General features: G+C 42.5%; 1 protein-coding gene and 2 long non-coding RNA genes across 5 annotated transcripts; 2 read left to right on the forward strand and 1 right to left on the reverse strand.

Annotated features, from left to right (window-relative positions):
• The first annotated feature begins 7,020 nt into the window (after positions 1 to 7,020).
• erfl3 (Ets2 repressor factor like 3) lies at positions 7,021 to 47,692 on the forward strand. Its single transcript, XM_077599005.1, has 5 exons — positions 7,021 to 7,543; positions 35,327 to 35,561; positions 44,105 to 44,220; positions 44,340 to 45,484; positions 45,701 to 47,692. The coding sequence occupies exons 1-5, from the start codon at positions 7,522 to 7,524 to the stop codon at positions 46,328 to 46,330; spliced, it is 2,148 nt and encodes a 715-aa protein (XP_077455131.1). The 5' UTR covers positions 7,021 to 7,521; the 3' UTR covers positions 46,331 to 47,692.
• Positions 47,693 to 50,383: 2,691 nt separating this feature from the next.
• Positions 50,384 to 52,298, forward strand: LOC144073293 (uncharacterized). 2 transcript variants are annotated; one of them, XR_013300047.1, is made up of 4 exons: positions 50,384 to 50,670; positions 50,863 to 50,964; positions 51,904 to 52,045; positions 52,111 to 52,298. It is a non-coding gene; the product is annotated as an uncharacterized LOC144073293 (long non-coding RNA). The 2 variants fall into 2 exon arrangements; XR_013300046.1 differs by having other exon boundaries at positions 50,398 to 50,670; positions 51,904 to 52,298.
• Positions 52,299 to 52,607: 309 nt separating this feature from the next.
• LOC144073294 (uncharacterized) lies at positions 52,608 to 54,100 on the reverse strand. 2 transcript variants are annotated; one of them, XR_013300049.1, is made up of 4 exons: positions 54,031 to 54,100; positions 53,177 to 53,222; positions 52,979 to 53,077; positions 52,608 to 52,703 (listed from the first exon to the last, which is right to left on the reverse strand). It is a non-coding gene; the product is annotated as an uncharacterized LOC144073294 (long non-coding RNA). The 2 variants fall into 2 exon arrangements; XR_013300048.1 differs by lacking the exon at positions 52,608 to 52,703 and adding an exon at positions 52,870 to 52,908.
• Positions 54,101 to 55,399: the final 1,299 nt, after the last annotated feature.

Genomic DNA, 55,399 nt, shown 5'->3' on the forward strand with positions numbered 1-55,399 from the left:
AAATACATGTAGCTCATTAGCCTGAAAAAAAATCTCCATACGTAAAAGTCACACAGCTGCAGGAAAAGTACGTTTATGCTTTCCTATTTTTCCAACAAAGTGGCCGCGAATATTTTTCATACTTCAACGGTACAGTTCTCCTTAAATCTCTTCATCTATTGAGCCTCGGGACGAATATGAAAGAGAAAAGAAGGGAGGGCGACGATGACATCAGGCCTTGTCTGTCTTCTGGCGGTTGGACATGAACGAGCTTGAAAATAAACAAGTTCTCCGATGACAAAGCCGCCATTGACTCTCTCCCGCTCCTTGTTTTTTCACAGCTATGCTCTCTTCTCCCCCCTGGCTCGTTTAGCGAGGGGTGAGGCTGAAGGGTGAGGTAGTGTGTGTGGGAAGGAACAGAGGGGGGAGGCATTAATCGCCAGCCTGCCACACTTGTTGTCCCCTCAGCTGCTGCCCACTCACTCTTCTCCAATGCTTTCTTTTCAGTCCAAACATCTTCGTCACAAATGCAGTACGAAGCTAAAATGTCCTCTACAAGTCAACGTAACATGTTTCCTGCCTTTGACATTGACGTCCAATTTATTTGAACTGGGAGGTATGGCGGCGAATCACTATGTTTCAGTTGCTAAAGGATGGCGATAGACGTTCAATAGCTGTCATTGGCACTGAATGTGTTAATTTGATCGTCTGTAAATGTTGAAAACTTGTGTGCAAATGTCATGTTTGCTGTAATCAAGCTATTCTCTTCATTTTAGAATTGTGTAATTAAAGTGTTTTTCCCATTTATTTGTCTCATTAAGGTGTAAAATTAAGTGTTTTTCACCCCCCAAAAATGTCAATTGTTTGATTAAACTCATTTTCAAACGTTTTATTAGTTGATTAAAGCATTGGTTAATGAGTAACATAATTTCAGAACATATTTTTTTTTCATATGACAAGAACGAAAGAGAATGGAAATACAATATAATAAATGTATTCAATAATATATTAGAATTGATAATTGTTTAAAAGAATAACTTATTTTGGAAAATTAAATACTTCTACACAATGTAACATATTTTTTTTATAATTCAATGGGTTGTCATTTATTAATTTATTTTAAATTTGATGGAATTTTTTTTTACTGAAAATAAAAAACAAAAATTAGTTCGAGTTTTGCACGCAAATGACAATGTTTTCATGCATTTTTAGCCCATTTTTGAGGGTGCAATTTCTCTTGAGAGATGATGACAAAACAGCCCACTGACAAATATTTAGATTGATTGATCCATCCATTCATTGATTGATTGACTTGACTAAATTGAACCCAGACGTCTATTGGTCTACTCTTCTGAAGTATGTGATAAAAGTAATAAAACCATCTAGTTGTGGTCAACAAAGTTCAAAGTACATCCACCTGAAAGTGTTTCAGGTTTATCCAAATTTTGACCCCAAAGCCCAACATCGCTAACCTTTTACGAGTTGTATAAAGCAAGAAAGCCAAACAAGATTTTGCAAGCAAGTGGCATTTTGCTTTGGGAATGGACGCCGCAAGAAGAAGTAGTCAGCCCCCGTGCACTTTACACCTCTGCTGGTTCCTGCCTGGCCTCTGCTGATATACACACTTTGTGTTGGTGTTTCTTTTGTTTTGAGTGTGTGTGTGTTTGTGTGAGTGTGTGTGTGTGTGTGTGTTGCCTGTGGTGTCGCTGAGTAATGGACTCCGCCACACCCAGCGTCCACGCTAATTGCCATCTGTGTTGTAAAGATGGTTCTTGACCTTCCGCACGGATGTCCTTAAAGTGGGCGGGGCACGAAAATGAAGTCATAATAGACCCGGGAAGAAAACTCATTTAAAAAACAAATTATTGTGTTAATTTTATTGGAGTTAACCCCTAATTGGGCGCTGATTTAAATATTGTAAAATATTTTTCATTATTGTTATGGGCCATACACAGTGTATTTTGTTCAATTTAATTTAAATGTACATAAGGCAGTACAGAGGTTGAGTGGATAGTGCATCAGCCTCACAGTTCTGAGATCAGGGTTCAATCTTAGGTTCACACCTTCCTGTGGTGAGTTCTCCCCGGGATTGCGTGACTTTTCTCTGGGTATTCCGTTTTCCGCTTGTAACCTATACACAAGTGCTACTTATATATGTCATTTATTTTTTCCACTCTGACCGCGAAGAGCTTATGTTATATTTTTTTAGGCTATACTTATCCCCAAAACTTTTTCTGATCAATTAAAAAATACTTCCCCCCCAAAAATACAACTCCTACTCTAATGCGACTTACCTTTCAAAGTGTAATATTTGGCTAATGCGACTTATAGTCCGAAAAATAGGATAATTTTTAAAAAGTGCATCAACGAGGATCATTTGAAAAATTGCTTTGAAAAAATCAGTTTTTGTAATTTTTTTAACAATTTGATTGAAGTTGAACAGTGTGCAGCGTGTCAAGCTTCCCATTGGCAAATTGAATTTTTTCCATTTTATCTTCTGCTATTTTTGGGCAGCGGGTCACATGAGAGGGACCATTAAATTGCTCCGGCTCCTACTTGCCGAGTGAACTGGATGACGCGCTTGGCAGGCAGATTGTATCACAAGGAGCGCCCTTGTCCCGCCTGTGTCATCCCGTCCCGCCCTTTTCATCGGCGCTCTGGCTTTATGCGAGCCGCCGTCCGTCGCTAATCGCAATGACAGGCAGACGCTGGCCACAAAAAGACGCAAGGAATGAAAGGGAGCCTAAAGACTTTGTCAGTGTCTATGTAAAGACTCACAGTTGAGGCGGGCCGTGAATATCTTTCCGTAAAGCTCTCGCTTTTCCACGTCGTTGTGCTACAAAGGGGCGTTCAAAATGTTCCCTGAGGAAATGACTCGTGGTGTCGGAGTAAAGATGTAAAGTTAAATCTTTAACTTTGACAGACAAATATGGATGTTCATCAAGGATGGGGTAGAATTATGTGCTCTTATACTGTGCTTTTCAACAGTATTGTTGAGTTGTATGTTTTATGTTTAGGCCCCATTGGAGGCGAAGTTACTAAATGCACAGCGCAATGTTGTGCCTTAGTACCTATGGCTATATTATTGTATTTTTGGACTATAAGTATTAATTGCACCAGCCCCAAAATGCGCAATAAAGAACCTTGAAACCAGTTGCACAAAAAAACACTATGTTCATTCGCTGGCATCCTCCCAGTTCAAACTACTTGTGATATACTCACATGATTGGACAACTACCGTATTTTTTTCATGTATAACGCGCACACGTGTACAAAGTGCACTCATAATTTGTGACTAAGAATTGGTATAAAATTATTTTTTTTCACTTTTTTTCAGCTCTACACCAAGTATTGCACCATTACTGGTAACTGGCAAATGCTGAACAAATGTCACCGTGACATAACATTTATTCCCAACAAATGCTACAGAAACCTGGCAAAACAAACTACCAGTATGAACACAATTCTCAAATGGAATGTACAATTTTAAATCCTTAAAGTCTAATTCATCATCATAATATTTAAAATTTCTCAAAGTGTGATTCATCATCTTCAGATTCACTAAACAATTGATTCCATTCTTCATGAGTTATTTTTTCTAAATGCGAGCACCGGCCTATAATAGAATGGACTCTCGTGCCCCATCTGGCGAACAAATACAGTTTTACGTCTCCCATTATAACGACTGCCGAGGGGACTTTTTTTACTGGCGGAGGGCAGTGTTTCACCGAGATTCGTGTATAACGCGCAAAATTTGCTTCAGTTTTTTGGTTTAAAATAAATTGCACGTTATACTCGAATAAATATGGTATCATGGTCAATGCTCTGCTAACAAATATTACACGATACTCTGTTACGATGACTCGTTTCTAAAGAGAAGTTGTCCCATGTCGGCGGACATGTTTTTCTAGCATTTTGTTACTGCGATAACAGTATACCGATACTGAATATAGGATGTGGCAACTGATTATAAGTCGCAAAGCCAGCCAAAATATTTTTTAAAAGTTATATGGTCCAAAAAATCTTGTTTCTCGTCAAATCCGAAGACTTTAGTCCTATTAGAGGAAACAATAAAAAGAGGATGTGCTTCAAAAATGAGGAGGAGGGAAGTCGAATAAGAGTGATCGAGCTATTAAGTGAAGTGCTCGTGTGCGCGTGGAACTCGAGCACAGCCGATGACATTTCCAGGAAAATCTGCAGCACAGAACATTCTGGTCACTGACAAACAAGACGCTTTGCTCCTTTTCCTCCTCCTACCCAAAATTATTCTTACCTACTCATCTCCTTCCTCAACTTTATGTGTACGCATACAGCTGATGCGTCTTGCCCCATTAAGACGATTAGACGTGGGGCGTTACCGCTTTGACAGCAACACCTGCTTTCAGTAGTGGAGGCCTAACGACTAACAAACGATTTCTTGTAATTGACGGTAATGTGATGAAAGTCAGTCAATTGAAGAAGTTTAAAAAGAAAAGAAAAAAAATCCTGGAATGTACAAAAGACCATGACCGTATTATTTGGACTATAAGTCGCACCACTAAAAAAATTCACAATGAGTAGGGAAAAAATATATATGTCGCAACAATTTTGTCAGAAACCGATAACAAACATAAAAACTAACAATAGTAAAATGGAGAACAACTGGCTAATAAGGCATCTGTTATCATAAGTTTTTGAGAGAACTATGGCCTAAAAAAATAACATAATAGGCCGTCAGTGGTCAGAGGGGGAAAAACATATAAGTCACACTTGAGTATTAGTCGCAGGCCTAGCCAAAATATGAAAAAAAGTGTGACTTATAGGCCGGAAAATACGGTACTTTTTTTGTAAAACTACAAGCAAATAGCAGATGGAGCAAAATTTTATTTTTTAACTTTGACAGGATTAACGTAATTTAAATATGACAACATCTGAATAAATATTTGTCATTCGAATGATGTCTTTTTTAAAATCACTTACCCAATTTCACAATGACATCATTGTTCATGCAATTGGATTGGTTGGTAAAATCTCCATGTGTGCCCCACAAAAAATAAAATGATTTAAAAAAATCACTTTCATGAAATGGAATAGTATATTAAATATCATAGTATTGATCAATTTTCTTGCTTTTCGATAAAAAAAATTCAATTCAGGGATCTTTTTTTATGGCCCCACTAGTTTTCCTCATACCACACCTTGAGAACCAGCGGTCTGCATCTGGTGCAGGCAATACACAGGATGACAGCATCGCTTCTTTTTTTTTGGTCATTTTTATTTCAAGTTCCTTATCAGGCCGCACAGAGCTTGCTTCCTGCGCTTGTCAGAGAATAGCCAGTGAGCAGGGAAGAAGAAATCCTGTTTGTAAATCACACCGTGGGGACGCTGGCTGTTGCTAGGGGGACTTTGTTTATTTTACTACTGCCTTCTCATGCTGTCAACAGGGGCCGCGAGACACCCCTGCCCCTTACCCAGCCTCAATCCGAAAAGGCCGGGAACGGACTTCAGCGAGCGTTTAACACCTCATCAGCTGAATATGTGATATGATTAGTATGCTTTTTTATGGGGTTGCACTATAACATAGATGGAAAAAAGGACAATATATGGCATGTCCTCCAATTCAAATGGGTGCAATACTACCACTTTTTTCTCTTTTCCCAACATTTACAAATTATAGAAATGGCTATTCTACTTGCAAACAAAGCGAAACTTCAAACGCTACCTGACTCAAGTGAGCTACAGTAGCAAAGGTCAAAGGTTGCATTTTTATTGTTTGGCACCACCTGTTCCAAGTTTTCCTCAAGGCTAATCTCCATTGGTTATCCTAGCAAGGGTCACGGGGGTGCTAGAGCCTATGCAAGAAGGAAAACGGAGTACCCAGAGAAAAAGCATGCAGACCAAGGGTGAACATGCAAACTCCACACTGTAAGATTGGAACCCACCATGGATTGAACCCTCGATCTCATAAATGTGAGACGGACATGCTAACCACTCTTCCCCCAAATGTATTAAATTAAGTAATTTCTTAAATATAAATCTCTTCACACCTCACATAGCTTTGAACGCTTTGGCTGCCATTGACGGCAATAGACGTCCAACCCATTTTAATTGGAACATGATGCAAGCGATTTTCCAGCTCCTTCCAGTTGGAATGAATTGGAAGTCCATTCTCGTCGATACCTGTTTTCAATAGCAATTTCCCTTTATTACTAACTACCACAGCAATACTCTGTGACTAAGGATGGCAGTAAATGAGTTAATCTAATGATAACTTTTGAAAAGATGTCCATTGTAGTGAAACGGTTAATATTACAAAATTACTCTGTGGTAAATGTAGTCAATACCAGCTGGCACATTAAATAAAATGGTGACTAAATTGAATTGAATGCTTTTATTGTCATTGTACAAGTAACACAAATAACAACAACAAACAATAAATAATCAACAATTAGATAACTTTATTCATCCCGTACTCGGGAAACAAGCAATAAATAAATACATTGTAGTCAACATAATAAGTAGTCAAGAACATTAAAAATAGGGAAATACACAAATAACAACAACAAACAGACAAACAAATAATCAATAAATAATAATAATAACAATAATAATAAATAACAATACATATATAATCAATAAATAAGTAGTCAACATAATAAATAAGTAGTAATAAAAAAAACGTTCCTCTGAATTCTCCGAGTAAAAAATTGATTTATATAATTAATAAGATCTTAAAAATATTTCCTGTCATTTTGGGTTTGGCGTGAAATGTCACAAAACCAAGGCATGGCTGACGTCAGCACGAGCCTTTACGTAGCTGTGATGTCATCCGTAGGCGCGCTTGGCTTGTTGTCCAAGGCAACGTGCGAGTGAGCGAGAAAGGGTGAGAGAGGTGAGGTGACTCGCCACGTTACGAATCCCCTCCGCCAAGTTACGCACCCCATCCGCCCCGACCTTGTACCCCCCCTCTCCACGACTCCCAGTCAATGTGGGCGGGCTTCGCGTGGAAGCGAGCGGGGGGCGGGAGCGAAACACGACACCCAGAGGACAGAGCGAGGCGAGCGGGGAGAAGTAGAAGAAGGAAGGGGGCGGGACGGAGGAGGAGGAGGAAGAAGAAGAGGGCGACCGAGTGGACGAGTGGCGTGAGCTCCACACGAGCGGGCGGGCAAGAGAGGAGGAAAAAAAAAGTCCAAGCAAAAGCGACGTCCAAGCGCGGAGAAGTCAAGTCGAAACTCGGAGACATGTCGAACGGCGACGAGGATGCAGCCGAGGCGAAGTGATCTTTCGCCGGAGGCTTCGCGGAACAAGTTGCAGGAAGAGTGAAAGCGCTCTTTTCCATTTGACTCCACCGTCTTTTTTGTTTCGTTTTTCCTTGTTGTTGTCTTTGTGAACAACTTTGAGAAGCATCGCCAGAGCACTACCGGACCCTAGCCCGCTTAGCTCCCCGGAGAGCGAGCCCTCTCGGTCGGGTTCGGAGAGAGGCGAAGTACCGCCTCGTTTCCTACCGAAGGCCGAGAAAGTCGCACTCCTATCGGCGGAGTTTCACTAACTTTTAGGCTTAAGATGAAGACGCCGGGAGACAACGGTAAGTCACTCCTGTCTTTTCTCACTTTTAGTGCACATCCACTACGTGTTATATTGTGGCCGATAAATTAGGGAATATCATTTTTAATCAATTTCCCCAAATGTCATAACTTGTCCTTTTTTTCTGCCCAGTTAGATTGTATTTTCTGTGTATTTTCTCTATTCTCTATTTCTCTATTTTGCTTCTTGATGATTGACCATGCTGTATTTCCACAAACCTGTTGATTTATTCAATAAGTCTTCCTTTTCCTTTGCTACTTTAACTTTAGTTTTTATTATTCTCCTATTTTCACTAGGAAGTACTCACTATTGTTGTCTCATGTTTGTGAGTGGATTTCCCCAGGTATATAGTCTGGTAATAACTCATTACTTAACACTGACGTCGACAGACGTCCCATCCATGTGTACTGGGAAGGTTGGCAGCGAACCAGTTCAAACGGATTCCACGTCTACCAGTGCCAAAAGTCATTTTAAATTCACAACAGAAGGCTTAATAGAGCCTCATGATTGGTCCTCTATCATTCTCAATAGCACGGAAGGAGTTTTAACTGGGGTTTTCCGGTAGTCTGCTGAGGTTTGTCTGTGTGTGTATTTGTCTAATTCCTGAAATGCTTGCATAAGTTTTTTCTTGTCAAAGCCAATCCTAACCCCATCACAAAGTAAAAGAGGAAGTGTGAGTATTTGTGCCAGTAATTCAAGATTATTACGTGTTCCACTAACAAATCCGACCCGCCATCCCCTCAATTGAATCTCCTACTGTTCAAGTCCATACAGATCATTAAAAAATGTCTATGTATATGTATATATAAATGCATGTATATGTGTGTGGTATGTCAATGCATTCATATTTAACAGGTTTTCTCTCTGGAGTGGTGGGACCACTTTTTGCTCCCTTCCCCCCTCCACCATGTCCCCTCCTGACTCCCGCTGCACCCATGGTTGCCCCCCCCCGGCCCTCCACATTCCTACACATACACACACTGCAGCAAGATGAGGCTTCTAGGACATCCCATCGTGAACTTGTAGACCTTTTATTACGAGGAACTCTGTTAGTGCGGCCTTCTGGGAAGCTACTAAATATTGATTGTGTTTATGGGTCTGATGTATGCTGTGTATGCGTATGTGTGTGCGTATTCAATCTGTAAATGTCAAGAGCGGGGTTTTTTCCTCATCATTTTCTCACTGTGTTATGGCTAGAAAAATTGTTTTAGTTTGGCCGCGTGCTTGTGATGAAGCATAACCAGGCTTTAACGCCAGTTATTATTTTATAGTCACGTTTTGGTGTCAAAAGAAAAAGTTTAGAAAAGTTTTTTTAAGATAGACTTCAGGTGTGCTTTGTTTAACTTTAAATTGGCTTTGGTTAGTTAGCTACCTAACAAGTAGTGTCGAGAACAATGACAGTAACCAAACTTTATCGGTGACGGTCCTTTTATTTATGACGGTGATGTAACAAATGATAATGAGCTAAACGTGTCTTGAATGAATTAAACATAGGAGTCATTGGCTGATTTCCATTTGATCAGACGAGACGACACCAAAATGCTAAATAGTTTCTGTTACTCGACAATTTCATGTATTTCACATGTAGTTTGCAAGATTGCATAGACTTGCTAATTTTATATTTAATTTGCCTAAATATAGAGAAATAATACACTTAAGAACTACTCTGTCACCACAATATTTTAGTTTGATGTTATTTTAGTGTTCTAAAAGCGTTTGTCATTGCATTAATTAAAAATTTCACTGCCATTGATGGCCCCGATTGCCGCCAGTCTGAATGAATTGGACGTCTGTCGCTGTCAATGGCACTGAAACGTAATGATTCAATGCCAGACACCCCAGTTAGAATGGATTTGCCGTTCCTTGTTCTCAATGACAGTGAATGAGTTAATATACTATGTCCTAAGACTGTGCTGTAATAGTTTAACCCTGGGATGTATTATTCCCTCTAGTTCCTGAGCAAATCATTTCCACTGTCCTATCTAATCTTGTGTCATCACATGTCAATGTTACGTATCTTTAGGTCGCTTAATTGATTAATCCCATGTGTGGGCATCTCAGAGACATTGCCTAACAACAAATCTGACCTTTTGTAGTGCTGTTTATTGAACTATCTAATCTGACCCTGCCCCGATCCGACTGATCTCCTGCTGTTCCCCGTGATTTGCAATCAGAACGCAAGTTTTAACCCTTAACCCCAGCGCTGTTTCCATTGAATGAGCCCGTTGAAAACGATTGTTGCCTGTTTAGCGAAAAGTTGCTTTTGTTTCGGAGTCACCGCTGGATATTGATGGTAAACTCAAATGATGGTGTTTGCTCTTTTCATTCAATTTCAACTCGAGGTTAAATAATCCACTGGTTGCATCAACCTGGATTCACTCTGCAGGTCAAGACATTTGGACAGTGTATTTCAATGTAGTACATTTTAAATCTTCTGTTGAGCAGCACATTGTCAAATTTTACCCAAATACTCTGACCCGAGAAGAGGCAAAATCAGTCAGTAGTGCAGAAATGATGCAATTACTAAGCATTACAATTTGAATGAAAATACCCTCGACACGACCACATTCCTGCCTTTGCTTATTAAATTGACACACCTCTGTCAAAAGTAGTATATTTAGACAACAGTCAATGCCCTGTATTTTCTCTCTACTTTATATTTACATTTTTTGTTTTTGTTTGGACGCATTTAGTGTAGTAACTCGATAACATCAAGCTTTTCTTGACGGTGTACTGTAAATTCGAGCTTAGTATATTTTTCATTTGTGTTGACTGATATCTGCTACCTCTTTGTTTTGTTTATCCTCATGTGGATTTGCCATTATTTTGATCTAAGAAAATCCAATTTTGTCTGACCCCCGCATTTGCAGAGTTCATTCAGTTGAATTACGGAGTGTAAATCCATCCAGTATTTCTACTCCATAACTACTTGCATGACCAAAACCGATAAAACTTTTGGACATTGTAAGAGTTTCGGTAAATAACGTCGCTTTCTAGTTTTTGTTGGCAAATGGTGTTGCAATAACACAATCAATTCAAAATGCACAGAATCTTTTACCACCCAAAAAGCAAAGCTCAGACCGTCTATTTCGTGCCTGGACAGTATCCTGAACAGAACATGTTTTTTTCTCAAAGTATTACTGTAACTCTGACTTTACAAGTACTTTAGCTCAGGTTATTTATGGACCACAGCGTATCATATTTTTCTGATTTACATTTCATACTGGCTACACACTCCATCCTCATTTCCCTCTATCTTCATTCATGTCGCTCTCTGATGGGATAAGGACTGGTGTGTCTCTTTGTACGATGGAATTGCATAGTAGCGGGACCCCTGGCTCTGGAGAGGCCATTGTGTGTGTAGGGAGAGTGGGACAATGGTGGGAGCGGGGGGCAGGCCCCGAGGCTGATTGTGCGTGGACTCGTGGGGGCCAGAGACCTCTCATTGTCCTCATAATGATGCAGAGTGTTGCGTGTGCGCCGCCTGCATGGTAAAGAGTCGGCTTCCACGACTAATTCCCATCATTCAACAGTTAACCATCACCTTTCTGCCTCTGCTGTGACACATAACACAAGCCCACCTCGGGGTATAGCATTAAGGCGAGGCTCGTTGACCGCCGCGATGATGTGTACGATCTCACTCACATTGCTGACTGCAGCAAAATAATCATCAACAAGACTAAGGCACATTATCTCGATACAGTTTTACAGCCTGATTTACGGGACAGGGGGCTCTGCTGCGATCATGCTCCGCCAACATGGCTGAAATAGATGCTGCCTTTTAAGAACACTCCTTACTCCTTATCTTCTCTTAGACCAGCAGCAATGAACCCGCAAAAAGCCCAGAGGGGTGACATCTCGTGATTTTGTTTTGTTCCAGGATAACACAAAAGCATCTGTTTGATGGAATTTGAATACAAACGCCTCAAAGCGCTAGTTGTCGTTATGGTTGTTCATGGAAGTTTTGTTATGGTCGTCAGCGATACCAAGCCTACCCTAGTGCTTTCTAAAAGTTATATAAAATCGTTAGCCGGGTAAAACAAAGTGAAAAAGTTCCTGGCTCAAACTATTCCCACCTTTTAAAACTATTCACGTACATTTTTAGGGAGTTTTATTAATGTAACAGATTTACGGGTACTCATTTTGCCAAACTCTCAATCTCAGGTAAAAAAAATCCCAATAAAATCTTCATCGTCACTTTTACGTTTTCCAAAAAAGTGGATTTTTAGTAACCCCGGACTCAGTTTAATGTGCAATTCACTAGAAAAATAAAAGTAACAAAATCCATGTGTTAGTTGACAAATGACTTCTGCAAGAGAGGATGGAAGGTCGGAGGGTAGTTGTGAAAATGTCTGTATTTAGCCAGGAATGTGACCAAAGGGAACAATGTGCTCGGCCAGTCGACACTAATGGACCTCCCTGCTATTAGTCGCCCTTGACCATCAGGATCATTGGGGGACCGTGAGGTGGGGTGGGGGTTTGGACCCTGTACCAACAAGGTGGCGTTACCCTTGACGGAAACCACATTAACTACCCCATCTGACTATTGAAGTCCAATGGATTATTTTCTCTAAATGGCTGCAAAGTGAGGATTGCAATTTAAAAGTTTACCGTGCAGCCGAACCAATTGTGGCCTCCGGCCATGTGTGATCACGCCATTGATTACAAAGTAGCTTGACCCCAAATGGACTGTATAAGTTACTGTCTGCTAATCGGCTGCCTGTGCATGTCTGTGCAGGATGGTGCTGTTGACTGATAACTTCTGGCAAACACATCCATGTGAATAATAGTACACACACATACACGCGGGGCTGCCTTTTTATTGGAATTCTTGGACCTCCCACATTCCTGCTTAGAAGGTTAATAGTTGCCGGCTGTGTTGCATTACGCATGAGGGGAAACACAACAGTCGGTATCTTCGCAAGCCGTTCCAGAACCCACTCACATTTGACTTGCAGGAGGCATGCGTTTACACACAGATGTACTCCTGCTGGCTACGAGGAACAAAAGCATTACAGTGCATTGTATTCGCTGAGATGGTGGCCGTCTCTTTTCAAAGTGCGTTGCCCTCGATTATTTGAAAGATCAATCAACCGTTAACAAATTGCCATAACTCTAATCGGTACTCGGTCGTTTGGTCGCCGGCCTTTTGGTCGCCCGGAAGGTTATTGATAATTACCATTTAAATTGTTGCTCAAATTCCCTAAATACAAACTGCGAATTATTATTTAGTCATACTTAATGCCCTATTAATTATTAGGCTAAAGAAAAGCTCCAAATTTCCCGTACTTTTATTGTGTTTTGTTGGAGAACTTGTTAAGACCCTGACTGACGTCCCTAAGGGGACAACTCATGTACATACAAACTCTTATACGCTCACACGTCGGCTCAGTGAAACTGCTCAGGGCCATTGTTGGCTTTTATTGATGCGTAGACTGTGTTGTTTTACCTTGTTTTGTTGCCAGTCTTTTGGTCGCCCGGACCCAAACAACGGGCGACCAAAGGACCAGCGACCAAAAGACCGGCGACCAAAAGACCGGCGACCAAAAGACCGGCGACCAAAAGACCGGCGACCAAAAGACCGGTGACCAAAAGACGGCGACCAAACGACCGCACACGACTCTAATCAACCCTACTTTTCATTAAAGTTAATGCATGTGCATTTAAAATGACCATACCACGTAAGCTCACTCAGTCTTAGGAAAGATTTGGGAATGATTATCGCTACTGTTTATTGCTTTGTGTATGACAATGCGATTAAAGATTCAACATTTTATAAGATTGAAAATAATGAAACAATCGCTAAGGCCGCTTTACTGTCAATTCCACATTGGCAAACAACGTTAACATTTTCACTGCCGTCCCTCCCAGTTTAATTAGCTTGGGCGGCTAACTCTATCCATGCCAGCAAATGAGACCAGAAAAACATGTTGAACCCAAAAACGTTATTGTGGAACATTCAGTAAGGTTGACCTGCGGCTGCCCGTGCCTGCGTACGCGCACGTGTACGTAACCTAACACTGGGGATTTACGTGGCGGTATTGTCGTGGTACCGTGAGGTGAACGGCGGTGTGTTTTTGTAAGAGTATATGGAGTGTGTACACAAAAGAAGAGCGTTTCTAGGTGGGCAGCTGTGACTTGCATGAGTAGGTGCGTGTGAATGGTATTAGTTTTGAACTAAGCGTTTGTGCGTATCACAGGTGACCATAGCCATTCTGAAACTGATCTGGACATTATCATACATACACATGCACACACACAGGGATCAGGTGACCGTATTCCTGTGATCCTTCCAGATGAGAGCTTTTATTGTGTAGAAACAACATGATAACCTGGCCTGGAGATTTGCTACTTTTTCACAATGAGCAACGTCTAGATGGCCGCATCATTTAGCATTTGTGACACCGTCCCTAATGACATCACAGCCCTCGGGTTGTCATAATCCTGCCCCCCCCCAGACCCCCCCCACCCGCTCGCTCCCACCAACAGTAGCTCAGGCCGAGGCGGTGCTGTTGTAATGTATACTCCTAATCTTCTTGGATTAGCCCCAATAATGCCGGTCATGCTGAGGGTATCGTTATACGGCAAGGGCTCAGCGGGCAGTGAGGCTGATCACGTGCATTCCAGGCGGTAACTGAGCAGTCGAACAGTCTAGAATCCTTGGGAACGTAAAACGTGACCAAAGAGAATTTGAAGTAAAGGTTATGCAAAGTTTAAATGCGTTGAAGATTGTGAAATTTGGTAACTGTGTAATTAACAAAAATGGAAGAAAAAAAATCAGGAAATAAGTCAGAAAACAGAGAATTTTTTGTCATATGAGGTTTTTTTTGGTCAAGCAAAAGGAATATTGTCTCATGAATTGACACAAAATAGAATGGCATTTTCCAATGTGATATAGTAAAGAAAAACATCAACAGAAGTCTGTGTGCAGGAAGTGGCCACACTTTATTGGTGCTGTTACTATTTTAGTACACTAAATTAACCATCCTTTCTCATTATGTCATTATTACCCATTATCAAAATACACACATCCTCACCTCTATTCATATGGGTGTGTGTTCAACTGACTTCACATGCACGCATAATACGCCCATTAGCTGCTTAATCGTTTTGTTTAAACATTATTCTCTCCATTGTCGGAGGTCAAAGAAATTTCCAATTTGCATACCTAAATACTTTGAACAACTCTTTGAAATGAAAGACTCGGTGTTTCTTTCCGCTCTAAAGTGAATAAAAGGTATAATTGTGACTAAAGAAGCAGCAGATTTTGCTGGAAAACAGGAACAGTCGAACCAAATTGGGATTTTTTGTACCTTCACAAAGGTTAACCTTTTCTCCTTGAGCTCACAAAGATAAGTACCAGTTGAATCACACTTATTGTGTTCGAGATCACGGTATCTAAGACCAATAATTGCCCGAGATGAGAACTTGCCAACCCAATAAATGCTAGTACGTGAGTCTGAATCCGAGTCAACTGATTTTGGGGATCTGCGAATACAGAGGCCCTATTGCATACCAATGAATTAAGGAGAAAAAACAAACACAAATTGAAATGTTTTTATTTTTTAACTTGAACAAATCGATCCCAATATGTGAGCCTGTAAATGGTTAGTGCAGCAGTGTTTTAAATGAAGAGGAAAAAAAGTGACTTTTTAAAAAACTTGTTTTGCTGCTTTTCAGCCCTTAAGAATTAAAAAGAAATGAACGCATCTTAAAAACATGGTACTTTTCACCCAATTACGTTCCTCTGAAATTCCTTGATTCAGCCTGATTTCCAATCACTATTGATACTTTGCTATTAGAAAAACTGTAAACAGTTCCATTTCCTATTATAATCCATTATAGGGGGTTCATTGTTTGATGGGAAAGTTCAGTTTTAATGTGATGTAACCTAAATTTTAACATCAATTGAACACACCAAAATAAGGTACTATCGTTATACATTCATGTAGAGCAGGGGTGGCCAAGTCCGGTCCTCGAGAGCCCCTATCCGGCGGTCTGTTTTCCATATCTCCCTCCACCAACACACTTGAATCAAATAATCTGGATCAGTATCAAGCTTCTGGACAGCTTGCTGATGAGTTGATCATTTGATTCAGGTATAGTAGAGGAGGAAGATATGGAAAACAGACTGGTTAAGGGCTCTCGAGGACCGGACTTGGCCACCCCTGATGTAGACTAATGCATGCAGTGTAGTTAGCGCCCCTGAATGTGCATGTGACAGACTGACCTACTGTCCCTGGACCTTCAAATGCAGGAAGGTGGTGAGTGGCGCTCCTACTAACCCCGCTCTAACCCCTCCAGTCCACTCCCTACAAAAAGGCAGCGGTGTTTGAATAGTTCCCCTGGCTATTTTTATCTGGGAATCTGCCTCTGTGCTGGCCAAAGGAAGAAAGGGGGAAGGGGTGTGAGTGTGTGTGTGTGTGTATGTGTATAGGACAAATATCTAATCTAATTTTGGCTGATGGGAAGTCACTACAAGAACCTCCATGCTGCCCACATAGTGGCAACATTTTGTGCGTATACGTGTGGTTGGCAGTTGGGGTAATGAAATGCTGTCTGGCGCCAAGTTAAACTTTCTCTCTTGTCACCCCTTCCTCCATTATATCCCCCTCCCCCTTCACTTTTCCTTGTCTCCCGCCTCATGTAAGGAATGCGAGCTCACGTTTGGACTTTTCTCAGCCTTTCCTCTTAACCTCCGTGTTCAGACTTGTCCCCTCAGTTTGAACTTTGAGCCAACACCTCACGGCTCGTCATGCTGTGTGTTCCAAAAGGTGCGGCTTTCAGCGCCAGTCAAATGTAAAATGTGACTTGTTTTTTATCAAAAGATTGAAAAGAGTGTACGTGTGGTTTTTGGAAACCAAAGCCGGCATTCTCTTTGCGTGAGCTCAACAACAGCTGGGCTGTTTTTGAAGATTCAGGTGCAGATGCTCTGTAATCACATGCCAAAAAAATGCCGCGTGGCCAGTCTGGCAATAAAACTGTATTTATAGCAACATTTCCACAAAGTTTGGGTTCCCTTTGAGTTCATTTTCTTGAGGTACGATTTGGAATGGTAAACTCAGTTTTGGCTTGATGAACCTGATCTGAGTGAGTTTCCACTGTGGCGTGTGTAGGCGTAACAGCCATTAATGAGTCATTGGGTCTAACCGAAACCAGACTTTTGTTACGCATACTGTCGAAAAACTGGGGACAGGCTTACTTGTCAGAATTTAGATTGTTGATTAATCATGTGGCGGGGATGTTGACTGAGTCTTAACAAGTTTAAGTCTGCATCAGAACAAAGTGATGCGAAAAATACTAACAATTCCTGGCACTATTAATGTCGACTCTTTTTAACAGTCACATTGAAACAGAAGCTTAGAAGATTTAAACCTCATTCAAAATGCCTTCTCAGCATACTGTTGCACCGGAGGAACTGGGGTTTATTCGCATGTTGCATTCAGTTCAAGTGAAAGTAACAGTGTGTTGCAATATGTCAATTCCAAGAGGCGACCGGAAGCCGAAATGCCATCAACTATTGAAGTTGACTGTTTAATTTGCCATCTGCCAGGGTTGTATCAGAGGTATTAAAAACAATTGTTGCTGCTACTGTGTCTTTGAACATCTAAAGGCGCAACGTGCTCTGTTGGCCAGACTGTTGTGCTTTTGATTTTCAATTTGTGGTTGACGGTCTCAGACTTCGACTTATAACGACAACGTAGACATTAGACTATGCTGTTGACTGTAGTATGTCTGGCTATGCCCTGAAGCTATATGTTATCCTTAAAAGTTTAGATATTGGAAACACATGAATAGACTACACTGCAAAGTGATGTATTTTTTGGGGGGGTTCGTTTCCAAGTTAATTTCTAGAATGTCATGCCAAATCTTCATCTGTCTTTCATAATCTTCTTGTTCAATGTGTTTCATGCTAATTTCAAATCCCAGTCATCCCTAAATGATGGCTACCATCTGATTAAATGGAGCAGATGGAACTATTTAACTACTTGAGATGTTTTCGAAGTAACGCCGGTGTTTGTGCATGCAAAACCCACGCAAAAAACACACCCACACGCCAACGTGTTCATCTCTGTAGGGGAGTGAGATCTTTATAAGCATCGATTGACCTTCCCGTCCCACCACCCGCTGATGCCTCTCGCTATCACTCCTGTGTCACCAATCCGTGCTGGAATACCCCAGTGGCGGATCCTCTTCCATTAACCTCCTCCTCTTCTTTCCAACCCCCTTCATACTATCTCCATGGCTTGTCCTTTATAGCTCTCATCTTGCCTTCTGCAACACTGATTTAGGAGCCTACTTGACACACAGATACAACGTTGATGTCTGTTAACATTACTCTGCTAATGATCTAACAAAATTGACAGCTAATATTAGTGATGCACTTATCCAATTTTTTTTAAGTGTTCCAATAATAAGGTGTGACGGACAAAAAAAACAAAGCAATTGGCTTTAAAGCTTTGCATATAGAACCAAGCAAATCCAAGTGACGCAACATCAAAAATCTGATTTGGATAATAATCAGTATGACAATAAATGTGAGGCTTGATTTTTACTCCACTGCTGAATTCTCATTCACACAGGTGGTGTCCCATTCCCATCACGGCTCTGGAAGACCGAAAAAGTCGACCCGATCTCTCTATTCGGTGTCTATAGCGGGGCTGGGCAAACCGGCCCTCGAGGGCCGTTGTGGGTTCAGGTTTTTGTTCCAACCGATCCAGCACAGACAGTTTAACCAGATTTCTGCAGAAAACAAGAAGCATCTGACTGCAATCCACTGATTGCACTTGGTGAAAAGGTGCCCTCTCTATGGGTTGGAATAAAAACCTGCACCCACTGCGACCCTTTGTGGAATAGTTTGCCCACTCCTGGTCTATAGTGTTCCTAGAGAACAGACTCATGGGATAAAGATGGGAAAAATGCCAGCTTTTTCAGGCAATGAGAAAGGTGCTAGTGTTCATGTCCTCCCAAACCAAAAAAATCCCACCGGAGGTCACTCAGATATCGGACCTCCAGCTGGTATCGAGTTCAAATGCCCCCATAAATCTTTTTACCTTCCAACTAACATCCTGACAAAATGCTTTTGTCTTTGTTCTTTTCATTTCTCGTTTGTGTTGTTGAATGTGTGTACGGTGGCTTAAGAGAAACTGAATAATGCATCAGATCATTGGAAAGGTATTTATAGGAAAGCGGAGAGATTAAATATTAATGCCTCTGCCGGCCATCAGTGCTGAGCATCATGTAGCCAAGTGTTCTTGCGCACACATGAACACGCGCACAAATGGACGCACACCTGGAAACAGGCTTGTCTTGTAAAACCTCTCTGGGAGTTTGTACACTGCAGCAAAGTCAATTTGTACATTCCATCTTGGAGTGCTGTTGTGGGGTGGGATTGAAGTAAGATATCTATCACTCTTATTAATATGCACTTTATCGACTTGAATCAGAAGACAGATTCTCAAATTTGACCTGATTGTTGTATGTAAGCCCCCCTCTTTAAATGAAACTGTAGACCAATGATCCATTTGGCTTCTAAACAGAATGACATTAGTGTCTTAAAAGGTGTGTTTCCGTCTGTGTGTTTGCCCCAGTCCTTTCGTATGGCAGCCCTGCCTTTCCATTACAATAGTTTTATCCATGTCCATTTTTAGTATCAGATGTGGCTTCGTGAATTACATAACTAGTTGGCAATTGCACACAGTTGGGCAGACGGAAACACAGGCTAAGCAGACATACAAACAAAAACTGATTTAATGACGAGCACAGAGATTTATGTCGTGACCAGTCACAAGGTGGGATGAGAGAAGAAAATTGTTAGGCTCGTATCAAGGAGGGGAGCAGGAGTTGTGAGCAAAGGCAAACTTTCACACTTTGTTGCGACCAAACAATCGTATCAGCGCTATGACAGAGTACCCACATGTATTTGCCTTTTTCAAATACATACGTTATGGAAGTTTATTAGCAGCAGTGTCTAATGAAGTTTAAAACAGCTGTGGGATAGTGTTTCAGATCAAACTGAACATTTTTGATAACGTTTCACCTGACTATTCAATGACCAAAATATCGGTTCAACTATAAAACATGTCAAAGCTGTAACATACTAGGGCAAGAAAGTTTCAGGCAGGTCAATTCCTCCTCCAGTTGGTGATTGAGTCACACTAACGCGGAATACAAAGGTGAAAAATGTCTTTTCCAGTAAAATTTGCTTCAATGGAGACAATTGGGTTTAATGGTGACGATTGATGAGGAAATGAATACAGTGTGATCAGACATTTTTGAGGATGGTGTTCATGTGTTTCCGACTAATTGATTAGTAAGATCTTGGGTTGCTAAGAGTGCCGCTCATTAATGAAAAGGAGCAATCACGGCAATGCACGACAGCACTGTTCGTCACAAAACACGCAATTTCAAGAAAAAACCTTAATGATTTGATGACTACCCAGTGGGAGTGATGAATTGTTCAACACATTTCATATCAATAATGATGCTGCGCTTGTGTACACGTCACCATGGAAACGAGTCCTAAGTGCAGTACATCGGTCTCTTTCAGAAATGGGGTAAATAGAGAGATTGCAAGTGAAAGAGCTCTTGTGTACATTTGAGTGAGTCACGTCAGGGTCTCGCAGGCTTGTATTGATTTATTCGCGGGTCCCCCACCGCAACGCTCTTCGCTTTTCGTCTGGCCCAGGATGCGACAGGTTCTAAGGACCCATTCTTCTTCGGGTTCGTTGGTTGAGAATGACCAGGTCTACCACTTGTGCCAAGACGTGAAGGATTTCAATCTGTAGTGCCATTTTAATTCCCAACCATATAGCACTGTTTTGCTTATTTCTGTGTAAGACAGTTTCGCACCAATGTCCAATCAGAGCTGCGATCTGTATAAATGGCAAATGCAGATCGATGCTTGATCTTCTGGAATGGCTGGAATGTGGCGTGTTTGCAGTATGTCTGTAAACAAAGCCTTGGAAATAACAAAAAGACTCGTGCTGCTTTTGTCCATGTAGTTTATAACACTAGAAGTAGCATGCTGCCTACTCATGGCCTTTTAAAGCTTGACCAGACCGACAGATGAACACTTAACGACAACAAGTTTCATTGTGCAAGATTATTTGTACAGTTTAACGCGGTTCGCTGTAACCGCATTAACAAGGATTGGATGCCATTCATTTCCCATAGCTTGAAAGCCATTGACACAGAGTAACCTGTTTGGTTTTCATGATGCTGGAACATAAGCATAAACATTTAGGATTGTTTTCATTCCAGTATGTCATCATTTGACGAGATCCGTTTAAATGACCTAGATAATTAAATGCAATCTGACTAATGTTGACCACTAGAGAAACTAGCTTGAATTCATTCATTACAGTGTGTATGCACATTAAACACACAAAGTGAGGTATATATGTTGGTTGTTATTCCATGCGGAGGTAATTGTGTGCGCCAGAGTGTGTGGACTCTTACATAATAGCATGCTGCCACTGACAAGAGGGTAGAAAGTTCATCTTGCTATCTCCCTTCACGTTGTCAATCAATCTTTCATTTCCGTCAACTTCCTTTCTTTTGTTCACTTACTGCTTTATCACCTTTCTTCTCAGACTTTCAGTTTTGTTGTTGTTGTTAAGTGCAACCCATATTGCATCCACACAGCAGGATTTTCTAGAAATAATATCAGAAAAGTAGTAGTGAATGGGTTTGGGTGTCTGTAAAATTTTGGCACAGCATTAAGAATGGGATCACCTATTTGTGGTCAGGAGTCAGTTGGACTGGAGATTCACACTTTTGTGTTGATCTGACCCAGACAATTTGTTGCAATTCACAACTTCCTCAAGCTGCTTATCCTTGTCAGGGTCATGGGGTGCCGGAGCCTATCTCAGGTCACTTCGGGTAAAGTCGGACTACACCCTAAACTGGTTTCTAGCCAGTTGTATGGCACACACAGAGACAGAATCATTCGCGCTAACAAGTGTCAATCGAAGTCACGCAGCCCGCGAAATGACATCAAGTCCTTAAAATTTAAAGTCAACCAATTTCACTTGAAGTTTCAATGGAAAAATACAAAAATCAATAAACACAGACAGAGGTTAATAGAACTTAAAAATCAACATTAAGCAAAATGGAGGTCAGTTAAGTCTGAAAGAGGTACGCTTTGATACAGGGGATGCTTTTGGAGGTCCTTATGCCCCTTTCCCTCCTTTTGCTGTATTTTGCTCTACGGTTACATCACCATCAGCCTTTCACTCTCTTTCTCCCTTTCGCTCTGCTCTCACTTTGTCAGTCTCTTACATAACATCAAGCTTTATTTTCCTTCATTCGACAATTTTAATCTCTACCCATGAGTCAGTGTAGAGTTGACCTGCTGCCGTCTATTTAACAAGGGGCAGATAAATGGTTGTAACTGTAGAAGGGATTTTAATTCAATTAAAATGTCTTTATCTTCAGGGGTTTCAACGATGACATTTAATTATTCTTTAAATTTAATGTATGATATCATTGTCACGAAATTGGTGATTTACAGCCTTAGATTTGAAAAATTTAGTGATTTTGAATTCTTTCCGAAGATTTATTCATCTAAGGCACATTTAGAAAAATAAACACAGGCAAGAAAAATAAATATAGTCAATTAGTGTTCTGTGCAACATGTAAAAAAAAGAATTACCTTTTCCATCTGTCACTTCATTTCATTAGCCCAGATGGATGAATAAGGATACTTTGTGGTATATGAACTATTATTTTATGACCAATTAAATGTCATTTGGGTAATTTCCTGCTGCAGGCATACATCATCTCTCACAGCACCCTCTTCAACGTAGTAGCTTGGAATCATTAGTCGCAAACGGTTCGAACCGTTCAACATGAAAAAACTCACTGCACATTACCAAACCAAAATACCTGAATGAAATCTAACCACCTCATTGGATGGCAAACTTGTTGGATGCGGTGACAGCCATGGTTTGCCAACAATACTCACAAGCTTCCATATTGGCTACAAATACCGATGTGTTCATTCATGACTGTTTTTTTTTTCCAAAGGTTTCTAACACATTCATTCATTTTCCGTACCGCTTATCCTCACAAGGGTCGTGGGGGTGCTGGAGCCTATCCCAGCCAACTATGGGCAGCAGATGAGGGACACCCCCAATTGCTTGGCAGTCCATCGCAGGGCACACTGAGAAGGACAACATTTCTAACACATACACACACAAAAGCACAAGCAAGTGCGCTGGTTGGCAGGCTGGATTGGATGGCTGGCAGCGATGTCTGTGATGTCTGTGTGAGGTGAGTGTTGCATAAGGCTGATCAACACTACTTAAGCGTGTCCCCTAAAGCTGATTAACAAGCCGGTCGAGCAGGGTGAACGAAACAGCGCCGGGTGCTGGAAATGCTGGCACAAGAAGGGAAAGTGGTGACAGGCGGTGACACCACGTGTTTACAACGAGATCAGCACAGGCGCATAAACACCCTGTGCTCTGCCCTTTGTGGCGTACCCGCCACCCGCTGTTGCGCAGTGTGCACTTGCAAGCCTGTATTTGTATACGCGTCAACTTACCACCATTTCTCATGTATGATAAGCCACCACAAAATGGCAACTTTGTAGCTGTAATCATACACTTATCATCAAATTGTGTGTGCTGTGACAATATCAACATAAGGCACCAATCATATAAAGATTACCTTCCATCAGCCATCTCAAAAAACATGTCCCCTGAAGCAGAAATCTCTCCGGATCACTCACAAACCTTAAAAAAATATCCAAGCTTCAAAGGAATCTTATTTCCCAGCCCAATTTTTGCAACTAAAATGATCAATCAGTCTTATCGAAGAGATTGAAACCTGCTATTTACAGATTTTTCAAGGAGCACTTGACAATTCTTCATTCTGTCTGCGTATTTTCTACTTGCATATTCACTTATTTACCAACCTTTGGGTAAAACATTCCTTTTTCACTGAAATACCTGTTGCTGTCTGTCATCTTATCAACCTAGATCAGGGGTGTCAGACTCGGGTTGGTTCGCAGGCCGCGTTAACGTCAACTCGATTTCATGTGGGCCGGACCATTTTAGATTTAATATTTAGAATTTTTTTAATAAATGGATTAAAAGAACTGGATTAAAATCCCTGAATATTACGTTTTTTATAGACAAAACAATGTTTATTTTACCTTTTTTAAATATTTTTAGATTTTACAAAATGATTTTTGAACTAAAAACACAGAAAAAAATGATTAAAAAATTACAATTATTGATTTAAAAGGGGGAAAATCAGGAAATTTAATACACATCTATACTCTTCATTTTAATTTGATCTATAACAGAAATTCGGCACTCATGATTTACTTTCCCGGGCCACACAAAATGATGCGGCGGGCCAGATTTGGACCCCGGGCCTCCACTTTGACACATGTGACCTAGATGAAACGTTGCTTGTTCCCAATATCTATGGGCACATCCTGTCTCTTTACACAAACTAACATACTGCCGCGTTAAACCCCCTAATCGTGTATGACCTCTTCCCACTTCTCTTCTTTCAACGCCTGCCCACAGCACATGCATACACATACAACACACACACACACACACACACACCTTTTCCGACAGATGTGGCCAGAGGCTTTCACCATCCTCTAAAATTAGCTACAATAAAAGAATAGCAGGAAAGTGCACAGGGCAAGGCAGCACAAACAAGACTGATGGACAGAGGCACCAGAAACAGAGGAAGGAACAGGTTGATGTGACTTGGTGAAATAGCCTGTATGTATTTTTGGTACTGTTGACACACGCTGCTGACGCACAGGAAACGTCAGGGAGCACAAATCCTAGCCGTCACTGAGCATTTATTACGTATTGTTCCCCTGGCCGTGTGAAAAACGTCTTTGATTTTGAACTTTTCGTCCTCGTCAGCGCTCGCTTTCCAGTCTTTTATTGGGATGTTTTATACTATACAGTAATCCCTCGAATATCGCGGTTAATGTTGACCAGACATGGCCGCGATAATTGAAAAATTGCGAAGTAGGGTCACATCTATTGTAACCTTTTTTCCCCTTCAGTGGTGAGTCCTAGTAGCAAGAGTGGCTTCCGCTTACGAGTTTCATTGCGGATTTTCACATTTTTATGAACTTTAAAAAAAAAGTTTTTTTAAATTAACAGCGGAAAAAAAAAAGCTAAGTAGTGATTTCGCGATAAGTGAAGATGCGATAATCGAGGGATTACTGTATAAAATAATGTTAGCACCTGTATAGTCATTGATTTAGAACAGTGATTGGATTCTGGCCAATTGTGCTTGATCGAATCTACTTCTGAAATTCAAAACAATTTCATGATATGCACATATTTGAAGGAGACATAACCTTTTCATGATTTTAGACAAATAAATCTTGTAACTGTGCTCCCTTTTGAATCTTTGATGCTACATGCTTGTTACAGCTACCTCGTACCCGCAGCAGTGGGATGGTGTTAAGGACAACAGTGCTTGTTGGCAGGTGGTGTGTGTCCCCTGATTTCTCAGGACTCAAGGGCCCGTTTGAGTGCAAATCCTTCTCACCCGTCTTTTATTTTGCTACATCTGTCTCCCTTGATGATGGCCGTGAGCATCCCAATTAGATCAACAAGTGTCCCTTCCACTTGTTGTGTAGAAACTTGTTTTGGGTGTTTTTTAAATTGTTTTTTTAAAGAAAACACTCTGGGCAACTGCTTTTTTCACCCTTGAATACCTTTCGAGTGCGAGAGCCGTCGCCGGGAACACCGCAGCAGGGAGAAAAACACTGTTCCCGTGGGCCAGCCAACTATTCTGCACACAACAGCTCATAACAAGAAGCAAACAAAAATCAAAAGCATGTATAATTCACATCTGACAGAGATGGAATAATTGGACTTTTGCGGCGTATACTCAAGATAAATTAAGTGACGTAAAAAGACTTATTCAACTCTGTCTGCCATTGATAGCAGTAGGTGTCTAATCCACTTTGACTGCCACAGCATATACACCTGTGAACAAAGTGATTGATAGTGAATGAGTTCATATCTTTATGTTTATGTAAGACTCCAACAATACACTACCTTGTTTTTCCTAATCAAACAAGTTTTTCAAGTTATGAATTAAGGCGTTAAGAAGAATTCCGCCCCAGGAACCAAACTCAAAGCATCGGCACATTTCTGATTCTTCTGTTTCACATTATAAACATTGTTCATTCTATTAGTTTGCTGGCTATTGCTGAACCTTCGCTCAATAAATAAGAGACTGGTTGGCAGGTGCTTTCTATGAACATATTTTAAATATAATTTGTCAATTCTGAATCCTCTTATGCTATGCTATGTCGTGTTTGGGTCCATCTGTTTCTGCTGTTACAGTTAGTGAAGCTGTAGATTGTTGCGTTAGCCTCTACTGGTAGCCCGTTGCTACTTACCATATGCTTGTCATATGTGATCAACTCTGAATTATGTAACTTAAATTCTAATCACCACATGTATTTTTTTTCTCCAAAATCAAAGCTGAACATTTCTTTTGAAATGATAATGACGTAAGGATTTCATTGTTCACTATCCATCTAGGGTTTATTATATCAGATAATTTCATACATTTTTAAAGTATGGTGTCTAGTGCTGCCTTAATTGTAGATAAGGCCTTCATAAGGCTTCATTAAATGACCTAACATTGATGCGTTTCCTTGTGTGGTTCACGATCCATTTTATTTTCCTTGTTAACTGTGAAATAATAACAAGCTTTGAACATTTGCTGTCTTTTAATTACTCAGTCGGCCTCAATGAGAAAATAGGTCGTCACTCTCGCAGAACTCGTAAAAACTTGAGTGACATTGAGTTCAGACTTAATTCAATTAACAACAGGAAAATCAAGTCGGCGGCTAGCAACGCTTACAAACAAATCGATTTGAATCCCTTCATGCGTGCGTCAGTACTGACTCATAGCGCCAATGCATTTAAAATTTGGTCTTGACGATGCCTGGTTTGCCCGCCCCTGCTTCGCACTCGACTAGCACACTCTGGTCTCCTAGCAACCGGACACCTCAGGCCCTAAAATAAACCTCTCCTTTGCTGAAGAAAGACATTGAACAACAAAACAAAATAAATGATAAAGATCATTAGTCCTTGCGGACTCTTGAAGAGAGTCGGATTACACAATGTGAGCTGAGGCAGGCAGGAGTGAGCGGGGACAGCAACAGGTAGTCGTCAGGCGACGGAGTTCAGTGCTACACGCTTTGTGTGTGTGTTAGTTCACCCTCCTTGACGCTGCTCAAAGCAAACAAGTCTGCACCGAGCGAGCGACAGGCTGGCAACAAGGCTGCCATTAAGCAATTCGAATGGAGATTGTACGTGGGAGCTGTTAAAAAATAGAAGGACCCTCATTATAGTCTTTCTTAAATACTTTTCAAGGTTTTGCGCTTCTTCACCATACTTCCAATTTAAGATGATCTGTGTGCAAAAGAGATGCCAATACTATTCCTTTTGACTGAATGCAACAGCAATCATCAGCAGGCAGGAAACTGAGCTGTCAATGTGATGGAAAAGAAGGGGCTGACTTCCCATCACGCTAGAGTGGGACATTCCAGGAAGCCTATAGCCTTCCTGAAAGTGACACCCTTTTTTTAGACAGAACATGTTGTTAGCCTTCCTCACCTAACTCAAGCCTCATCTAATTTACATCTGCATGCCAAAGTCACCTTTGATGGTAATGTCACAGTGATTGAACGGCATCGGGGGGAAAAAAATCCAGATCTTCTAATGATTTAGCTCTACAATCAGTTCATAGGTGACATTTTCAATGTAAAGATGTTTCGACCAGTTAATTTTATGACATGCCTGTTGCAGTAACTTGACTCAGATGTTACAATTCATGAGTTATCGTTTTATTTTTGTTGCTTGTCAGGCATGAAAACAACAGCTATTCCAATGATCAATTTTCTTAACACCACGCGTGATGAGGCCAAATTAATCAAAGCCTCAAATGTTACTGTGGGGTGCTCAGTGGCGTCCTTACATGCTCCTCCGCACAGAGCTCTCAGTCAAATGTGAGCGCAGCAACGGCGGCGAGTGTAGGCAGCGTGTTGTTGAACCAGAGGTGAAGTGTCAACTGGCTGCTCTCGAGCTGCTGGCTAGAGAAGTGCATTAACAGCCGCCTGCCAGCCCGGTAGAGCGACTGAAGGGGGGAGAATACAGGCGCCTGTGGCTTGTAACGTGCTCCTGTTAGGCCTTAACAGCTTTCCCCTAAAGGTTACTTTGAAGAAATTATGAGCCCATCACTAAAAAAAAGCACATCTTTAAAAATTTGTGTAAAGCAGGGGTGTCAAACTGGTCCTTAAAGGGCCGCAATGGGTGCAGGTTTTCATTCAAACCTTTTGCGAGTGTAATCAGTTGCTTGAAGTCAGAGATGCTACTTTTTTTAGAAGACACCTCATTGGTTAAACTCTCTGGATCAGTCGGAACAAAGACCAGGACTGTCAGGAGCAGCTCGTTTGTCCCTCCTGCCTTGCCGTTGGGTTCGAGCAGCTGCGAGTGATGTGTGTATTTAAACACGACTGAATTGGTATTCATTGTCGGATCGTACTGCGTGATACTGCATACATCGCTGCAAAGGTACTGTTCTCCATGCTCCGGTTTTGTTTCGTTTTGGATGTACAAGTCCTTGTTATTTTGTAAGGCTTCCTGAGTTATTAAAGTTATTATCATGAGCACAGTTCGCCTCGTCCCCTCCTGCTTCCCCGCTACTGGGTCCAAATCCCTCCGATCGCGCCACGACGTCGATCGTAACAAGGACCCACTCAGCGGAATCAGTTTGACTATCCATTAATAATCAAATCAGGTCAATCATTGTTTCAAATTAATATTAAATAACTAAAATGGGACTCAAATACTCCAACTCTGGAGACCAAGAGAAGGCTCTACTGCTAGTGAGACAATATTGTTCTGGCCTTTTTAACACACTCGGGGGAACCCATTGGCACACAAACACACACTCCCAACAGGCTTGTTTATGAGTGTGATTATGCACCTAAAAAAAGTAGTAGTCCTGCACACCTGAGTGCCGCCTCAGGTGCAACGCCGCCGGGCCTTGGCGTGTGTTAGCTCGCCATGTTTTTGCGTCTCTTTTTGCTTGTGCTCTTTTTAGCCCTGCTGTTCCCGTGTGAAAAAGCTGGCCCATGGCTGCACGGGTGTGTGTGTGTATCTCGTCGAGCTCCCATCAGACCGAACGCTTGATGTGTGCGCGCCTTGCGTGTGTGCCTACATGTTGCCGGTTGCGTCGTTGTGTTTAGTCTTCCCAGGAGGTGCCAGACCAGTGTGTCCTCAACCATGAGTCTCCTGCCAGTGAGTTCATGCTTCAAAACAGGTGCTTAAATATTCACAGATTTTTACCGGGATTGTCACTGATTAGGCCCATACTTGGAATACACAGCGTGCATAAAGACACAGTATATGGAAGGATTTGTGATCTTTAGGATTTTTCTTGAATAAAATTAGCATTTGTGGCTTTTTTTGTGTGACACCTAGATGTGTTCCTCCACCTCACATGACAAAATAAACCCTGAATGCCATTTTTTGTCTTCCCGTTCGTAGAGAAGCTGAGCAGATCGGACACTGTCACTATTATGATACGAAGTTCCCCTGTCACCAAACAATGTCGTATAAACTGACACCGCGATCTTCAGAAATAACTTTAGTTTGGTTCAGGCATTACGCTGACTAATTTCTAACCAGATACTAACGCTAACACACAAGATAATCTTCTAGCGCCCCCAGATAATTCTACCTTGTTCTCGATTGTTACGGAAGGAAAATGTAAAATTTAGGCCAAGTTATCAGTATATGTGTACCCCACCTTTTTAGCAGAACAACACAAAATATATTGAAATACTCGCCCAACGCTTCAGGATAATTCTTCACGATCATCATGTAGGGAGATCTAAGAGTCTTTTAGTTGATTTATGATCAGCAGTGAGGAAGCAAGTCCAAATTTGGCGTGAGTGTTGGCATATGTGCACTGCGCTTTAGGTTTTTTTGCTTTCAAAGTGAACTTGGCACAATTTTAAACAAGCTCAACTAATGGCTATTTGAACTGTCATTCCGATTCGGACACAAGGGCTTTATGTTCGGGAAGACACGATCCTTTTTTTGGCTAATTTTTCTCTGCCCTTTAATTCTGGTTGGCTGCAAGTGTCACTGTCCAGCGAACGACCACATCTTACATCGCACCCTCTTAAATCTTTCCTTCTTCTTTCCCTCGCTTCTGTCCATCCTTGCTCTGTTCTCCCTCCTGCTCATCCTCCTTTGAACAATAACACCACTGTGTGTATGTGTGTGTGTGTGTGCATGTGGCTATTCTCGGCCCTTCCAAGGCCACAAAGACCTCGCTTCTCTCTGAGACACTCTCTTCTGTGGCTATATGGCGGCCTATAAAAGCCTATAGACAACCTCTAGGAATGGCTGAGCAGCCTTCTCAGCTTCTGTTGTTACTGCATGATGTGTTTAACCCTAACCACTCTCCTGTTCCTGAATTATTTAAAATGAAAGACAGCGTATATACTGTATATCATTTCAAGACAACAAGTTTCCCAGAATATCAAAGATCCGCGTAGAAAAAAAAGTATTTTTAAATATTTTTTGTGTGTGTGTGTGTGTGCGAAATTTTCCTTGGAAGTGCCATTTCAATTTGTTCTGAATGGTGATAAATAAAAAGTCACTTGGTCAAATGTGTCAGAACCCTGATTCATGACACATTACATCATTCCATGATTTAAAGTCAAGTTTATCGGAGTTAATTAATTTGACTTGAATAACTTTTTAATAGAAGAAAATGCTTTTTCCTGCTGATCTTTCCAGATGAAAACGACGAACCTAATGATTAATCCCTATTATACCTTCCTTAATCTGTATGGCTGCATTTTGTCCTTCTCTATTTCCGTAACACGCCGTTGTCTTTCTCCTTGTCGTACCAGCTTGATGTATTTTTAATGCATTCGCTGGTCCAGCCACTTTAGGATTCATACGTAAGAGCTCTGATTATCTCAACACGGCGAACGCTTCCCTCACTTCGTCCTTTTGATCGTCTCGTCGTCTCTTCCCTCTCCCGTTTCCTCGACTCGACCCAGCTGGAAGCTTCGGGCCCTTTTTTTTGCTCATCAGAATGTGTTGACTCGTATTAGAATAGACTACTACTGTCTGGCTCGCCTTTTAATGCTTTTACCGACTCCCTGAACCCGCAGTGACCTCATGCTTCTTCATCCGTGATAGTTAAACAGAAACTTTGCTGTTATTTTGTCATAGGCCTGTCAGTTGATTTGCCGCAGAGAATCTCACGTCCTTTCTCACGCGGACTTTCTGCCAGTCGCTTTCTTCCCCTCCTTCTTCCCGAAAGCATTTTGGCCCACACAGACTTGGTAGTTCACTTCTGAATCTGTGTTCCGGGCAGCCCTTTTCCCCTTTTTTTCTTTGAGCTACTTGCAAAGAGGTTTTATGTATATAACACCATTCTGTCACAAGGCTATTCAAAGTGCTCACAAAGCACACCAAGATGCAACCAGTGGGTATTTTTAGGTAAAAATACATAAACCTGATGCTGACTAATATTGGATCTCAACTTTGCTCTAAAATTGAGCCTCTTTGTTTCTAAGAAAAGTTTGTTTTTTCTTAATTTGATTATTCTTTTTTACAGTTATTGATAGAGTTGAGCATTCGTCACGTTAACCAAGATATTGCATTCTAGCTAGTAATAATTAGTGATGTCCTAATCCTATACTTGGTATGAGTTTTTGAAGCATTGTTTCATGAGGCTTTTTTTGTGTAGTTACTTGTTTTAGACACACTGACTGGTCAACCAGTGACCCTTTAGAGTGGCATTTTTGGAGTTTCAGCATTTTCTGTTTTGCCAACTCTAGTGCGTTGTGCTTTGCCCACACATAACAAAGTCTTTTGTTAAATTTAGGTTTTGTATTATTTAGACAAAATCTACTTATTGTGTTTTTAAAGGATGTCTCACCTGGAACGGGCCAAAATCACTATTAAATGGTTGCTTAGGTGAATTTCCATTTTTCATCTCGGATTTTAGAGACATTTTCTAGTCTGATGACAAAATGATTTCATAAAATTCTACCCTTGACATGGTGATTGCTGTTGCTTATTGAAGTTTAGGTCGATTGTTTTGTTATCTTGATTTGCTTAATTTTACCTCGGCTGTAGAAAAGCGTGTTTTTTTAATTCCTATATTTACACTCTTTCAACAGTTAATAATGTTAATTGAAACATTGCCTGTACAGTGTGTATTGGTTTTATGAGGGGGCCAGTTTTGGATTATAGATTGTATCAGACAAAAACAGCAACAAAAACAAGCAGGCAGATTCGAATGTCCGCATGTAATGTGAGACATCGAGTGTTTAGTGATCTTTTTGACTTTGGAGTGGTGGTGACCGTGGCAAAAAAATGGTGTTTGGAGTCTCTTTCTTGGCCTTCTCTTCACTAGATCATCAAAAAAACCTGTCAGATTAGTTTTTATTTTTTTCAAACAAATCTGCGCATATGAGTGTAGAGGAAAATGAGGCGAGAAATGGTGACCTAACCTCTACCATCTTCTCTTTTGACCTCTACTTTCCCTCTTTCAGGCTCCTTTCCTCTCGCATCATTCCCAGAGGGTGATACCAGATAGCCATTACGGTATACACCCACAATCTGCATCAATAATGTAGAGGTTTCTGTGGAGCCCTGACGAAAGGGGTGCGTCTAATCTCTGCCATGGGACATTAGAGAGAGTGCAATAGCATCGTGAGGGGCAGGTGGTAGAAAGTGATGCGAAAGGGGGGTTAGGGGGGTGACGTCTCGTGAAAGGGAAGACGAGATGGGGCGAGTGGCACCACGGGCGGAGTATAGAGAAAAGAAAAGTAGTGGGACAGGCAACAGGGGGAGGGACATGAGGCCAAACGAGCGGGAAGAGAGCGAGACAATGGTCCGGGTGGGAGAGGACTGAGGGGGAGGTTGGAGGGAAGAAAAAGGAGAGAGTGAGGGGGATTAAGGGAGTGATGAGATCATAGCTCGTCTGCTAGTCTGTTGTCATCCAGGTCAGATTGCTTTATCCCCCCATGATCATCATCCTTTCCCATCCTTTGCCCCCTCTTCTCCTGGAGTGCGGATGCCTCTCTTCCTCAGTGTGAGCCTCTCTTCCAAGTTCTAAGCTAAGGGGGTGTTGCGTAAGAAGAAAAAAGCATTAAATGAATCTATATTTGAAATTAACTTGGGAGCCTGCTTCGCAGTTTCCTCACCTGTCTTCTGTAGCAAGAGAAATGAATGAATGGTTGTATAATGACTGCTAAAGATGAGTTGATATGGCAACCAAACATCTTCCCCAAGGCTGGGCTTAGTAGTACACGACATGTGAACAGGAATGAAATGATGGCGGTATTGTGCTTGACTGTGAACCAAAGGCTTTTACAGTCAAACTCTATTTCCCAATTGACAGCAGGTTTGCACTTAGTGGCTAACATGGTAGTCTATATTTTCAGTCACATTTCATTCTTTTCAAACAGCACACAACTGTTGCATGACACCAGAATATTCAAATCACAAACCAGTTTCCAGCTCAGGAATGTTTTTTTTTTCTTCCCCAAATGATTCTGATGACTTTCAACTATTTCTCCAATTATACTGTCTAGTATTTTAGAAAAAAACAACACAAATTATAGGCGCCAGTGGAAAGTCAGTCTGATGATGCTAGTTGAAATTGGTTCCAATGAAGTACACACTGTTCAAAATGCACATGTTTAGAACATATTCTTCCTTTATATTTTGGTCTGACCAGTCAGTTATAAACCCTTTAAGGTGTTCTAAATTTGAGGTTCTATTTTACAGGGGTCCAGTGGTTCACCACTAATCGGTTTCAGCTCAGCATCCTACAAGAACAGGAACCTAAAAAAAACTGTAATTAGAAGTTACCAAAATAACAGGACTGGACTCCTTAGTTTTTAACATATTTTCATCCCTTCAATAGAACAGAATTACGAAAGTGCTAAATGTACCATGAGCTATGCGAGTGCAGTAAATATTACTACCAAAAACACTTTGGGGTGGTAAATCACACTCAATCACTGTAAATGAAATCGAGCCAGATCACATTTTCTTAAGCAAAGTGCTTCCATTTGTCCCGTTCTTAACTTTCAATCACTTAATGTTCACCAAGCACCCACTGTATTTGTTTTCCACCACTTGTGTGTTACCGCATTGCGACCTACAAGCTTGGCCGTTGACCGCATCATTGGCCTCCCACAAGCCGCTCATTCTCCAACGCTATTAAAATCCCGTCTGGAATTTTTGAGATGGAAAATGTGTAGGCATCTCGCACATTGCTCGAGTGTTATTTGGATGGTCCGAATCGTGCCATAGAATCCTGAGTAGGTGGTAACAGCGAGTGAGTCACGGTTGCGCTTCACAATCACACCCCCTGTGCAGCCTGTTGTCAATAACATAAGCAAAAGAAAGCTTAGAAAGTGCACTCTTCTGTTACCGTTACATAAGAGCAGAAAAAGAAAAATGAGTGTGCAGATTCATAACAGTCTGGCAGATGTGCCGCCGACATGATTGTGTTACGCAACCCACCAAATGGTTCTGGGCAGGTTAGCGTGGCGCAGATTATCCGAGTGATCTATCTCGCCTCAGGCTGTCACCCACTAAATCCATTCACATCCATAATCTGATGTTTTGGACCTGTTTGCCTTACAGTTCCCAACCTCATTTCCTGTGCCGCTCTAACATGAATGTGGTTAGGCAACATCCAAGCCCACATTCTCACTGTGTGTGTTTTGTTTCTGCTGCGCAGCAGGTGTATCGAAATGAGAGATGACTGGATGTTTTTTCCTATGCTTTTAGGAAAGAGTGAGCGCACTAGAAGGAAAGAGGTGAATGAGGCCAAGTACCCAGCAATGGCTACTAACACAACTTTGAGTATAGTAGTTTCAGTGTGTTTCCTTTGAGGAAGTCACAGTGGCGAGGCTTCGTGTAAAACACAGGAATGCGGTCAAAACAAAGACCCTAGTTGGTCTTCCCAAGACAAAGGCTGCAGGTGAACAGATGGTGTTTAGGGACGTCTCCGATGCAATCATGTGATCGCAAATCAGGCTCGGTCACCTCATTTTCGGAGGATCAGAGCCGCGTAAAAAAAGATTGGGTTTTTTAATGGTATTTGTTTACATTTTTTAATATAAACGTCGGAAAGACACTACGCCTCTGAGTTTGAGTGCGTAGTAGTTGTGTTGAAGTGTGAATTCGACCATTTGCATTGTTTGGAGACAATGTTGAGTAAAAGATGTGGTGCTGTTCTTGAATAATTCTGGTTAAATGAACTAATCTGTGACTATTTTCTGTTATCTAAGAGGTGGAATTAGATCTAACGCTGTTGAGCTATTCAGAACCATACTGTAAAATTGGATGTGTCTAGGATTTCCCCATAATCAAAGCCAAAGAGAAGTTTCTCGAGAGCCAGCTATCAGTGTGGGGAAGTAGAGGGAAAGGTTAGTGAGCAGACATCCACGGTGGATGTGAAATATGAATGAGGCCACTCCACTGCGAGCTTGACTAAGCTGCACTCTTATGTGTGATCTATACTTGGCTAGACACTCCTAATCCTCTTTCCTCTTGTAGACTCCACTCACCTGAAACAGCTACAAACTGCTGACTCTTATCAGGCCTAACTTCAAACAAGTCTGGACTTCTTGACCCCAATGCATCCCCCCCTCTTGTTGTTCGAGACCACTGGATAATTTTGTTATTCACGATTCGTTTCCTTTTTCTCGCCACAGGTTTCGCCTTTCCCGACTGGGCCTACAAGCCCGAGTCGAGTCCGGGATCGCGGCAGATCCAGCTGTGGCACTTCATCCTGGAACTGCTGAGGAAAGAGGAGTACCACGATGTCATTGCGTGGCAGGGGGACTACGGCGAGTTTGTCATCAAGGACCCAGATGAGGTGGCTCGGCTCTGGGGGGCCAGGAAGTGTAAACCTCAAATGAACTACGACAAACTGAGCAGGGCACTGAGGTATAATGCTAACACTTGTTTTATCTTCAAGTTCAATTCCGTTCCAGTTTGCTCCTTGTCGACGATTTTACATTTTTTCACCGGCTATATTCAATTTCGAGTCTCAAGTGGAAAAAATGCACAATTGTAGAGCTGTCAAGGGTGGGTGAGAACTTCAAACTGCCAAATGCTGCATTGGGTTCAGACCGTTAAGGGGCAAAAAATTGAATTTTGCCCACCCCGAACAACTTCCGATTCACATAACGTAAAACTAAGTGATATAAGGACTTTAACCTAGTAATTTTACAACTTTTGTCCTAATATACATTGAATAGCCGTCGCGAAGGGTATGATGGGTCAGGAAATTAATCTAATACTCTCTACACTAAAACTATTAAAGAAACTTGCACTTGTTTATACTTGGTGCGCAATTAGGACCTCACCTGTTGTTATCGGAGGAGTTATTATTGTCAAACAGTAAAAATTCCATGAGAGACTTTGGCGAATTTTCCATCCCATAGCAGTAAGCTGACTGGAAGCATTTCATTTCAACCCCATGCAAGTGCAGCCTTTTACTCTTTGGCACTTTTTCAGCCAGACATTCCATTAGTCATGTCAGTTTAAATCCAAATAGCAATGACACAACCCTGGCCACGTGCCTCCACACACTCTATTGACCTGTACCAGTTCAGCGTCCCTCGTGCCAAGTAAAATTCTCGACTGTTTGCCCAGTCACACCTCAACACCTTTTTGTTGTACTTTTAAATTTCCGACCATAGACACAACGCCTGGACTGTTAGCATCTTACAAAAGCGGAGTGATTTGGTTTCTTTATGACGTAGCATCACATGAGGCTTTTGGCTGAGCAGTTTCTAGTTTTTCCATGTATCATGCATGGTGAGGTGAGATATCAAAACAGTACTGTTGGCTATTGAAGGCAGATTGATTGTTTGATACGCAGCGGAAAATGACAAAAACAAACCCGAACATGAAAACATTTGTGGTCCATTGCCTTGGATTACAGTCCTGCTCTGCCAAATCTGCCTCTAAATCTCATTTTGAATAAAAAATGTCTGCTAATGGTGGCCAAGTGGCGCGAGTAGTTACTGCGTCGGCCTCAGAGCTCTGGGGTCCTGGGTTCAAATCCAGGTCGGTCCACCTGTGTGGAGTTTCCTCCCACATTCCAAAACCATGCATTTTAAGCTGATTTGACACTCTAAATTGCCCTTAGGTATGGGTGTGAGTGTGCACGGTTTTCCGTGTCCTTGTGCCCTGTGATTGGCTGGCCACCGATTCAGGGTGTCCCCAGCCTCTGGCCCGGAGTCAGCTGGGATAGGCTCCAGCACCCCCTGCAACCCTAATGAGGATAAAGCGGTTCAGAAAATGAGATGAGATGGGTAAAATGAGATTGGTTTTACAAAAAAAACATACTTAAATTTTTTTTTTTTTTCCCGTGCAAAAGTTATAAGGCGTACACAATTTGAAATGATTAAAAAAACGTATAAAATATGGGAAAAACTTATAAGTTGACAGGTATGTGACATTATTGTGCTACTTTTGCCATTGCTGGCCTTCTAATGAGGTTTGGGCTTGAATTTCCATTGGAAAGGGAGGAAAATAAGGCAACAAGTCTAGTATTCATTACCACCCCCATTAAAACAGGTTACATAAAGATTTTAAGATAAGGTATATTAATCTTACTAGTCAATTAGTTTATGTCCAAATTGAGGCTCTTAAACCTTTTAAAGAATGCTTCACACGCACATTAATCGAATCAAGTTTAAAGGAATTACCTCCCATTTTTGTATTGTGTGCTTATTTACCTTTGAGATTAAGATCTATGCAAAGTCAGGCAAGGAATGTGAGTTGGGAAACTCAGGGTCATGTTGATTATTTATAGCATGTCCAACCTCTCTAACTGTGACAGATTTGAAGCTTAAGCAGCGGTAAGTGCTTAAATATAGCGAGTCTTAGTGTCTATCTTTGCGTCGTCCTCCATTCTCGTTTGGTCCGCTGCGAATAAATGCAGCAAAGTCACCTTTAAACTACAAGGGCGGGCAACCACGCGCCATGTGGTCACCTGACGTGACACTAGATCGGTCCTCCGAGATGCACATCAATAGTAATGTGGCGGCGGGATTAGCGGCACTAAAGATTAATGAAGTCATAAAGAGCGGCGTGCGTACGCCTGCTTGTTAACAGGGCTGCGCGCTGTCAGAAGCCAGGCCAGCTTGTGTCCTTCATGTGGAGCAAACCTGGAGTTCACTAATAGCATCTGGCAATTAGCGTTCACACACATGCCCACCTACTCAAAAATGGGCTTGAAGTGTTCCTTTTCATCTTTCCCATTATTATTGACACCTTCGTTATTATTCTCCTCCTGCCTGTTAAACACATGGCACATTTCTACGCTTTTCTCCCCTTTCTGGTTTTAATTTTGATTAATTGCTGCTTGGCGTGGCACGTGGATAAAGGAGTGAGAAAGTTTTTCTCTTAGTTTTGAGGTTCGGCTTTTTGTGTGGAGTTTGCGTTAGCTCTTTGTGCTTTCATTTGTTTTTGCCGAGGAGTCCAGCTGGAAGAAGTATTTGTAGAATAGATATAAAAGGGGATTCAAGAACACTTCCCATGAGAATGACGTGAGTTGGCATCAAATGCCATACTTTCCGGACTATAAATCCCTCTTTCTTTCATAGTGTGGCTGGGGCTACAAGTCATGTTTGGATTTTTTTCAAAGATTGTTGCGTTCGCATAATCCGTAAGAATTTGCAAAATCGAAATTTCCCAGTTAAAAACATTGCTTTTTCAGATGTTCCAATATTAAAATATCACCACAGAGCAAAGGAAAAACTCAAACTCAAATTTACTATATTTTTCCGCAGGTAATGACTTACCCTATCACATGATAATTTCTACCCAATTATGTCCGAATAAACATGGCTTAGGTCAGTATAGCCGACGAGGAAATCGTGGGATGCCAGTTGACGTGTTCCGAGACTTTTTAAATGTTATTTTTATTGCTACCATGTCTGTTTTACACCTGAGCACGCATCTAACCCCTCCCCAAAATGCGACATATATATATTTTTTCTTTTCCGTTGTCTATTTTTTAGCTGGTGCGACTTATATTCTGAAAAACTCCAGTACTCCTCAGGGTTGTATACTGATAAAATGTCTGAACCTTCCAATGGCTTCCTCCAATCACATAATGTAGAACACAACTTAATGGCTTGACTAGGAGCCCCCTCTCGCCAGGAATCACATGGGTCCTCCCATCTTACGGTCAGCAATCGTGTATGGGTTGCCTACATGGTGGTCAGAGGTCAGAGGGGGCTGCCGCACACAGCTGGAAAAGATTAACAAGCCAACACGTGTGCACATTCACATACACAAGCGTGCCATTGTACCGGGACCCTCCGGCTTGCACGCATGTTTGGTGTGTTTGCTTCATTTCCAAATGTAATTGAAGAGCGGTGGACCACCACCACTGACAAATAATGTTCCCTAGAAATGCAGCGGCAATGATAAAAAAGTGAAAAATGTGGAAAGCGCATTTGAATAGAGTGTAGCCTTCAAAGTTGATGGCAATATAAAGCAGGATTTAAACGTTTCCAAGCTTAAACATAAGCTAACCTCTGTACTTTAAAAGGAAGTTCAGGTAAGTTTGGTCTCTTTGATTAACGTTTAAAGAGCACAGAATATAAAAATGGTTATGAAGGTTAGAAAGTATCTTTACGTTTTCAATACCACTGACAATTCTTGTTGATAACTCAGTCGAAAATAAAAACCTTGCGATAATAGTAGTACTAGAAAAAAAATGGAGTCGTTTCATTACGACAGCTTTGATTTAAATGTGGTCATTTCAAGCTTGGAAGATAATTTTAATGTCGCATAAGCGTAATTACATGGCAATAATTCTTCATCTTTGATGCATAACGTACCACAACAGTTGAAATGATTCTGTGCAAAAAGGATGCATTGTGATGTTTTACTACCGATGACTAAAGATTGGAAATACAGTATAAAGTAAAACTTGAGAGACTAATTTGCGACCACAAGTTATGATTGACCGGAGGCACATTTTCCTCGAAAACTACTATTTAAAGTTGAGCACTTTTCACCATAGCATTTTTGCCAGTTGTACGATAGCTTCCTGAAACGGATGCACACATTGATGTCACCCCAGTGACCACATCCATACTACAGACTGCAGGAAATGCACTCAGCGTTGCTCATCCAGCCAGCTTGTAGGTCAAACGGCCTTCGTGGCAGGAAAGTTCTCGCCTTCACTGTATGGCTTTGTGTTCAACGTGCACGCGCGAGCTTCCCATTGTGCGTCCCTGCGGTGCGTGTTTGTGTACCCGTTGCGTGCGCCGCATTGTCCTGCTTGAATGAGGCTTTTATGTGCTCCACAAACAAACACGCCAAAGTACATATTCGCATTCGTCAGGCATGCGATCGCCATCCCCGGACCCTTACCCAGACCGTGGATCCACCAGCACATTGCCCACGTGAAAGCTTGACTAATCACACCCCACGCCAAGCCCACATCACCGCACATGTGAGTTCTTTAGCGAGATGGTAAGCAGTCATCATTGCTGACTCACAGGCAAGACGCTCACATGTTCCTCTATGAACACCTGTGTGCGCACACGTGTTGACGGGCACAGGCAGAAATTAAGCGGGGCTCATAGGGAGTATTGTAATCATGACTTCCTGTCACCGTCAGCGCCTATTTACAGCGCAACAATGGCCAAAGGCACAGGCTGTACACGCACTCGCCACCGGGTCGCATCCACAATGCTTTTTGTCTGTTTGTTTGTGGAGCTGGGCTATGGTGACCTCATATGTCTATCATGTGCTGGGCAAAAAAAACAATATTGCTCTTCTGGAATAGCAATGGCCAAATCGTTTCATTTTCCGAACTGCTTATTCTCACTTGGGTCGCAAGGGGTGCTGGAGCCTATCACAGCCAACTATGGGCACCAGGCAGGGGACACCCTGAATTGGGGTACTCGGACGTTTGGTCGACCGGACGTTTGGTCGACCGGACGTTTGGTCGACCGGACGTTTGGTCGACCGGACGTTTGGTAGAACGGACGTTTGGTAGAATGGACGTTTAGTAGAACGGACGTTTGGTCGACCGGACGTTTGGTAGAATGGACATTTGATAGAACGGATGGTTGGTCGCCGGGTTGTTACTGTTGAAACCAGCTTTCAAAATTATAATCATGAGAGAGAGAGAGAGAGTGAGTTTAATATCTAATATCAAAATATCAACAGTAAACTCTCTGTCATAATTTGACAGCGAGCGAACCCGGCGACCAAACATCCGTTCTACCAAACGTCCGTTCTATTAAACGTCCGGTCGACCAAACGTCCGGTCAACCAAACGTCCGGTCGACCAAACGTCCGGGGACCAAACGTCTTTCGACCAAACGTCCGGTCGACCAAACGTCCGGGGACCAAACGTCTTTCGACCAAACGTCCGGTCGACCAAACGTCCGGTCGACCAAACGTCCGGTTGACCAAACGTCCGGGGACCAAACATCCGGGGACCAAACGTCCGGGGACCAAACGTCTTTCGACGAAACGTCCGGTCACGCTGAATTGGTGGCCAGCCAATCACAAGGCATGGGAAGACAGACAAATATTCTCACTTACACTCACTCGCAATATAGCCGCCACCGTGTATAAACCGCACCCTCAAAATTGCCTTAAAGTCATTGAATTTTACAATTTCTCGTATAGGACGGCCTCTGATTCACAATTTTGGTGGCCGACGACCCCGTGTTGTGCCTGGGTTTCACTTGGTGGCTTCTACATGTAGACCTTTTCATTAACTGAGTGGCTCCAACAGTTTTGACCAGTGAGTTAATTTGATAATCAATCCATTGTCCATTAATCCTGGGAGCCCTAATTTAAACATCCATATTCCTTTATTGACGCCGTTCTCCCTCCTTTGACGTTAATGTTTCGGAACGCACCCGCTCTGTGTAATCACGGCCTTAATCCACGGCCTGGAAACGCTCGCCACTTGATGGAACGCTTCTCCACTGTTTCAACCCCCAAAGCTTTACTGGCATTGATTGTTCAATCTGCTCATTGGGTTCAAAACAAAGCAGGATCATTTCTCGGATGGTATGTTCAGGTTGGTGAGGGGGTGTTGGGGCACCTGTAGATCCATCACGATAGACTGGGTATACAGGAGAGGGTAAGTGTGCGGTGGGCAGCTAAACACAGGCACTCCAAAAATCTCTTTCTTCTCTTTTGAAGTGAGTTCAAATGCTCTTCAAAGAATGCTTGCCCCCATGATGGCGCAGGCATAGGAGGGGCACAGGAAGTGAGTGTTTGACCATGTGCTCTTTACGTGCCCCCAGGCCCCACAGCTTGAATTAACTTCTTGTTTTGCACAAGCTCAACCGAATCTGGCGAAATGGATACTTGGGAATCAGATCGGACGGCTAAGCGCCCTCAATGTCAGTCAATGAGTTAAAAGGTGTTTAGAGTCGGCATTCTGTCAATTTGGGCTCCCTTGTCAAAAGTTTGTTGACAGGAGCGTAACTCGAGCGCATAATCGTCAGCGTTCCATTCCGACGTTGTCGTGCATAGGCAATTGCTTACATGGGATTGTGGTCAAAAGGCACTCTAAAAATATGACCCATTTTTCTTTGTATTTTGTGTCCCACTCAACGTCCATCATGTTCTCCTGTGGGTTTTCTGTGGGTACTGCACTTTCCTCCCAAATCCCCAAAACATTCATGCTAGGCTGAATGATCACTCAAAATTGCCCATAGGTATGAGTGTGAGCGTGAATGGTTGTGCCCTGTGATTGGCTGGCCAGCTATTCACCGATCGCCTGGTGCCCGTAGTTAGCTGAGATCGACTCCAGCACCCCACACGACCCTCTGATTGAATGAATGTTTGTCACAATTGATTTTACCTCGCTGTTTACCTTGTCAGGATGGACTTGGTTGAATTGAACATACATCCAACTAGCATATGCGTACAAAACAAGTGCCTAATGTGTGGAGGCGATTTCGCAATTCCAGACACACAGTCCACCATCAGTGTAATGATAGCCATTAGGCACTGATTGGCTCACCTGCGTAGCCCGCAGGCTCAGTGGTTGGATTTAACTGGTGCCAGCTGAGCAACACATCGCGCGATAAAAGCACACCCGACACATGTTGATCAAGCCAAGTTGACAGATGGTCAAACCGCAGCGCCACATGAACGTGGTAGGTGTTGTTAGTCCAGACCAGACCAGACCAGACCCATCTCCCACTTTTTCTTTGACTCAGTGCGCGAGGTTATGCAAAAAAGAGGATGCGTATCCTTGGAAGAAAGCTAGGATGTTATATAAAGACACGGACAAAGGTTAATAAAAATGCAGCCTTGCACTGTAGGCAATCGGCACGGGGAAGGAAAAGCTTGTGGTGGGAGGGTGAGAGAAAAATAACAGAATGGAGGTTACATAAACAAATAAAGATGGGCCGAATTATTAGTGGCTTTGCTTCGCCGTTACATAAAGAGATGATTCCGTGCTGTAACATGAAAACTGGAGTCGTTTTAAATGGGAGACATTGCAAAGCCTTGGAAATTGGAACACACAGAAAATTGTCGTCAAAATGTGCCAGCTTAGTCCATTCGCTGTTTCTCATTTACCTGTTGACTTATCATTCTGTCATCAAAGCTTCATCACGCAACACCCTGTAATATGCCTTACGCAGAGCAGGTATATTTTGGGGCGCTTATTAAAGCGTGCCTTGGATTACGAGGTGTGAAGCCGTCACCATCTCTGTTAACTTAAAAGGAGAATGCTGCCATTAAACATTAGCGTCATGACTTGTGGGGAAAGATGAATCGTTGACAAACTCCTAAACCAAGGGTGTCAAACGTGTAGGATGTGGCCCGCTAGGGGGTCCGTTCTGGGTTGCGGCATTGTTCTGCTTGACGCCTCATTCATACTGTACGTACAGACTTAAATGCTTTCATTTTTTACGACAAGGGCGCTGCAGAACTGGAACTTTGTGAGTTGTGTGATCAAGTGATGTCCTCCGTGGGATTTTGTGCTACAGTACATTTAGGCAGACTACCCCTGCTGTGTCGCAAATCCTCCATGTGTGCGCTCTTAATTCACTTTGGCATAGGATCAACAGTTCAAAACATAATGTGTGTCTTTTCTTTATCGTGCCGTTTCTCATTTGGGCAGGAGAGGTGTAGTTTTTCCTGAATAACAATGGGCAACAAGCCATGGTTTTCCATTGTATAGCAACAGGTTGTCGGCTCAAAGGGGAAATGAGCAGTGTTTTATATGCTAAGGCACAGTATGTAAAAATGTCTTTGTTTAGTTTCACAGTTTACTTTTCATTTTCCGAGCTGCTCATCGTCACGGGTTGCTGAGCCTAGTCCAGCTAACAACGGGTAGTAATTGTGGTAACCTTGGAGAAATATATTTTTAATTTTTGCACTGTTCATACCAGCATTTATCGCTTTTACCATACAAATATTATGATCTACTCAATATTGTGATTCCTTCAACTAATCTTGCACTTCCTCATCAGATACTACTACAACAAGAGAATCCTCCACAAGACCAAAGGCAAGCGATTCACGTACAAATTCAACTTCAATAAACTGGTGTTGGTCAACTACCCTTTTATCGACATGGGCTCCACTGGTAAGCGTTACGTGCACGTGCACGCTGCTCCTAATCCCGCAATATGATGCAGCGATTATGCGGGATTCGATTGGAAATCCCTGTTCTTTCTCAGCATCCTCCGTCTCTGTCGTCTCCAGGAAACAATGTTCCTCAGAGCGCCCCACCTGTCCCTTCCGGGGCGGGGACCCACTTCCGGTTCCCGCCCTCCACACCCTCGGAAGTCCTCTCCCCGAACGAGGACCTGCGCAGCCCGGGCAGCCTGTACAGCTCGGTGGCCCGTCGTGTGGCCCGCGGTTCCGTCAGCGACTGCAGCGACGGCACCTCCGTCAATTCCGAGATAGAGGACGGCATTACAGGCGGCGGGGAGGACAGGGCGGAGAGGAGCGCGGGTGGCGGAGGAGGGCCCCCGGGTGGGGGCGGAGGCTACAGAAGCATCATTCACCCTCGCCTGTCTCACGAGACTCTGTTCCGCCTATATGGAGGAGCGGGTAACCCGGGTGCTCACCCGGGAGCTCGTGGCCACGCCGGACACCGTATCCACCCGGAGTCTTTGTCTCCCTTCCCCGTGTCCCCCCTGCCTGGGCCCGGAGGACCGGGCCTCCTCGCCCCGCCTCTGTCCCCAGCTTTGAGCATGACCCCTGCATCCCACCTCCCTTACACTCCCTCACCCACACTCTCGCCCATGCTGGGCTCCCACTTCTCCTTCAACCCCGAGGACATGAAGCGCTACCTTCAGGCCCACACGCAGTCGGTGTACAACTACGGGCTGAGCCCCCGGGCGTTCCTGCAGTACCCCAACATCGTCATTCCGCAGCCTCACCGGCCCGCCGCCGACAAGGTGGGTCTGGGCGGTGACAGAGGCGCGGCTGAGCGGGCCGATAGAGAACGCGGAGGTGAGCGGCAACACCACGCCCCACTTTCTCACTCTGGCCACCACCACCACCACCACCCGCACCAGCCTCACTCGGCCCACCCTCACCCACACCCTCACTCTCACCCGCTACATCACACGCTTCATCTGGGCGAAGAACCCCCGCATTTGTCCCCCTTTAAATTTAAGCTGCAGCCTCCGCCGCTGGGCCGCAAGCAGCGGGATGGGCAGATCCAGAGCAAAGCCAGGCAGAGCTCGCTGTCCTCCGGCTCGGGGTCCATGTCGTCCACTTCGGGCCTGGGCTCCTCGCTCTCGTTCGGCAGTGACCTGAGCTCGGCCAGCGGTTCGGGCCTCATCTCCGCCTCGTCCTCCACGCAGTCCCTCAACAGTGCGGGACTTCCTAAGATCAAGGTAATTTGATCAGTTGATGCTTCAAATCGGTTTTGCTCAAATCCTCATTTAAACGCGGGCTAGCACCGCCAAGAAAAGAAAAATATTCATTTATTGACCCACAGCAAATTACTAGATGAATTACTAACTTCCTTATAATAATGGCCCTTTTGATTCACACAGTATTGTAGAAATACCATGTGCGATGATTTTTCTTAAAATATAATCTGATTTCAGGTGGAGCCCATCTCAGACATCGAATCGGAGGAAGAAGTCGAGGTGACCGACATAAGCGACGAAGACCCCGACGAACGAGATGAAGACTTTGAGCTCTTTGCACACCATCTCTCTCGAGCCCCGAACCATCAGCGCCACCTCATCTCCAACGGCTCGGCGTCCCACCGGTCGCTCCCCGACGAGGACCTGGACGAAGACGTTTTCAAAGCCCCCGCCCCGCCGCCGTCTGGCCTGGTGCCCTTCTTGCAACACGGTTACTCCAACGCCCACCGCGGGGCGGCGCCCGTCATGAAAACTGAGCCCGCGGACGAGAGCCCTCCCCCGCATCCGCCACCCCAAACCAAGTGCATCCCCCTGAAGCTGCGCTTCAAGAGGCGCTGGAGCGAAGACCAGCGGATGGAGGCCTCGCTAGAGGAGTCCGACGACAAGAAGGTCCGACCGCAGGAGCAGAGGGACCGTCAGGGCGAGCGGCACATGGAGACGGAGGACGATGGGCCCGGAGAGGCGGACGGCCACCCTCTGTCGACCTACCAGAACTCGGCGGTCCCGCCCTTGCCCGCGCATCGACGAGTGAGCGCGGAGCTCCATCGGGCCACGGCACAACTGTCCCTGGAGAACAAAGACTGCTGATAGAACCGGACGCCGGGGGTTTGGAGGAAACGGTTCTTCTATAATCCCCGGAGCATCCAACCCTCCCGCAGGCCCGAGCGACACCTCAAAACCGCCTTACGATTACGCTGACGGATCGCCCACAGACAGGTTGACTTTCAGGATTCTTCTGGGACACGTTTTGTGGGGGGAAGACATCCTCTGATCCAGCCATCGCATGAACACTGACGAAAAGTCACGTTTCCACCAGGCAGGGTGATTCGCTTCAGCCAAATCGAATTGGAAACCCTAAAAGCCCTTTTTGGAACCTCACGTTGTCCTTTGTGACATTTGCGTCGGTCTAGTATGGGACTCCATCCATAAACACTCTTTCCAGTTCATTGAAGACTCTAAATTATCCATTTTGAACGCTTGTGTTTGTTCAGGTGTCCTCTGCCTCTTGCCCAAAGTCCGCTGGGATTTCCTCCAGCTTGCTCTTAAATCAGAGAAAAGTGTATAGAAAGTGGAAGGATGGAGAGGTTTTGTCTATATCTAGATAATGTATATCTCCCACTTCTTGCCTCAAGTCACGCTCCCTAAATAGTCAAGTGGGCTACAAGAACAGAATGTCTGAACGGAACCATACTGCTTGGTGGAAACGGGTCATAAGTGGACTGCAATCAGCTGGACTACTTACCTCTCCAAAGGCCAGTGAACTTCTAACGCGCCTCTCGTCACATTTTCCTCAGGGGACCCGTTTTCCCTCAGCCGCTTCCCTAACCGTCACTCCACCATGTTGTAAATAGGCGACTATGACAAGTGCCTGTATTTCCTAAACTCTCAGTCACACGGGACTTGGCAGGATGACAAGAAAAAGTGGGAGCAGAGGGGAGGGGTGGTCTTTGCCTGAGCGGAACTCCTGGCAAAACCTGCCCCGCTCCACTCAGGGACGCCTGTTGCAGTTTGATCGTCTGAAAGAAAGAAACAAAAAAAAACGAGCGGTGGTTACAGACTGTCAGGCGTGCTCTCGCCTGACGGTCTCTTCTGCAGACCACCTGTGTAAAGTCCACTTACCGAGAAAATCCTGACCCCGACCCAACATGGACAAGCAAAAATGTTTTTGCTCACCTTACTTCACCAGCCAAAACTCTTCAAATAATCAACACACATTGACATGCTCTCCGACTTCACCCATATGATCGAATTCCAAGCAAGATTTTAAAGAATGTCCCATTTCGCAGTCCCACCCTTCACCTCTTCACCCAACAATTGTGATAGCAGTAAACTATGCGAGATAGCAATCTAAATTGGTGTTTGTTAAGACCTGACAACCCTGTTAACTCAGAAAAAAATTGAAGGGGGCCAAATATGTCAACAGCAACAATCAACTAAAATATTTCAAGTAGTTCCTCGCGGTACACCGCGAAACGTGAAAAACCGGGGTTTTACTATGAAAAATAATTCCACAGTAATCCCCCATTGTTTGCTGTGACCCGCAAAAGAGGAGAAAAAAACGCAAAAAATCGGCTGCCATAAGTTATCAGTTTTTATTTCCTATTGATGGTGTCACATCCTTTTTCTTCACATTGCGTGAGAGAAAGGCAATTTGGTGTTTGTCTAGGATTATTAGCAAATAAGCAATTTAGAAAAATTCTACTTTTATTTGTTTTCCCACAGGAAAATGACAATGGTACCTCTTCTTATGAAATTAATTTGTTCCAGAAATATTTTTACAAGTTGCATTTTACATGGACAAGCTCTAATTAATTTCAACCGTTTTAAATTCCCTAATAATACCGAAGAAACCCTTTTTAAAATGATGAATGATAGACTAAACACAAAAAAACTGAAAACAACATTTTCTAATTAAGACATGCAAATAGATTTTACATCATGGATGGGGGAGGCACGACGGGTGAGTGGTTAGCACGTCGGCCTGACAGTGGGGGACTGGGTTCAAATCCAGGTCGGTCCACCTGTGTGGAGTTTGCATGTTCTCCCCGGGCTTGCGTGGGCTTTCTCCGGGTACTCCCATTTCCTCCCACATTCCTAAGACATGCATGGTAGGCTGATTAGACACTCTAAATTGCCCTTAGGTATGAGTGTGAGCGTGAATGGTTGTTAATCTCCTTGTGCCCTGCGATTGGCTCGCCAACAGTTCAGGGTATGGGCCTCTGGCCCGATGTCATCTGGGATAGGCTCCAGCCCGTTTGGCAGCTGAGTAAACATACGTACACACCCACATAAACATACAATTTAACATCTTAAAATTACTTTATTTTTGGGGATATTTCAATGCAACAAAGGCTCCTACGATATATCCGTATTTAGAAACATTGGTAAGTGGAGGTACCACTCATCTCATTATCTCACATCTACTTTTTTTGGGTTTCAGCCATTTCCACGTGGGACACTTAACCGGCAAACCTGCCTTACCTGCTCCTCGCGAGTGCGTACGTTTGTGTGAGACGCAGCTCAGGGCGAAAGGGTAGCGAGCGAGCGAGGTGTGAAGGAGGTTAATCATTACTGGAAGGAAACGTGTGACGTGCGTGTCCTCAAATAGCCTCTCTCTCTCTGCTCTTTCTCTCTCCTCTCTCTTTTCTCATTCTATGCACACACGCGCACTCACATGCACTATTGGCGCTTGTTGACGTCCCGGGACCAGACAGATCCATAAGACCTCCAGGCAGCTCTATGATCGAATTCCCCCACTTTTTTTTGTCTGGCTGAGAGCATGTCAAAAACACGCATATACATACATGTACACACTGGTGCGCGCTTACTTGTAACTGACCGCTGCCTTACTGCTGACTTTTCTCCTAAAACAAATGATCTTTTCCTCGCTTAAGAAAAAAAAAGCACCAAGATTCTCAATCAAGAGGACAAAAGTTTATTTTTCTGATGTGAATATTGTTCTTAAAGTCCCCCTCCAGTTGGCATTATTACTATTATTATTATTATTATTCCCTATTTTCTGTTGTGTACATCCAATCCCCGCCAAAACCTCTTTTACTGTTTTTAGATTGAACTGGTGTATTTGAACGCAAATGAATACCCCTTTTATTTTTTTTCTTCATCCTGTAAAATCATGTTTATCTTGTAGTTTTTACCTTTAAGGGAGGTTGCACATTTGCAAAAATCAGATTGCGTGTACTATTGTTTGTGTAAATGTTACGTAACACTCCCGACCGACGCTGAGATGAGCCGAGTTTAATCCCGTGACGTAACATCATCTCCACCTTTTTTTTCCCCGCCTTGTGGGTTGGCTGCCCCCGCCCCCCTCCCTCCAAAAAGTTGTAATTAAGATGTAATCAGGGTTAATTAAAACCAGATAAAAGCCAAAACAAAAGCTCCCGTGTGATTGTTTATGTTTGCTGGTCTCACTTGGATGCAAATTTGTTACTGTTGCAGTATTAACTGGCAGACAGTAAGATTGTTAGCTTTAATTACCTGCTTGTCAACAACGAGATTAAATTTTGGTCTCAACAACGCATGTGTACTTTGATATATAATAAGTGTGTGAAATATCAAATTTCTCTTTACTTCTAAAGCAAGGGTGCACTGTTCAGTCATGCTAACTCAAAATTTTAAATACACGACAGAAATTATTATTTCATATTACATGACAAAAAAGTCACTCAAACTACCCTGTTATATAATTTTAGCAGTGGTGGACCATCAGGTCCTGCAAGCCCTTCTCTGTTGGCCTAAAAATATCTGAATCACAGACTGATGTTAATTATATTTTGTCCATGAATACTAAATAATCATAATAACAAATAATTCCAAATTGTCTGACAGCTTCCTTTCATTGCTTTTCCCCTGCGCTGCTTCCAAGTGTGTGTTTTCATATTTAAGCATTTAACCAATCACATTTCAGACATTATTTGTTGCCAGGGTCAGAAATCCACCCGAAGGCCTTCACAACCAGTTAAAATAGGCGTGGATAAAACTGTTGCTTTAACCAATCAGGTTTCGAGTTGGCGACACCCAGGCCTTCTCATAGGGGTAGGGACACGTCATCACGTTCACATACTATGATTGGCTGGTGAAAGAGTGGACTAGCCAGAGCTAACAAACTATGTAGCGAGCTGAACAAGCAAATATATTGTTGTGTTGATTTGATAGTTGTTTTGTCAACCCACAATGGCTGAAGGAGGAGAAGAAATGGATATGGTTGCAGATCTCCTGTTAAAGCCATTTTCAAGACGGCCCCTTTAAATATGTATGAATAAGGTCAGAGTTCAAATTGCCGTCATCACCCTTCAAAATGGCGGATGAGCCAGGAGCCAGTTCGCTAGTGGACTGCAGAGCAGCTCAGAAGTGACGATTTACCGAAGAAAGACCTGATAAACCTCTCACAGGACAATGCAGCGCATTCGGTACGTTGTCATTTGGGGATTTAGAAGCCCCAGTTCTCATTTTATGAGTGCTTTTTGACGGGAGCATGCTTCCTTCGCGTGCTGTAGCCTCACGTGGATGGAGACGGAAAAATGTTTGCAAACAAATTGGCTCCATTGCGTTACCTATAGCTCTTTATGTTTAAAAATACATCATTCCATTGTGTGTTTCAGTACCCCAGCGGAGTACAGACTACTGGGAAACATCAAGAATGTGGCCAAAACGGCCAAAAAGGGGCAGCTTGTCGACGCCATAGCGAGCTGTTTGTCAGCAAAGTGAGTCATTTCTTCAAAAATAGTTTTTTTAATTTTCTCTATCCGTGTAATAATTAAATGTCAGCGTTCAGTATTCAAGGCTTTGCTCAATTAGCTTTATTTATTAGGATATATTCAAATTTTGAACGAAAACACTAACTGGTCTGGTGTTGATTTTTTTGATGGCAAAAACCTGTGTGGATAACTCACCCACAGTAGTGCCATCTAGTGGAGTTGTGAGGAATAAACGGTACGCTTATAGAATATACCTTTACCCTAAACTTGTTTTCCTTTTCCTAAAGACCAAAGGGCTTGGACCTTTTCAATTTTAGTTTTAAATGCGTCTTTGACAAAAACTAAGTGAAACATTCACTCAACAATAGCGCAAGGGTCATTTTGGATTGGATTGGATAACTTTATTCATCCCGTATTCGGGAAATTTCATTGTTCCAGTGGCAAGAGGGTCAGGATGCAGGAATAGGAAGGGCATTTTAGACATAAATAGATAGGTAATAAGTAGGTCAAGAAATAAATACACGAATAAATATATAATTAAATAAGCGTGTTGCTTAGCACATATATACGTACATGCATGCATACGGTAGGTCTTAACACCCAGCCATTTTTTTGTTAAAAATTGTTTTGACTCAAGTTTAAACATATGGTGAAATAACTATTTTTCCTCAGTCGGATGATAAGAAAAACTGAAGCAATGATGACTCTTTGGGATATTTATATATTTAAAAAAAAAAAGGATTTCAAATGATTGACTGGAAAAACTCAAGGATGAAATAACATGAGTCATTTGTGCATCGAAACGGTTAACAAGCAATTGCATAATCACGTTGTGGTGTTTTGTAGACGTTTAAAGCCACGGTGACCCAAGTGTTTCAGGTTATTTAATTTATTTTCATGTGATGTGCACTAAACCTACTCATTTTGTATCATGCTTCTCTTCAGGTTCAACCCAAGTTTACCAAATCAACGCTAAAGGTAACAAGACAAACTTCCCCAAAAGGTTGACATGGTGCACTGCTGTTATATGGGGACATTGGATGATGGCAGTCTTTGACACCAACATCCCCTCGAGGGCCCTAGTCCGGTAGGTTTTCCATATCGCCCACTACATCTGACTTGAATGATCAAGATCCTGAATATTTGATTTAGATGTTGGTGGTGGACATAGAAAATACACTGGATAGGCCCCCCCCGAGGACTGCAGTTGGAGATCTGTTATAACGCCTCAGATCATTTTTGAGTCTCTCTACCGATGAGCAGTCATCAGAGGGGTATGCCTTAATATTTCCATTTTTTTCCTCCTGTGACTTTAATGTTGCTTGCCTTCTTTTGCAGAGAGTTGGCACTTGTGTGGTCTTATTGGAAGGGCTTTCCTGGTAAGTATATTAATGTTAATAGAAAAAAAACTAATTTAGTAGGTTTTTTTTGGCCAATTTTTTGACTTAGTCTTTTTTTTATGTTGGACTTTGTATGAGTCTCTTGACTTAATTTTTTTTCCCTTCCAGAATACCAAGAAGATTTTCTGATGGATGATTGCACAGCTACATGAACATCTTTAAATGCTTAATTTGTGGAAAAAAATAAATGTTCTTAAACTGTATATATCTTATTCTTTACATTTACCTAATGAACAATGCAAAACCACATTTCAAGTTGAATTTTTTTATTGACAGGAAAACATTTTAGCACACTTAGAAATTGTCATCACAAGAATTGATTGGTCTGGCCAGTCTTTTCTCCACCTGCAGACAAAATTTGATATTAAATTTTAAAAAAACACTTAGAATATAAAATGAAAAAAAAAAGACCCGAATGAGGTCTAGGTCTTTTTTCCCCAAGTGTTTTGAAAAAAAAAAAGACCCGAATGAGGTCTAGGTCTTTTTTCCCCCCAAGTGTTTTGAAAAAAAAAATGCTGCACATCTCTTTATTCAGGGGTCTGGACTCTACCTATATAAGAGGGGGAAAGATTATACTTTGGATGAATACTTGGATATTCTACAATAAAAAAAAATTTAACCTCAGAAGACTACTAGCATTCTCCAAAGTGCAGAGTGGCATCATCTTCAAGTGGGCAACCTGGGAAGATCACCTGGTCCTCCAGAGTCAGAACATGGGCCTAATGCATGCAAAAAGGGGAAAAAAGCAAACGTTATCATATATAGAGACTGCATATTCAAGAGATAGGCTTAGGTTTTGTTTTTGGAACATCTTTTACCTTGATCTGGCCCAGTGTCCTCTCCTGAAGGAAGAGCTGCTTCTTGCTGCAAAACAGGAAAAACTTGATTTTGCTATTTGGGAGTTGCCATATAATTATTAAAGGAAAGAGAAATCTTACAAGAAATTTAATAAACGATCAAGATAAAGACTATGAAAATGTTAGTGAAATCATACCCGTCAACCTCTGCCGATAACTGCCCTTATAAATGATTATGATTCCCCTTACAAACCCCCAAAAAACCTCACAAACACCGTACGAGTCGTACGGTGTTTGTAAGGTTTTTTGGGGGTTTGTAAGGGGAATCATAATCATTTATAAGGGCAGTTATCGGCAGAGGTTGACAGGTATGGTGAATGCTCCGAGCTATTTTCCCTTTTGCAGTCAATGTGATTAAATATACTGACTGACATTTACAACAAGGAGAAAGTTGGCTTAACAATTTTTGTATAAACAAAACAATTACAAATTGGAAACGGGTGTTTAGCACTCGCAATGGAAACAGTCATGTTTGAGTGGGCCTTTACCCAGCACATTGTCCGTTGATATCTCGGCTTTGTTTGTTTAAATTAAAAGTCTTTCTACACGACTAAATAATGGAGAGACAACGGACGACATCCTTTTAAAGTCAAATGGGAAGCGTCTTCGTGAGGCTAATGCTAAGATAGCTAGTCACATGTGGCACACAGCCAGCCGGAGGGGAATAGGAGTCCAAACTTTAATTGTTGACGATGTGTTCGACCCAGCATTAAACTAACAGATTTGTTGGCGTTTTGGGCTCAATTGATTGCTAAAATATCTCCCAGTAATGTGATAAAAATGCACTTACGCCAGTAAATTGCTGAACACCTTACCTCGTTGGCGTGCTAACCGCCCGTCTGCATCGAAAAGGCTCTTGTAAGGGGCGCGATACTGCGCATGTCCTTAATTTAAGCACCTGGGTACACAATAGGCGTAACCACGCCCACATTGTCCCGCCATATTGAATGTGGAAAAGATGGTGGCTTGCTTACCGTGCTCCAGGAATTGTTTTTTTTTTCCTCCCAACTCAATGTCTATGTTTTGAAGATGACGTAGATTAGTCATGAATTTTGTGGTCTTGATGCTATAAAACAGTGTGTTAGTAGACTAATTTTACCAAATATGGAGTTACATTTTTACTTAGTATTTTACATCAACTCACCTTTATTCCAGGCCATCTGACTCCATTAAAAGTGTAACATTTGAAACACAGAATGCTTCATTCTATTGTATACAATAACAGTTGCACAGCCTGCCACTGAATTTTAGTGCCTTGAGTTTTACAGTAAAAAGTAGCTTTCATCATAAACACAAAACTGAATATCTTGCAATATTGAACTTTTTTCTTCCCTATTTTAAATAATTTAAATTTTTACTCAAAGGTTGCCATTGGCAAAGAATAACAAACCAGTTTCTTTTTAAATGTTATTAAATTAACAGTAGTTTTCGCATTGACCTACATAAACTTTAGGATATCATTATTGAAACTAAGGTAACGCATTAACAAACTCTCCAGTCTCTATTGGGTTTAATATTTCATACTTTGGCTGCCATTGACGGGGATAGACCTCCATCCCATTTCAATTGGGAGTCAAAATGCCGAAATAACGATCAATGTATCTTTGAATGATTTCTTGCCTCATGATGAAATAAAGTCTCATAACTACTCTGTAGTCAGCCTTATTGTCTTCTTCTGACGCCCTCTGGTGGTTTAGCTATGTAACTACAACTTTGTGCTGTCCCAGGAAACAGACAAGTCAGCCAGGGAAGGTCAACTGTACGATTTTTGTCTCCTGTTTTTTTTTTTATTTGGATGAATGAAACACGTTCAGTTACAAAAATGACTTAAAATGAACAACACTGTACAATGAACAAGCAGAGTTACTTTTTTTTGGTTTTGTTTAGGTTTTCAAGAACACACTAAAAGTCGCTACTACGAGGGCCGAGGGGGGATTTCGGGGGGGAATTGGGGCTCACGTGATGGAAGACACAAAAGGAAGGGAAGGTGGGTGATGTCATTCAAACACACGTTAATTGACAGGGGTGATTAAAGCTACGAGAACAAGGAAGTTGGCAAATAAGCACTCCCGCCGGGGTACCCCTCACTCACAGACAGTTGGGAAAAAACATTGGGGTGAAAAGGGAAAGGGGGGATACTTTGTCAGAAAGAGGACGAGAACTCAAGAAGGATCGGAACAGCTA

This window comes from Stigmatopora argus, chromosome 4, assembly GCF_051989625.1.
Source record: "Stigmatopora argus isolate UIUO_Sarg chromosome 4, RoL_Sarg_1.0, whole genome shotgun sequence".
NCBI classification, from domain to species: Eukaryota; Metazoa; Chordata; class Actinopteri; order Syngnathiformes; family Syngnathidae; genus Stigmatopora; species Stigmatopora argus.

Bases quoted from the DNA above. Each gene is read 5' to 3' on its own strand.
- erfl3 (XM_077599005.1), top strand. From the start codon at position 7,522: ATGAAGACGCCGGGAGACAACG. The intron at 35,562-44,104 runs GTATAATGCTAA...CTTCCTCATCAG, and splicing joins AAACTGAGCAGGGCACTGAG to ATACTACTACAACAAGAGAA. The intron at 45,485-45,700 runs GTAATTTGATCA...ATCTGATTTCAG, and splicing joins CGGGACTTCCTAAGATCAAG to GTGGAGCCCATCTCAGACAT.